This window comes from Lycium ferocissimum, chromosome 10 (genome assembly GCF_029784015.1).
Source record: "Lycium ferocissimum isolate CSIRO_LF1 chromosome 10, AGI_CSIRO_Lferr_CH_V1, whole genome shotgun sequence".
NCBI classification, from domain to species: Eukaryota; Viridiplantae; Streptophyta; class Magnoliopsida; order Solanales; family Solanaceae; genus Lycium; species Lycium ferocissimum.
The window spans coordinates 733461-805549 of NC_081351.1; the positions used below are offsets into that span (position 1 = coordinate 733461).

Genomic DNA, 72089 nt, shown 5'->3' on the forward strand with positions numbered 1-72089 from the left:
TTTTGTGATATTTAGATAAAATTGAGTGATTTTCTTACTACAGAGAATTATTTAGTGACTTTCATGATATTTTAATGAATTGAATGATTTTCATTACAAAAAGTAGTTTAGTAACTCTAATGTAATAAAATGAAAATTGAGTGACAATCCATGATACAACCATTTCTTTGATTTTCTGCATATTTGTTTGCCCTAAATATCAAAAGAAACAAAATATTATATAGGATGAATAGATAAGCTTTTATTTGATAAGAGTGGCAAAGGGAAAGGCTTTACATAAAGATGCTGCAAGACGATCTATTGAAATCTGTAGAGACAATTAAATTGAAAGAATCAGAGAAGTACTACAGGAATTATTGCGTATCTAGGCTATTGTCCTCTTATGATTAATCAAAATGTCCTTTTGTTAGAAGAGGAGTTGCTGCTTGCTATCATATAAATCATTTAATTTATATTTAAATATTAGTCAAAAGGCTTAATCCTAACTTTCATCAGCATCTCTATGCAAGAGATTGCCATTTTCTTCCTAAACAAAGGACGCTGACACTTATTTAGACAGTAGCAAAACACATCAGATATTACCAAGGACCATTGGTGAATAACCTAAAATATAATCCCTTACTAGAATGAAGATAAGGACAATTAATTACCATAAATCGACCTTTGAATTACACATAATTTGAATTAGCTTCTTGACATTATAATGTTATATTAATGTGCAAGTTAAGCCCTACTAAAGGTTATATATTTATGAGGTTTTAGGTTGTGATCTATTGGTACAAATGTGTACTTCATTTTCACCATAAGTTTAGTTTAAGTTTGATCATAAATTAAACCTGATTGCATTTTTTTGTTTATATTTGTCAAACAATATGATACTTTTGTATTGCCATGTTAGGGCCAAATTTTGAAAAGACCTACCCCTTACCCTTAGAAGAGTTCCGTTAGAGATTTAAAGTACACTTGATTGATATATTTAAGCTAGAAGTTGAAATAACACAAGCCATAATCATCCAAGTATTCATGTGAATGGCACATACTAGACACGTATCGAGAGGTCACAAAGTTAATCGAGCATATGTCAAGTGTCCATCAATTTAACTTCATTTGTCTGTTTCCTTTGTGATAACTTAATACTCCGTTTGTTTATGTGACAATATTTCTTTATTAGTTTATTACAAAAATATTAAAATAACAATTAACTTTATACTTCTCATTTTATCTTTAATGAGAAGTTTTTTATAATCATGCAGATCTGTGGTATATTAAGCCCACAAGTTCTAAAATTTTATTAACCTATAGTAAATGTTATAACATATTTAATATCACATATTTCAAAAATCTTAATTTCTTTCTTAAATTTCATGCAAATAAAACTTGTACCTCATAAATTGAAATGGAGGAAACAGTGGAGAATCTAGTGACGTATACGGGTTCACGGGAATTCAGTACCTTTTACGACAGTACTCTGTACATGTATTGAAATATACATTAAATATTCATAAATATTTAATTGTGAACCCAATTGTTATTATATATCAATTAACTTGAGCTCGTGTTAATAACCATTAACTTCAAATCTTGGATCGGCCTTCGGGAGGAAGTAATACTCCAAAAGCATCCAGCTGGAATTACAAACCCCAAAACGCTAGATTTTTCCTTCTTGCTTATACTCATCTTTGAACTATATATACACATTCTTCAAAGTCCAAAACATATATTCCACTTATTATATGTCTTCCTCTTCTTCTAATTCTGGTAGCTCTTGCCTCAATTTATTGGAAGCTGCTGATCATAAAACCTCCATGGATTTGGCTCAATCTTCTGAACATCTTTGCTACGTCCGTTGCAGCTTCTGCAACACTATTCTTGCGGTATTAATATCTCAATTTCATGAAACATATGCCCCATTTTCATATACTAAATGTTTATCTTTCAGTGATCTCTGTCATTATTTAATTTTATGTGTAGTTTCTTGAAAGGGCAATGGAATGGAATGACAGGAAAGTTCAAAAGAAAGCTACTGTGATTGTTTCCTTCTTATGACTTTATCTATAACAAGATAAGAGAGCAAATCTATTTTGTCAAATCACATGCTATACACACAAAATATATGCTACTGTTATAACTATCATTTCTCTTGATTCTCACTTTCAACATTCTATTTTTCATCATAGAATATATGCATATACACGTGCACACTCATATATACAAACACCAATTAAGATGAATCATGATTCATGTCTAACAACCCCTCCTCTCCTCCCCCTATTCAACAGCATCGTGCGACGTTTTTTTTTTTTTTTTTTTTTTTTTTGGATTTAACTTCTATATATATTGATAGTTTAAATACACTGTTAAAGCATTTAAAAGTGTTAAAGATATATAAATACCCCTAATAAATGAAATTAGTAATATGTAGCAGGAGTTGAGGGCTAACTTTGTCTTTGTTGGTGAGCTCTCTGTCTACCACGGTTGAGGCAAGAGGGTTCAAATCCCATCAGTAGCGTAGTGTCCCTTTCTTAGTTGAGGGTTAGCTTAATTAGTGAGCTCCCTGTCTACCGGTTAAAGTAGAAGATTCAAACCCTATTAATAGCATCTCATTCCCTTCCTCTTTTCCCTTTCTCCCTTTGAAGAAAGTAACATGTAACATAGGGCAAGTAATCTGTTCCAACAAGTTAAAGTGCAGTATAAAATTTAATTTACACTATCGGTCCATATAATTAAGTTAATTTTTTATTTTTTTTATTTTGGTTATAGGTGGGAATTCCATGCAAGAAGCTGTTGGATACAGTGACAGTGAAATGTGGGCATTGTGGTAATCTTTCCTTTTTAAGCAGTAGACCTCCACTTCAACCCCAATGTTTTGATCACCAATCCACTCTTCAGGTAATTATAAGGTTACTTTCTTTCTTTATTTACTTTCCATTTTTGGTTTTATTTATTTATTTATTTTATTATTATTATTTTTTTAATAAAGAATGGATGTTTCTTTCTTTTTTTCTCAAAGCATCAAGATTTCTTCAGCAATTTCAAGAAGGGCCAGTCTTCATCTTCAAGTGAACCATCATCTCCAAAGGCACCTTTTGTTGTAAAACGTATAAATATTCTCTCTAGCTTCAAATATTCTTCCTTTGTCTATTTGTTGGATTTATTAATTCATAGATGAAATTTAACTTTCAATTTATTGTACCAAAATTATTAAACTACTATATTTTATAACAAAAAAAGTCCAAATATATTCAAGTATCACCCAAAGTCATTAATATATTTTTTGTAACAAAAACATAATTAAACTTTTGCCTAAAAATAAAAGAAGTCACTAAACATTTTTTTTTTAAATGAAAAAATTATTCAGCTTTGTCTTAAGTATCATATAAATGTCTTTTTTATCTCCTTCTAATGACTTATTGTGATACTTAAGCAAAACTGAGTGATTCTTTTCGTTAAAAAAATAGTTTAGTGATTTTCATGATATTTAGATAAAGTTAAATGTGATTTTTCTGTTACAAAAAATAATTAAATTACTTTAATTATAATAAAGTGAAAGTTAAGTGACCATAGATAATAAGTCAAACCTCTATTTGGCTTAATATAAACTAATCATGATTTTTTTTACTCTGGTTGAAGCTCCTGAGAAGAAGCACAGGCTACCATCCGCCTACAATCGGTTCATGAAGTAAACATCGTCTCTTTTTTTTCTTTTTCATTCAGTTTATTTCCTTTAAGGTCGTAGATTATCTTAAGTCCTAAAACCATGAATTGTAAACCATGAATTGTTTTTAAATTTATTCTTAATATATTTCACTTTATTATTATATAGAGAAGAGATACAACGTATTAAAGCAGCACATCCAGAGATTCCACACCGAGAAGCTTTCAGTGCAGCAGCTAAAAATGTGAGTTAAAAAGATAAAGCTTTTTAAGTTTCACCACCTTCTTTTTTCAAGAACATATAACTATATCAAGCAATATAATCTAATACAATTCTTGTTATAGTGGGCGAGGTACATTCCTAATACTCCAAACGGGACCTTGGCTGACAGCAGCAATAATGTAAGATTTTATTATTTGTTCTCCTTTATGAATCAGCTTCTTGATTATATCTCTTCTATTCCACTTTATATGACACTATTACTCTTTGAAGAGCTAAACGAATACAAATACTATAATATTTTTGAATTATTAAATAATGTGAGTTGTAGTACTTTTTATGTAGTTTTTAAATATATAAATGTTATTTAAGAAATTGGAAGATTTTATGTTTAAATTTACATTAAAAAAATTAGTCAGTTTAAATTGTGTCACATGAAGTGGAATCAAGAGAATAGTAGTAATTCTTTTATGTTCTTTTTGGTAATTGGTTGGATGCTCCATGTGAAATGCTTATCTAATGAAAGTCATTCTTGATTAATTTAGGCTTAGGCATTGGAGGAGTGAAGCAAAATTTGGGATCTACGGAGAGATACTATGAGTCTGCTTGGAAGAAATTAATTAATATTAGGATGGTTGACTTCAATTTGTTTGTCTTGTTCTCAACCTTTTAAATTACTTTGGTACTCTATATTATCACGGAGGATTAGTCTCTTCTTATTTGCTAGTTTAAACTTCTGTAGTAAAAATGAAAGAATCTTATGATATATGTATTTGCTTTCTAGTTTTTATTTGCATCCTCCTCCCCATTTGGATTTCAACTTATTATGAATTCGGATGTCTTTTTCCTCTTGAATATATTGCTCTTCTACATGTTTGAAAACTTATACTCCTTCTGTTTCAATTTATGTGAACCTATTTCCTTTTTAATCCGTGCCAAAATGAATGACCTCTTTCCTAATTTGGAAACAAATTCACTTTATCAAATGATTTACAGCCACACAAATATTAACGAATTTATTTTGAACCATAGTTTAAAAGTCCTCACTCTTTCTTAAATGTCGTGCCCAGTCAAATGGGTTCACATAAATTGAAACGGAGGGAGTAGTAATTATTCAACCATGTTTGTAACTAAATAACGATCTTAATTAAGGTAATAACAACCGAAACATAACTACATATATATTTCTGAAAGCTAAGACAAGTAACACACAAGAAGGAAGAATATATCACATGTATTTTAATTGTTTTCTTGTTTTAAGTCTGTATTGAGTAAAATGTAGTGAACTAAGCACTCGTTAGCTCCCACACGCACTTAGTCATAAAAGTCTTCTTTTAGGCATTTCATTGAGAATACAGGAGGCATAAGTTTTGCTAAAGTTCTCTTTTAGTAAGCAATTTAGTCTTGACTTAATTTAAGCTATTGTGCAAATTCTACTCCTTCAATGCTCACGTGTGCTCAACAATCAAGTCTACAATTTGAGAGCGTAGACAATCAAAATATGCACGAAAATCAATTCAATCTAAGCGTAGACAATCAAAATATGCACGAAAATCAATTTAATCTAAAGCATAAGTCCAAGGTTATCCCACTTTTAGATTCCTAGGGTACATACGGTTTATAAGCTAAATGACTGATCAAACTAATAATTCACGCTACTTAACGTCGTTTTTGAACATTATGTAAAAGAAGTTGGCATTTACCTTTGTGAAGAAAACTAAGTTTTCCCCCCTCATGAGTTCTTGAAGTTTCTGAAATCTAAATATCTGCCATATGTTTTTATGTAGGAGCATGATTAAATGATAAAAATCCATATAAATAGTCATAAATTAATCACCTTTTGAGTATCTTGAAGTGCCTACGCTGATATCTTCTCAAAAGCTCTCAACCACGTCTGAAAATAAAATGATTTTCTCTCTTCCCGACATACAAATATTTATAGTTTTTCGGATTGTCCACTGCGGGGGCACGACACGCTAGTTATATCGCACCTGGTCTTAGCGCGTAGGTGGCGCGATGCGGAGGCATCACACTCAGTTTGAGCCTCAGTTACTACAGCGCTGCATCCGTTGTGCGACGCCGCCGTGCTGAAGAGAGGCCTCTGAAACTACCACGCTACTGCTAGCGCAGCACGACACTTGTGCGCTCGTGGTCTTCCTGTGTTTTTTCTTCTTCGAGTCACTTTTACATGGTCCCTGCTCAATTTATAGGATATAGGGTATTACAATAAGGATTTGGTATGCGATAGGTACAAGTCATGGGTATCCCCTTTTTTTTATGTCTTATAGACTTGGAGTTTGAAAAAGGAGAGGGAGAAGGAGCCTTTGACCCGTAGAAGGAATTATTCAGTCACACAGTTTGGGCTCCTAAAATATAGCGCCCTTAGGGCTTTCTATTTGGTTGTATAGAAAGGCGCAATGGATTGGTATTTCCCCTGTCCAGATCATTTCGGGGCAAACATATCATCTATGATGAGAAGAATAAACATATTGTAAAAGTTAGATGACAACGACTAGTATGTTAAAAAAAGAAAAATAAGTGTTGAAAATTGTACATAAGTATCCACTTCTGGAATTTTCACAAAGGTTTACTAGCATTCGTATTCAAAAACATGTTTAAATTAGTCCCATGATACTTGTACCAATACTGGAAGCGACAATATCATGCTTCTACATCTATGTTTTTTTTTTTTTTTTTCATTTTGGTTGGTAATACATTGCAAAACGTGTGGAAATAACCTCACACAAAAATACAACAATATTGCTTACAATAGATCCAATGTGGTTCAACTTCATTGGTTCAACTATTCTCTGGACCGCAAACATAGTGAAAGCTTAATGTACTCGGCTGCCTTTTTTGACCACTGGTGCACGACAAGTATTAATTATAAAATTTTCTCTTTCAGATTTGCAGTTGTGTCTTGTCAATTGGTTTAGACAATTAATAAGATTCATTCTATGAAGATGTCACAGAAGAAGCCATTTATGAAATAATAGAGGCCACAACCCACAAGGATGTTTTCTTTATTACTATTAAATTTTTTCTAGGATTGATTGGCAACAATTTTTTGCACGGATTGCCCTTCTTTTGGGGTGGTCTTTAAATTTTGCCCCTCATATTTGTGTTCTTTAAGTTTTGCCCTTCGCTTGGATACACGAGGTTAGGTTGAACCCCGTTCGAGGCATAAAATAAAAAATAATTTACAAGGCGAGGGGCTAGGAGAGTGTATCATGGATCCGGCATACAATCCTTAAGGAAAAACCAAAGTTATGCGGAGGGCGGACTTTGCCTTGAGACATTTTTTTTTTTTTTTTTTTTAACTTTTCAAGGCACACTTTAGTTAAGGCATACTTTTGGTTATGCCTTAATTAAAAATAAACCCCATAAGGCATAGTTCATGGAAAAATTTTGCCCCGTAAAAAAACTAAATTATGCCTTGAGGAAAAGTTATGCCCCCTCGGCATAACTTTAGTTTTTCATTAAAAGTTATGCGGAGGGGCGACTTTGCCTTGAGACATTTTTTTTTTTTTTTTTTAACTTTTAAAAGGCACACTTTTAGTTAAGGCATACTTTTGGTTATGCCTTAATTAAAAATATGCCCATAAGGCATAGTTCCTTAAGGAAAAATTTTGCCCCATAAGGCAAAACTAAATTATACCTTGAGGAAAAGTTATGCCCCCTCAAATAACTTTAGTTTTTCCATAGGAAGTTATGCGGAGGGGCGAGACTTTGCCTTGAGACATTTTTTTTTTTTTTTTTTAACTTTTCAAGGCACACTTTTAGTTAAGGCATACTTTTGGTTATGCGCTTTAATTAAAAATCTCCATTACCATAAGGCATAATTCGCTAAGGAAAAGTTTTGCCCATAAGGCAAAACTAAATTATGCCCCTCGGCATAACTTTAGTTTTCCTTAAGGAAGTTATCTCTTAGGAGGGAAACAACTTTCTGCTTGAGACATTTTTTTTTTTAAACTTTTCAAGGCACACTTTTAGTTAAGGCATACTTTTGGTTATGCGCTTAATTAAAAAACGCCTCCATAAGGCATAGTTCCTTAAGAAAAGTTTTGCTCCATAAGCATAACTAAACTATGTCTTGAGGAAAAGTTATGCCCCCCTCGGCATAACTTTAGTTTTCCTTAGGAAGTTATGCTTGAGGGCGAGACACTCCCTCCGGCCTGCCTTGCGAAATTATTTCTTTATTTTTATGCTTGAGCGGGGGTTCGAACCCAAAACCTCGAGTATCCAAGCTAAGGGCAAAACTTAAAGACCACAAATATGAAGGGCAAAATTTAAAGACCGCAAATATGAGGGGCAAAATTTAAAGACCACCCCAAAAGAAGGGCAATTCTGCGAATTGCCCGATTGGCAACCCATTGGGAAAAATGCAAGAGTTGAGTTACAACCAAACTTCTGGTCATTAGAACGATAAATGTGTAGCAATCTTTCATTAGAACGATAAATGTGTAGCAATCTATCTTCTTGTTTAAACTGCTCCAAATATTGATCGTCCTGGATTTCAATCAACTGGGCTGCAAACTGGCCCAGTTAAATGGAGGGGAACAATACAATGATGAGAAAATTTCATAAATAGCTATAGTTTAGAGCATATATACGAAACATAACTACAATTTGCATATTTATAAAAAGTAGCTACAGTTGATGTTTTACGTGGAAGAGCTGTATTAGGCGGATATCAGCTGTATCAGTGCACTGTATCAGCTCAAATCGGGTGAAAGAATTGTATCGACACATATTGTATCAATGCATGTATTTGCTGCAAAACCTAAAATGTAGATGCGTTTTGTAATTTTTTGAAACTATAACTATGTTTCGTAAATACAGTCTAAATGTTTTCCATGTCACGTAATTATTTCTACAATGATCAAGGAAATATTGCAGAACCAAGGTGAATCCAAACTGTTTGTACTCACCAAAATTTTGGGACGGTCTAGTTGCACAAACAGGAAGTGACATAAATGAAAGATGTCTAGTTCTTGAATTTCAGCTGTTGAATTTGCAGAAATCAAAGCTAGAGTCTAAAGTGAAGTGAATTTTTTTTGTAACATTACTCCTTTTGCTTAATACCATTGAGATTAGCTAGATGACTCGAAAAGGAATGGAAAGTTTTTATCTGTTTGAAATGTATTAGAGATGCTTGAAGGAAACTAAGACCAAAGATGTTACAAGTTGTAATACCTTGGTGATATTGCCCATGGCACAAAATTGTCAACAGAAGCCTTCACTCCCAATTATGGTTGTCGAGAGGGTATGAAGAGATGAAGGGCGGGAACCAGAAGGTTAATCTGACTTTATGATGATAAAAGTGGAAAAACTACCAGAGCTGCCCGGCATGTAAGCTAAACATGACTTGCGAGTTAAAGTAGCCTAGTCGAAGGTTACAGTCAAGCGCTATAATCAAAGAGATTAGCATAAGAAAGATCAATCTTAAATGACTGAATTCATCAAAAAAATACACGAATTTAACACTTGGGAGCAGTAGAGGGTTGGCTGGCAAGTAATTAAACAGTTTTACTCGGAATAAATAACCTCAACTTTATAGAATCAAGTCTAACGAATAAATAACACAATGTCTCAAAAGGACGGAAGTGAAAGCTAGAGTCTAAATAGCAGTGTGAAATAAATCCTCAACCAAATTAAACATGTAAAATAGATAAATAAGTTATCCAGGACCGCCCAACTCTACCTGTTAGGACGTTAGAAAAAAAAAGGCCAAAAGCTAACTGCAATCTACTTTGACTTCCCACTCGAGATGGATAGCTTGGCCAAGTTTTCCCCGGTAGGGTTCAGCTCATCCCAGGCTTCGATCCAAGTGACCATGGCATCTGCTAGCTTCGTGAAATAGGGATCTATGTTGGATAGTTTAGCCTTGACCTGTTTAGCGAGTTCGACGTAGCACTGCTGGACAGTTGTGCACTCTTTAGGAAGGGTTACAGCCTGGAAAAACGGGATGATCTCTTCTTGCCAGTAGATGCCTTTGTACTCCTTTTTCAGGTTAACAAAAGGGTTGCTTGCTTTGCTGTGCCATATGTAGGGCAGACCCGTCTTGATTCCTAGGCCCAAATGATCACATATGACCTACAATTTGGACAATTACATATAAGATTTCTTCAACGATGGTAAAAAGTGCTCCACTAGACATTAAAATGAGGGATAATTACATTTTTGGACCGCTCAAGAGACTAGTAACCAGCAGTTGTATAGGATTAGGTGTTGTATATTAAGTATAAATACACATATATTATATACATAAAATATACATATAGTTACACAAATATGCATGTAATATACATAATCAGTGTATATAGGTATTGTATATTTTGGCTAGCACCCGTAATTAATTCCGTCCGACATGCCAAAAATGAAAAAAAAAACCTTAAAATAACCGTCTAAGAAATTTCCATTTTAAACATTAGAACTCCACAAACTGATGAGACATCACAAGGTACATAGACGAATAAGTGCTCTACTTCTCAAAGACAAATAATGGTAGAAAGGATATATACTAACAATACCTTAGTACACCAGCCAGCCCACATATCATCGTAACGACCGATTGGCTGCCCATCACCCATGAGCCCAAAGTACATTGCTGGTCCGATCAGATCACGGTTGAATGCCAAATTCATTCCACACATGGGAAACAAAGTGCCTTTGGGAATGGTTAGAACTGTATCTACATATCTGGTAAACAGTACAGAAATTGATAATAATTAGAAATTAAACGTAGCTGAGTAAAAAGATAGATAAGCTTTATAGATATGAACTCGGAAGTAGGGGTGTCAAATGAGCGGATTGGGCAGGATTTGGGCGTATCAAAATGGGCTAAGCTAATAAATGGGCATGGGCTGAAATGGTTGGGCTAAAAAGTGGGTCAAAACCCAACAAGCCCAATTCTTACTAAGTTTTAATTTAATTGTTTGTTCTTTTATAATTTTTTAAGTACCTAATAAAAAATTCTGTATTATTACGGCTACATATAATATATCAAATAAAAAAATGTCTTTATGAAAATATTTTGACAAGGTTCCTATGAGTTAGTTAAGGTTACATACCAGCACGTTTTGGGCTACTTATTGGCCCAATTTTTAGATGGGCTGAAATGAGTTGGGTGGGTCATGCTTTCATGGGCTAATTTTGGCACCCCTACTTGGAAGCTCTAATAATTTCTGCCAAGAAGCCAAGGTGCTACAAGTATGACTAATTAGATAAGCTCTACAACTTTTGGCTTATAGAAAATGCGCTAACCTGGTGTTCCTCTCACGAGGCTTAACAAGTTGTGTGGGTGCATCATAGTCAGGGATGTTGAGCCAAAGGCCATGAGAAACAGCTGTGTGAGCCCCTTCACGCATACTGAAAGGGTATCCACGAACGAAATCTGCACCCTCTCTGTATGGATCATACAGAGTGTTGAAGAAATGCGGGGTAGATGGACAAAGGAGGTTCTTTATGTGCTGTTCAAGCGCATTGATATCTTTGCCAGATGGGTCTTTGGCCACCTGCACATCAGCATTACTTCAGCGTGTTTGCAAATAAATGTAATATGCCAAAACTAATCAAATAAAATCTTTCCATCTAGTAAATCTTAAATAATTGGATGAATTAGTCAAAAAGGGCGACAGAATTGCCAATCTCTTGCCCTATGACCGAAGGTTCCCTCACTAGAAAAGCAGCCCTAAGATATCAAGGCAATAGAAAACGGAGTTCATCATTGACATGGGAGCATTAGAGAATGCTACAAATTTGGAGGTGAAATGTGAGTCAAAAACTATTTAACATCATATCAACAAAGGCTATCACATTTAGGCCTTCAATTTAGGAAATATCATAACGGATCAAACAGTAGTGAACAAATAAAACTCAGACAACATTGACCTTGCTTTCTGAACTAAAAGGAAAGACGAACAAGAACAACAAGAGAATGAAGACTTTAGAAGATCGGGGCAAATGCACCAAGGCGAGCTTCCTCTTTTATCTATAAATGTACCAAATAACTGAATCCTTATGCAGCAAAAGAGTAATGATAATATCTTAAATAGTACTAGCAGTATCCGAATAAGTTGTCCGCCCGATTAACTTCATATTAAACATGTAGATCAGTTAAAATCTTCCCACAAAGCCCAGAGAAAACTTACACAAAAGAAAAACGCTTAATAGATCGATGTCAACAAACCGCAACACTTCAATTCCAAATTAGCTCGGATCTCAATTTATGTGACACTCTTTCCTTTTTAATCGGTCCAAAAAGAATTGAACAATTTAACTTTAAACTATGGCTTGTTTTAGACCACAAGTTTCAAAAGTCTTTCTTTCATTCTTAAAACTTCACACTCAATCGAACACAATTACATAAATTGAGGCGGAGGGCATACTAAACAATGACAAATGACATACATCAAAATGTGCAAACATGATATATAACAGCAGATCGCAAGATACACTTAATAAGACCTCCTATTTTGTGGTCCAAGTAAAAGCATATTTCGATGTCATTCAGTTGAAGAGATCTATATAAATTACAAACCCTCTTAAGGAAATTATCCTGATTTAACTAGTTCAGAACAGCAACTGACTACCAAGCAAACACAAACTTAAACCCCCAAAAATTCATCAAAATACAATTTTTCCAACACAGAAGAATAAAAATAAAAAAAAATAAAAAAAAAGAAGGAAAAAAGTGGAAAGATGAAATTTGCCACACAAAGCAATCATCGTCAATGGTATAGATATACTTCTTCTTGGACACAAGGTGATCCAAAATAAAAGCATATTCAAAGTCATTCAGTTGAAGAGATCTACATCAATTAACTACCCTCTAAACCAAAACTTCCCAATTTAACTAGTTCAAAACAGCAACTGACTACAAAGCATACAAACTTAAACCCCAAAAGATTCATCAAGATCCACTTTTGCCAGCACAAAGTAATAAAAAATGTAGGGCAAAAGTGGAAACACAGCTCTGCAGTATACTCACAAAGCGATCATCATCACTGACATAGATACACTTAAAACCCCCAAGAAAATTCATCAAGATCCAATTTTTCCAGCATAAGGGCAAAAATGGAAAGAGAAAAATTTGCAGTGCACTCACAAAGCAATCATCATCAATAGTATAGATGTACTTAAAACTCCCAAAAAATTCATTAAGATCCAGTTTTTCCAGCATAAGGGCAAAAGCGGAAGGAGAAAACTTGCAGCATAGGCTCACAAAGCAATCATCATCAATGGCATAAATATACTTAAAACATCCACACACAAAAAAACCATCAAGATCCAATTTTTCGAGCATAAGTGCAAAAGTGGTCAGAGAAAATTTTGCAGTATACTCACAATGCAATCATCATAAGTGGTATGCATTGCAGTATACTCACAATGCAATCATCGTAAGTGGTATAGATATACTTAAAACCCCCAAAAACAATCATAAAGATCCAATTTTTCCAGCACAATATAAAGGGAAAAAATGGAAACAGAGACTTTGCAGCAATCATCATCAAGGGTGTAGATATATTTCTCCTAGGACACAATGTAATCCAAAATAAATGTTTATTCAAAGTAATTCAGTTGAAGAGATCTATTTAAATTCTAAACCCTCTTAAGCAAACTCTCCCAATTTAACTCGTTTAAAACAGCAACTGACAACAAAGCAAACACAACTACAAACTTAAACCCCCATATATTCATCGAGATCCAATTTTTCCAACATAAAAAGGCAAAATTGATAAAAAAAATATATATATATATATATATATACCCGTATCATCAATGGTGTAGATATACTTAAAAACACCCAAAAAAAATGATCAAGATCCAATTTTTCCAGCATAAAAAGGCAAAAATTGAAAAAAAAAATAAAAAAAAATAGCAGTATACTCACAAAACAATCATCATTTAAAAAAAAAAAAAAAAAAAAAAAACCATCAAGATCCAACTTTTCCAGCATAAGGGCACAAGTTGAAACAGAGACTTTGCAGTATACACACAATGCAATCATCATCAGTTGTATAAATATACTTAAAACCTCACAAAAAAAAAATTCATCGAGATCCAAATTTTCCAACATAAGGGCAGAAGTGGAAAGAGAATTCTTTCAGTATATTCGCAAACCAATCATCAACAATGGCATAGATAAACTTAAAAGTTCATCAAGATCCAATTTTTCCAGCATAAAAAGACAAAATTGAAAAGAGAAAAACATTGCAGTATACTCACAAAGCAATCATCATCAATAGTATATATATACTTCTTCTTGGACACATTGTGATCCAAAATAACAGCATATTCAAAGTCATTCAGTTGAAGAGATCTATATAAATTAGTATAAATTATAAACCATCTTAACCAACTTTTCCCAATCACTAGCTCAAAACAGCAACTGACTACCAAGCAAACACCATCACAAACTTAAACTCCCAATAATTCATCAAGATCCAATTTTTACAGCACAAAATAACAAAAAATGAAGGGCAAAGTGGAAAATTGAAAATTTTGCTGTATACTCACAAAGCAATCATCATCATTGGTATACTGATATAGATATACTTAAAACAACCAAAAATTTATCAAGATCCAACTTTTCCAACGTAAGGACAAAAATGGAAAGAGAAAAATTGCAGTATACTAATAAAGCAATCATCATCAATGATATAGATATACTTAAACCCCTCAATAAGTTCATCAAGATCCAATTTTTCCAGCACAAAATAATAAAAATGAAGGGGAAAAATTGAAAAGAGATATTTTGCAGTATACTTACAAAACAATCATCATCAATGGTATAGATATACTTCTTCTTAGACACCATATAACCAAAGCATCTACAAGCAGAATCCTTAAAAGAGATACAAGAAGCTTTAGGACCCAAAATCCTGTTAATATCATTCCTATTATAAAGCTCATAATCAAAACCTTCAGGTACATTAATTGTCTTTGAAGGATCACCATCTTGAACAATAATTAAATGGTATGGTTGAAAAAATGGTCTCCACATCTCCAAGAAATCAAGATTTCTAATTGTTGGTATTACTATATCAAGCTCATCTTTCAATAATGGTGTTGAACTTGCCATTGCCACTGAATCTTGATGACCAAAGTGGACTAGCAAGTTTTTTGAGAGAAATGTGAGGTTTTCTTTATTAGAGCTTATAATTATGTAAATTTCTTGGAGCTGTGAGTCCTAGTATATAGGAGATTATTAGTCCACAAAAAAATTAACTGAAGGTGACTAAAAAGTCTCCAAATTACTAAAGGTGACGTGTAGGGCCCACCCCATATCAAAACCCAATTAAATTTGGGATTAAGAAAATTGGGGTTCAAAATGTAATTTTTAAAACTTCTTAATCTTTTACAAACTACAAAAAAACCCAAAACACCAACCCATTATACTAAAACACCCACCCATTATTCAAACATCCCAAACCGTTCCCTCCCACAACTCCCTCGCACTTCTTCCATATTTCAAAATCAAAACTCCCAAGCAAACAAACAGTTAATCTCCTTCACTTGGACATCTCTCATCTCTCTCTTTTCTTGTCATCTTCTTCTTCACCCTCGTCTATGTAGTTGCCGCTGCTTTCGCTTTCTTTCTTTTTTAATATCAAGGTAAAGTTTTTGTTTCACTTGTTCCAAAAGTTATTTGGTAGAAATTGATGATTTTAGTTGTAGAAAAAGAAGAAGAAGAAGAACATGGGTTTGTCTGCAATGTTGTTTATTTTGTTGTTCCTTGTTCGAGAAACCCTTATTTGGGGTATTTGTTTGACTTGTTGGGGTTTTTGCGTTTGTAAATAGCGTACATTGTTCTCAAATTATGGTTTTTTGTGATGTTTTTGTTCTTCTTCTCCTTAAGATTTCGAAAAAATGGCTTGCAATCTTGTTGACTTTTTGGAACGGATGAGTAAGTTCTTTGCGGCAACTTGACACTTGTTTGACGAGTTGTAGACATTTCTTTGAGGTTGCTTGCTTTAAAACCCTCTATTTAGTGTATTTTGGAGTTAAATATTGTTGTTGGTGTTGGTGTTAGTGTTGGTGTTGGTGTTGATGTTGATGTTGATGTTGGTGTTGGTGTTGTCTTGTTATGGTATGGTTTAGGAAAAGAAAGGATAAACAATTATTGCACATACATTTGGTGTATTTTGTTTAACTTGTATGATTGTGTGTACGTAGTGGACGATTTGTTTGTTGTCTTGGAAGTAGATACTTGTTGTTTTGGTTTGGTTAAGTGTTTAGGAAAAGCTTGGATAAAATCCATCTTGTTGTTGTTATTGTTGTTATTCTTTGTTGTTGTTGTTGTGTGTTTGTAGTGAAATAAATGGTTTTTTTGTTGTTGTCCTGGTATGGTTCGGGGTTTAGGAGTAGATATCCAAATAGATGGTTTTTTTGTTCTTGTCCTAGTATTTATCTGTTCATTTATAGAAGCTATGTCAATGATTTTTAGTTGTTGCAACAATTTCTACACTTGTGCCAACAAGTAGATAATATGTTGCAACAACTACAAATCTGTTGGACATAGCTTTAGTTTTTTGGTTCTGTTTGTAGAAGATATCCAACAGATTTTTAATTGTTGCAACAAGTTATACACTTGTTGCAACAAGTATACAATATGTGGCAACAACTACAAATCTGTTGGACATAGCTTTAGTTTTTTGGTTCTGTTTTTAGAAGATATCCAATAAATTTTTAGTTGTTGCAACAAGTTATACACCTGTTGCAACAAATATACAATATGTTGCAACAACTACAAATCTGTTGGACATAGCTTCAGTTTTTTGGTTATGTTTGTAGAACATATCCAACAGATTTTTAGTTGTTGCAACAAGTTATACACTTGTTGCAACAAGTATACAATATGTTGCAACAACTACAAATCTTTGGACTTAGCTTGATTTTTTGGTTACATTTGTAGAAGATGTCCATGATTTATAGTTGTTGCAACAAGTTAAACACTTGTTGCAACAAGTATACAATATGTTGCAACAACTATAAATCTGTTGGACATTGCTTCGATTATTTGGTTGTGTTTGTAGAAGATATACACATCTTAATCACTTATTCAACAAGCTGAAGAATGCATTTGCAACAACCTATTCACTTGTTGCAACGATTACATCATTTGTTGCAACAAATTCTTCGGTTGTTGGGGAATTCATTACTTGTTGTATTTTGTTTGATCAAATGCTTGCACTTCTTATTATCTGTTTACTTTGAATGAAGCACTAATCGATTGAAGTTTTTTTTTTCTCTGTGTGTAGATAAAATGTCTCCGGCCAAAAGAAAAGTTGAGAAATCAGGCGAGGGTCATAGAGATAATAAAAAAGCTAGAGTGCAATCATCATTAGAGAATCTTGCTTTGATTTAGCAAAATCTATTGTTGAATCGGCAAATATAGAGGAAAGAGAATGACCAAACGACAATCAATCCTCGAAAGAGAGGAAGTACGAGCCAAGAAGCGATAGATACAAATGAACAAAGTGAAGAAGAATTAGAAGAAAAGAAGAAAGCTGCTGATGGAGTAGATGGATTGGATAAAGATGATGAAAAGGACGGTGCTTCCGAAAATACGGTTCAACTTGTCGACGTTCATAGCGTGAATTAAGAACAAAGAAGAGAAATAGTGTGAATGCCAATTTAATTGCGAAATCTTCTAGTAGATTGAACATAGATCATAACGGACCTTCCATTCTTTGAGGTTGTCAAGGTTTTCAGTATTGACAAGTATGCTGTGAGGATGCCGTTGAATGAAAATAATGATTTGACCGTTGATCTTACGGTCAAATCAGGCATGGGTAAGAACTTTGATATGTTTAGGCTAATTCTTAAAAAGCAGGGGTTGGAGGATTTCTTTAGGAAAAGTTGTTTTGGGGTGTATTTGGATCTGCCTGAAGAGACCGGTGCACGGTTTCAAATGAAAATGGTATATGGGCTTATGAAGCGTAGAATTCTTTCGGATGCAAAGGATGAGCTTTGGATTAATTATTGTGGCATGCCGGTGTGCTTTGGCTTGAAAGAGTTTGCCATAGTTACTGGCCTTAGATGTCATCCTTGTGAGCTTCCTACTGTTGTATTGAATAAGCCAGCCCGGACTAGTAAGACAGCCAAAGAAGCCAAGAAAGTAGGAAAGGGTGGAAAAGATAACAGTGAAACTGGTTTGGTGGAGTTAGTTGGGAAAAGCTACAAAGGAGATAAAGTTTGCTTGTAGATTTGCGGTCCAAAACCATGTCAAAAAAGCATAAGCGATCCTTGTGTTTAGTTTGGTTTGTGCCTTTGTGTTCTTATGGCAAAAGATACAAGTACGAACATACCACTTGGTTTGCTTAAACTTGCGGAGGACTATGAGGCATTCAACAACCATGGATGGGGCGGGAAAGCTTCAAGTTGATTGTTGACTACTTATCGAAAGAGCTTAAGCCAACAGTGAAGACAGTCAATCTATATGGCTTCCCTTGGGCTTTCATGGTAGAGCATTTGCAATGTCAATTTCTTGTACTTTTTGTATTTCTATCATCATTCTGATTTTGCTGGTATCTTATTTTCTAGGCTTGGGCATTTGAAGCCATTCCTCACCTCCGACAACAAGTGAAGGACTACCCTTCAAGTGTCTTTTCCAAGAATGCTTAGATGGTACATTTTGCAAAGAGCAACACTAGATTGAGTGTTGATCTTTTTAACCCTCCTTTGGAAGAGGTAAGCCTTAAGACATGTATATAGAATAAACTTGGTCATCTGTTGGATAATGTCCAACAAGTATGACACTTTTGTTACTAATACGCAATGTCCAAAAAGTTACTAATGCAACAAGTTACTAATATGTTGGACAATGTCCAAAAAGTATGACACTTTATCCAACAAGTTGCAACAAGTTACTAATATGTTGGACAATGTCCAACAAGTATGACAAACAAGTTACTAACTTTGGACAATGTCCAATAAGCAACAAGTTACTAATATGTTGGACAATGTCCAACAAGCATGACTTTTTTGGACAATGTCCAACAAGTATGACAAGTATGACAATGTCCAACAAGTTGCAACAACCTAGTCATCTGTTGCATTTCATTATTTAGGACCATTTTAATATATCTACTTTTTTGTTGTAGGTTGTGCACCCATGGCTTGTCCGACGATGCGGGAGTTGGAGATGCCATTCCTTGCTTCCTTTGAGCCTTTACAATGTTTCTTTGATAAAATGATTGAGGGGATAAAATTAGAATTGGCTGGAGTGACGGCCATCAAAAGAGAATCGATTGTGGTAGATGTTGGTGGTGGTGGTGTTGTTCTTTGGTGGTCGACTGCTGTTGATGACGTTGCGGCGAAAATTGCCGGTGAAAAAATAATAGATGATGATGTTGATTTTGGTAGACAAACTCCAATTGGTGGTGTTGTTGGTGGACAAACTCCAATTGGTGGTGATGTCGGTGGACAAACTCCAATTGATGGAGATGTTAGTTGTGGCGGATTTGGTGGTAGATTTTCCTTTGTTGGTGCCGACACATCGAAATGTGCTTGTGAATGCACCTATTGCAAGCGGCGAATGGATGATTTGATAAAAAATGTTGAGGAGTTGGTGAATGCACAAAAAGACACAAATTACGCTTTACAGAGTTTGTTATCCAAGAGGGGTGTCAATCCATCCAAGAAGGCGACCTCACCCTATACTCCTATTCGCATTCGCAAGAAGGAAAAGCAATTTCCAAGGCGATTCCGATGTTAGGTCAAGGAAATCTTCTACACCCCACAAGGCATTTCTTGTTGTTGATCTAAAAAAGGTAAATGTGTATAAGCATGCAGATGCTCAAAAAATGAAAAAGCTTGAAAAATTCGTCAATGCCAAGAAGAGCAAGGGTACGATGTATTCATTGCATGAATTTAAGGCCGATGACTTCAGGATAATGACAAGCATGGAAGATTGGTGGCTGGCCAGTGTAAGTTTGAAAACAACAATTATTTTTGTTGAAACAAGTCTTATTTTGGTTGTATTAGTTGCAACAAGTATTGGTCTTGTTGCAACAACTCACCTAGTTGTTGGAGATTGTTTACAGCAGTTGGGTGAAATAGACCCAACTAGTAAGCAATCTCCAACAACTAGGAGAGTTGTTGCAACAAGACCAATACTTGTTGCAACAAGTGTACACTTGTTGCAACAACTCACTTAGTTGTTCAAGTGACTGACATTCCTTATACTTTTAATGCAGTATGTTGATGAAATTATGCTCTTAATGCGTGTGAGGCAAAGCACCTTCAACGAGCACTATGCTTCCACGAGATATAATCTTGGATCTCAACTTCTACAATATCATGCTCAAGCGATACACGAGTTGTCGGATGAAAGCACACAGCGGAAGCTATTCCATTCAATCAAATGCTTGATGATTTTATATGGGATGATGATGTTATCGCTTCTTGTAAGATGTCTTGTACCAGCCAAAGGTGGTCGCGAGTGGGTTGGTGCCAAAAGGGTGCTTACTATCATGAACATAAATGTCAGACAGTTTGTCACCCTGGAATTCATAATTGAGGAGGGGGTGATAAATGTTTATGACTGCAACGTCCCAAAAATCCAAGTGGATGAGTTCTTCATCCACATCCAGCCAGTCATTGAATTATGGCCGAAACTACTGAAGCAGAGTGGCATGTTTGAACGCTTGCCTGAAAAGGCTGCTCAACGAAGCTTGGAAATTTGTCTTTGAAGGAGAATCTCCCCCGCAATGAAAGCGCAATGGCATGCGGATCGTATTCACTTGCTTTTATTGAGCATTTGCTTACCGGCACTAACATGATGAAGCCGAGACTTTATTGTGCGACAACTCGGTGGCGAGGATGCGGTGGCGGTGGGCGGTGGGTGTGATAGACAAAGTTTTGGAGCCACGAAATTTGTTGTTTAACAAATTACTACTGAACAATTTTTTTGTCCTTATTATTATTTATGAATGTTGTTGCAACAAATGCAACAGATAGTACAGTAGTTAAAAAAGGTGCAAAAAATTACTAATCTACTAATCTGTTTAGAAAAGTTGCCTAAATGATTGCAACAGGTCATACAGTTGTTGAAGTTACTAATCTGTTCCAAAGAAGTTACTAATCCGTTCCAAACAAGTAACTAATCTGTTTAAACAAGTTACTAATCTGTTGCATTAGATAATACATTTGTGAAAGAAGTTGCAACAAATAACAAATCTGTTTCAACAAGTTATTAATCCGTTCCAACAAGTAACTAATCTGCTGAAACAAGTTACTAATCTGTTGCAACAGCTCATACAGTCGTGGAAAGAAGTTGCAACGAATTACTAATCTGTTCCAACAAGATACCAATCCGTTCCAACAAGTAAATAATCTGCTGAAACAAGTTACTAATATGTTGCAACAGATCATACGATTAATCGAAAGAAGTTGCAACAAATTACTAATCTGTTCCAACAAGTTCAGAATCCGTTCCAACAAGTAAATAATCTGCTGAAGCAAGTTACTAATCTGTTGCAACAGATCATATAGTTGTGGAAAGAATTTGCAACAAATTACTAATGATTGTAGTAGATATATATTTTGATCAATAAATATGATTGATTTCCTTTGTTTATCACTAAATGGGGGTGAATCAAGAAGTTCACATCAATTCACTCCAATGATCACTCCATTTAGTGCGTATTTGACTTAATTGATCATCTATCACGACCCAAAACACCATGAAATTGCTTAAGTATATATCTTGATCAATAAATATGATTGATTTCCATTGTTTATCACTAAATGTGGGTGAATCAAGAAGTTCACATCAATTTACTCCAATGATCACTCCATTTGGTGCGTATTGGACTTAGTTGATTATCTATCCTGACCCAAAACACCATAAAATTGCTTAAGTATATATAATGATCAATAAATATGATTGATTTCCATTGTTTATCACTAAATGTGGGTGAATCAAGAAGTTCACATCAATTCACTCCAATGATCACTCCATTTAGTGTGTATTGAACTTAGTTGATCATCTATCGACCCAAAACACCAGAAAAATTGCTTAAGTATATATAATGATCAATAAATATGATTGATTTCGATTGTTTATCACTAAATGTGGTGATAACCATTGTTTATCACTAAATATGGCTGATTCCCTTTATTGATCACTAAATATGGGTGAACCAAGTAGTATACATTTACCAACGGATGTAGTATTTGTTAGAGCAAGTTTAGTATCCGTTCACGGCAAGTGTTGTATCTGTGCGACAAAGCGAGTAAGTTGTTGAACAAGTCCTTACTCTTGTTGGATAAAACACAACAAGTTACCCATTTTTACGTAACAAGTCACTCCACTTGTTTGATTTCCATTGTTTATCACTAAATGTGGTGATATCCATTGTTTATCACTAAATGTGGTATATCCATTGTTTATCACTAAATGTGGTGATATCCATTGTTTATCACTAAATATGGTGATTCCCTTTATTGATCACTAAATATGGGTGAATCAAGTAGTATCTGTTATCAAATGAGATGTAGTATTTGTTGGAGCAAGTTTAGTATACGTTGTGACAAGTGTTGTATCTGTTGCAGCAACCGAGTAAGTTATTGAACAAGTCCTTACTCTTGTTGGATAAAACACAACAAGTTACCCATTTTTTCTGTAACAAGTCACTTCACTTGTTTGATTTCCATTGTTTATCACTAAATGTGGTTATATCCATTGTTTATCACTAAATATGGCTGATTCCTTTATTGATCACTACATATGGTGAATCAAGTAGTATCTTGTTGCAGCAAGGTTAGTATCTATTACGACAAGAACCGTAAATATGGTTGCTTCCAGTTTAGTACCCATTTTCTGTAACAAGTCACTCCACTTGTTTGATTTCCATTGTTTATCACTAAATATGGTTAATTCCAATTTTTTATCACTAAATGTGGCTGATTCCCTCTACTCAATAATTAAAATATCAATTCACTCCACTTGTTAGAAAAAGCCCAACATATAACTTAGTTGCATCGGCTTAAAAACTCCGATTTTTTGTAATATGTTCAACGACTTACTAGTTGCCGCAACAAGTCCTGTTAGTTGTTCGATAAAACCCAACAAGTTACCCATTTTTCTGTAACAAGTCACTCCACTTGTTTGATTTTCATTGTTTATCACTAAATATGGTTGATTCCAATTGTTTATCACTAAATGTGGCTGATTCCAATTGTTTATCACTAAATGTGGCTGATTCCCTCTACTCAATAATTAAAACTTGAGTCACTCCACTTGTTAGAAAAAACCCAACATATAACTTAGTTGCATCTGCTTAAAAACTCCGATTTTTTGTAATATGTTCAACAACTTACTAGTTGCTGCAACAAGTCCTGTTACTTGTTCGATAAAACCCAACAAGTTACGGTAGCTGTGCAACAAATTCATTACTTGTTGGAAAGCGTACAACAATTTATTAACAAGAATATACACATTAGTGATTTGAACACGAACAACATATCATATAAACCAAGTTCATAATCACCAACAATATAAATTACCATGTTAAGAAAGAATAACATTAAAATGTCATAAAGATCCAACAGATAACTATTATTACAACACAATGCAATCTACAACTATGGAGCATTTCGACTTGGACATGTTGTTTTTTTGTGGCCAACTGTTTTGCATAAGGAGCATTTGTTTTTCCGCATAACCCTCATTGTCCACCTTCTTCCGTGTTTACTAGAACTTAAAAGCTTCACATCCCTTGGCCACCACTTGCACTTCAGATGTTCACATCTAAAGCAATACACACTTCGCGAATTGAATGACATTCCTTTATAAAAACCTATTTCATCATCTTGAACATGGCTGGACTGTGACGATTGTGCAGCACACAGTGTATTACTTGCAACTTCGGGTATAGGGATCGGCTCTTCCTTGGCTTCTATGGGCTTCGCACTTCCATTATCTGGAATATCTTGTTGGTCTTGAGCTAAATTATGGTTCTCGACCGGGCTTCCAACCACGTATACCCTTAAAATGGGCCTAGCTACATCTTTCAAATAAGTACGCAAACGACTCTGATCGGTTATCTTAAAAGGCAAGACCCTTTGGTTTTCAAAAGAGCTATGCATGTAAGTGATGACAAGGTCTTTCGGTTCCGAAGTTAATTCACAATAGTTAATGATTAAGTTCACAAAATCATCAAACTCAACATCTCTTGGGACGATCATCGCTATCGTCTCTAACATGTGACTACCCTTCCATCGCCAAATATATCGATTGTTCACCTCGATCCATTCACCATGGCAATCAACACCTATTATTATGAGTCCCCCATTAATGGTGCCTGAAATATTTTGTTTTAAGAAAATCAGTCATGACCAGCGCAAGTCAAAGGCCACTTAAATTTATAATTAAGTTAATTATTGAGTAGTTTTTTCAGAAATTTTGGACCCAAAGTAGTTAACTTAATCACAATTTTGAGCGGCCTTTGAGCTTGGATGTTCAAAGCTGTCACAACTAGTAATTACAATGCTTGAATGTCAAGTGTTGAAATTACTCTAGGTGACAGCTTTGACCACCCCAAGCCCAAAGGCCACTTAAATTTATGATTAAGTTCATAATTGAGTGGTTTTTTCCTGTAATTTTGGACCCAATTAGTTAACTTAATCACAACTATAAATGACTTCTTGGAACAAATAACCGACTTGTTGCAACAAGAAGGTTACTAGTTGCAACATGACTTCCAACTTCTTTGTTGGAGACGACTTAGATTTTGTCTCGTCTCATATCAAAATGGAACAACTATATGACTTGTTGGAACAACTAACGTACTTGTTGCAACAAGTATGTAACTTGTTCCAACTACTTGGTAACTTGTTGGAGACGAGTTCGGTTTATCTCGTTTGATAACAAAATGCAACAACTAAGTGACTTGTTGGAACAAATAACTTACTTGTTGCAACAAGTAGGTTAGTAGTTGCAACAACTCACTTATTTGTTGGAGACAGCTTGATCTCTGTCTCTGTTTCATAACAAAATTAAACAATTATATGAATTGTTAGAACAACTAACGTACTTGTTGCAACAAGTATGTAACCTGTTCCAACTACTTGATTGCTTGTTGGAGACAACCGATTTTGTATGTTTCATAATAAAATGCAACAACTAAGTGACTTATTGAAACAAATAACATACTTGTTGCAACAATTAGGTTACTAGTTGCAACAGCTTCACTTATTTGTTAGAGACTGACTCGATCTATTTCATCCAACAAGCTTGTAAAATATGTCCAACAAAATTTCTTTGTAATTGATCGTAAGTATCATACTTGTTGCAACAAGTAACTGTTGTTGGAAAAAGTAAGAGCTCTCCAATGATTTCACGGTTATTGCATAAAGTACAACGGTATTTGTAAATTATTTATTCACATTTTTGTAATTGTTGCAACAGATTTACTAATCTGTTGCAACAACTTTTAATTTATCAACAACTCTTTTATAAAACACTAGACTACAACAAAATGATGCAAAAGTTCGAAGCTCTTACACAACGAATTTAGAACTTGCAACAACTCTATCGTTGAACTACGAATACTGAAAAATCGACAAATAAGGCAACTATACCCCGGATGAACAATTGAAAGAAACAGATATTGTTTAACTTACCAATGGACCAAAACACTTATGAAGTAATGCTTGCTACACCAATGACATTCAATCAAAAAATTGTAAAATCAGATGATTTTTTTTTCTTGAGCAATGGCGGATGAAGAAGAAGAAGAAGAAAGCGGGGGCGGACCAAGAAGAAGAAGAAGAAGAAGAAAGCGGGGGCGGACCAAGAAGAAGAAGAAGAAGAAGAAGAAAGCACCACGAGGAACAGATGGGAAGAACTAGGGGTGTTCATGGTTCGGTTTGGGTCGGTTATTGGTTAAAACCATAACCAAACCAATTTAGTCGGTTTTTAAATGTCTAAAACCATAACCAAACCAAGTAAAATAATAACCACCGGTTTGGTTATTGTCGGTTTGGTTCGGTTTTTCAATTTATGACTAGCCGTGACAATTCAAATATTCTCTCTCTACATTCTTCAAATTTCTTATGAAGCTCTTTTTTCCTCACGGCCCACAAGGGCGAACTTTTCTTCATTTGAGGGAAAGACATGCGATGGCAATGTAAAATGAAAAGAGATAGTAGGGTTTTACTTTTTACCCTTATGCTTACGACTTATTAGAGTTGGGCTTGGATTGTTGGACTTGGACATATTCTTTTAAGACATGGGCCTTAAAAATACGTAACCAAAATTAAATTAATAATTAAAAGGTATAAAATATCTTTAATTATTTATGAAAAGTTAATATTATACATATAAATAATTATAAATTTTATGTATATAATTATCGGTTTGGTTTCGGTTATTTATTCGGTTATTTTTTACTATAACCATAACCAAACCAAATATTATCGGTTTTTCGAATTTAAAACCAAACCAAACCAAATGTCGATTTTTTTATTCGGTTTGGTTAAATTTTCGGTTTGGTTTTGGTTTTAACCAAAACTGTGAACAGCCCTAGGAAGAACAACAATGGAGGAAACAGCGCTGAAGAGGATTTTTTTTTCCAGATTTTTGTATTTTAGGGTTTATAGTGGTTGGGTCAAAATGTTAAAAATAAAACTTTAGGGCAAAGTGTTAAAAGTAAAGTTTAGGGTCAAAGTGTTAAAAATAAAACTTGAGGACAAAATATTAAAAATAAAATAGAGGGCCAAAGTGTCAAAAATGAAACTATTGGGCAAGTTCAAAACCCCTTAATCACTAATCAAATTTAGTCACCTCTACTCAATAATTAAAACTTGAATCACCTTCCTTCAATTTTAAAACTAAAACATCACCTATAATCAAATGCCCCAAGTTTAGGAATGTACTTGCAATTACTGAAAAGGACCTGTTTGGCCACGACAATTTATCACTTTTTTCCGGAATTTTTTTTTTTTTTTTTTACTTTTTTTTTAAAACTAGCGTTAGGCCATAAAAATTCTAAAAATATAATCAAAATCTTGTTTTCACTATTTTCATTTTCTGTTTTTTAGCCTTCCTTTTGTTTTCCCTTTTTCAAATTTTACAGTAAATTTTTTATTTTTATAAATTTAACTCCATTTATTCTAGGGAAAAGGGTCGAAAATGCTCTTCTACTTTAGGAAAAAGGCTAAAAATATCTTTCGTTACAAATTTGGGTCAAAATACCTCTCCAGTCATTAAAGTTTTCAAATATATCCCTGTCTTAAATGAAATCTCCATATGCCCCAAAATAACCTGATTTCATTTTTAAACCTGCTCCATTTAAACCCGACCCAACTATATAAAAAATCCATATGCGACCAACTTGTTCTGGAGTCCTACATTTGAAGCCACTAGGCACATGAGAGGGTAACCCATATGCGTTTTTTATTTAGTTGGGTCGGATTTAAATGGAGCGAGTTTAAAAATGAAATCGAGTTATTTTGGGAAGATAGGGGTATATTTAAAAACTTTAATGACGGGAGGAGTGTTTTTGACCCAAATTTATAACGGAGGAAAATTTTAGCCTTTTTTCCAAAGTAGAGGGGTATTTTTGACCCTTTTTTCTAAAGTAGATGGGTATTTTTGACCCTTTATTCTTTATTCTAGTATTGGAAGTATTTATAACTATTTCCTTTAGTTCTTGTTGGGTTTTGTATGAAGAAGAAGTGCAAGGTAGGGATAGTCCACATAACAATGTCACTCTTTCTAGCTTCACATATGCAACAAATGTGCTCAAACCTTATGAATGGTGATAGATTAGTAGTAATTTATTGCATCAGTTGATTAAAGAATTTGTTTCTTCCCTCTTCCTTAAAGGGGCTTTGGTTCCTTTTTCTTTTTTTGAGGTAAGTTACTTCTAATTAAATTACAGTTTGAGGGAAGTTTATGAACGTACTTATTAAGAAGCAGTTATAAGTCAGTTTGGTCAGTTTATAAGCAGTTTGGTCAGTTTATAAGCAGTGTCGAATATCCTCTAAGTTGAGAAAAAGATTTATGTTCCTACCTTTTCATCAAGAAGTATGAATTTAGTCAATGAGATTTTGAATGAGAAAAAGTTGTGAATGATATCTTGATAGAGTGATTTAATAGGAAGCAAATTGTGACTAAACTACAGTTTGTGAAAAGTTTACGAATGTACTTGTAATTACTAATAAGTGTTGATTAGTCAGTTTGACCAGGTTATAAGCTTAGTCAAATATCTTCTAATTCATGAAAAAATTTATACACCTACCTTTTCAATAAGGAGAAAAAAATTAGTCAATGAGATCTTGACAAGAGAAAAAATTGTGAATGATATCTTGAAAAAAGTGATTTAATAGGAAGATAATTCTGACTAAATTACAGTTTCGGAAAGTCTATGAATGTACTTGCAATTACTAATAAGTTAAGAAGTGTTGATAAGTCAGTTTGACCAGGTTATAAGCTTAGTCAAATATCCTTTTGATTCAAAAAATAGACCTACCTTTTCACTAAGGAGTAAAAACTTTTGTCAATGAGAGTGACAGAGAAAAAGTTGTGAATGATATCTTGACAGAGTGATTTAATAGGAAGTTAATTCTGACTAAATTACAGTTTGTGGAAAGTTTACGGATGTACTTGCAATTATTGATAAGTTAAAAAGTGTTGATAAGTCAGTTTGACCAGGTTATAAACTTAGTCATATATCTTTTAATTCATGAAAATTTTTATACACCTACCTTTTCACTAAGCAGACAAAAATTAGTCAATGAGATCTTGACAAAGTGATTTAATAGGAAGATAATTTTGACTAAATTACAGTTTGGAAAGTTTATAAATGTACTTGCAATTACTAATAAGTTAAGAAGTGTTGATAAGTCAGTTTGACCAGGTTATAAGCTTAGTCAAATTTCCTCTAATTCAAAAAATAATTTATAGACCTACCTTTTCACTTAGAATCCTGACAGAGAAAAAGTTGTGAATGAAAAATTGACTGAGTGATATAGAAAGTTAATTCTACTAAACTACAGTTGGGGGTGGGGGGGGGGGGGGAGTTTATGAATGTACTTGCACTTACTAATAAGTTAAGAAATGTTGATAAGTCAGTTTGATTAGATTATAAGCTTAGTCAAATATCCTTTAATTCAAAAAAGAATTTACACACCTAGCTTTCACTAAGGAATATCTCATTTGGTCAATGCGATCCTGACAGAAAAAGTTGTGAATGAAATCTTGAAGAAGTGATTTAATAGGAAGTTAATTCTGACTAAATTACAGTTTGGGAGAAATTTATGAATGTACTTGAAATTACTAATAAGTTAAAAAGTGTTGATAAGTCAATTTTACCAAGTTATAAGCTTCATCAAATATCCTATAATTTAGAAAAGAATTTATATACGTACCTTTTCACTAAGGAGTAAAAATTTGGTCAATGAGATTTGACAGAAAAAGTTGTGAATGAAATCTTGACAGAGTGATTTAATATGAAGTTAATTCTGACTAAATTATGAGGAAGTTTATGACTGTACTTGCAATTACTAAAAAGTTAAGAAGTGTTGATTAGTCAGTTTGACCAGGTTATAAGCTTATTCAAATTTTCTCTAATCCAGAAAAGAATTTGACTACCTACCTTTTCACTAAGGAGTAAAAAAATTGCTTATGGAAATCCTGACAAAGAAAAATTGTGAATGAAATCTTGACAGAGTGATTTAATAGGAAATTAATTCTGACTAAATTACAGTCTTGGGGAAGTTTATGAGTGTACTTGTAATTACTAATAAGTTAAGAAGCGGTTGGTTATAAGTCAGTTTGATCAGCTTATAAGCTTAGTCAAATATCCTCTGAGTTGAGAAAAAGATTTATTGTACCTACCTTTTCATTAAGGAGTAAAATATTTGGTCAATGCAATCCTGACAAAAAAAAGAGTTGTGAATGAAATCTTAACGGAGTGGTTTAGTTGTGAATGAAATCTTAACGGAGTGGTTTAATAGGAAGTATGTTATTAATTTTTCTTAATTTATAAGTTGCATTAAAGTTTAATAATATTGTATAGTGAGACCTCTCTATAATGCATCGTTTATCCAGACGTTTTTTTATTGCTACAGTGAATGAAATATACAATTACAATATTTTGATGGTTAGATCTTATTTAATTGTTATAAATAAAAATTACGCAAAAAGTTAATTTTTATGTTATAAAAAATATTTAATTTAAAATCTCAAGAGATATTCATTAATTAAAATCTTAAAAAAGAAAATACATTATCAATATATTCGTTACTAATTATTTTATATCTACAAATAATTGAACTTTTTAAAGCACATACATAATTTAAAACTGATTAAAATTAATTTTCTTCAAGTTTAATGCAAGAAAATTTGTAATTATTGCTTGTTTCGTATCTTTTCTTAGCAATATAATGCTTGAAAAAGCAAAAAATTTCATCTAAAATTTTAACAAAAATCATTAGGATTAAGATCATTATAGTAAAAGGCAAAATCAATTAATATTTGAGTAGTTTCTTATAGAGGGGTAATTTTACAAAAAAAAATGCACTGGTATAAAATGATGGTACTCTGTTATAAAGAGAAAAAAATATAACATAAAAATCCGGTGCAAAAAAATACTTGACTCCTGTATAAAATGTTGCCCTAAATGATAACTGTTATAAATAAATCCGATCATATTTCAACAACATAAAAACTATGAGAAAGTGTTAATTTAATTTCTTAACATTATTGATATAGGAAATATTTGTCTGAACACTCTTCCAACTTTTTTTTTCCCGAATCTTTTATTCTTTAACCTCGTCAAATAAAAGAAAAACTGCTAACGTTTGAATTTTTTTTAAAAATGAAACTGCAATGTAAAAATACTGGAGCTTCAATTTCGCCTTAACTCCTTCATATACTCACTCTCTTAGATGCACAATTCACACATACCTTCATCAGGAAAAAAAAAATGAAAAAAAAAAATCATGGTTGAAATTAAAGAAGCAAAATATATTGGCAAAGCTACCATTTGCACTTAAGTAGTACTCCTACTTAGTGGTGTCAAATGGACGGAATGAACTAAATTTAAGCGGGTCAAAATGAATTATTAAATAAACAGGTGAGTTAAATAAGCTATCCAAAAATTACATGGACTGAAATGGATTGGGCTGAGATAGGCTAACAAACGAGTCAAACCCAACCCATTCAATTCTTACTAAATTTTTAATTTCTTGTTTGTATCAATAAAAAAAATAAAAAAAAATAAAAGGTCTTTCGAAAATAATTGTGACAAAATTTCTCGTGTGTCAATTTGGGCTTGAGTTAGCCGAATCAAAATAGACCGAATTAATAAATTGACGGATCAACTTTAAATGTGTTGGACAGATCATGTTTCAATGGACTAATGTTTGTTACCCCTGTTCCTATTACCTAATCTTCTCCGCTAATTAAAAGAGAAGAAATTGCATGTTTTTCCCTTCAAATGGGCTGGTCTTAAATTAATATTTCCCCTTCAAATGGATTATGGGTTGGTATTTACTTCTATCCTTTAGAAATTGAACTTATGTTTGGCGGTATAAGTTTTTTAAGGGCAAGGGGCATAACTTGTGATTATCATGATTTGGAAATATAAATTTATATCCCGCAAAAAAAATTTATTTATTATGAGGAGCAGAAATTAAATACCAGCATAAAATAGAGCATCAGTGTCAATGACCCATTGTAAGACGGGTGAAGAAACAAAGAAAAGTAGAGTTTAGAGTTGGTCACATTTTGTTTTTATTTACAATTTTAAGTTCACGTTTCACTGAAGTTCCTTTCCAGCTTCTAAGGACTTGCAAGAGTGAAAGTCAAACCTCAAAATATATATCGAACACAAGATTAAAAAAAAAAAAAAAAAGCGAGTGAGTTTACATTTAACAGTATAAAAATTCACTAATATTTTCAGCAGACCGTTATTTGCACGATATTTTTGAATGGGTACTATCAAAAAAGAGGATGTAACCTTCTCCTATTCTATCCCACTTCCCATGGTCCATCCAGCCTAAAAATGTTGAAATAAACAAATTATATACTAAATATTGCTCTGGAAAAAAATTACACTAAATGATAAGTAAAAATAAGGGGTCACAACTTACAATTTTCTCCACCTAGATGTGACTGAAAGATGAAAGAAAAGAAAAAGGGAGACTTGGATATTTTGTTTTACTTGCAGTTTTGATTCATTGAAGTACCTTTCCTCGACTTACAAGTGGGAGAAAGTTGACCTAATCATTAGTGGATATTCATTTAAATATAGTCTTTTTAGTACAATATTTTCAAATATTTTGAACGATTGTTATTCAAGATTGTGATTTACAATATTTTCTACATTTATAAATTGTATTTGAAAAAATTGAGAAAATGATATTTAAGTTTGTATCAAAAATCAAATGTGAATCGTATTCTAAAACCTCTCATTGCCTTTGTAATATTTTGATATATATCCAAATTATGAACAAAATATACGAAGTTCTCGTAATTAATAAATAAAATGCTGAATTCGCCACTGCTCAGGAGTAGTAGAGTACATTATTACTAATATATAATTATTACAGGTGTACAGTTCATAAGTAAATAATAACTTTCTTATGTTAGTAGCACTCTTCACAATCATGTGCTCTTACGCTTTTTAAAACTTTTCTATACCGGTTTAGATTTTAAAAAATTATCTAATGACAGGAACGTGTTAGTTGACCTTTCGACAAATTATTTTGATTATTATAATAATATATAAACGGATGACGGATCGGAAGAAAAAGCTGGCACTACACACTACTCATTTGCATAATTAAGGATGCAAAATATAAAGACCTAAATAATTAAATATTGTTCAAAGTGTACTATAGTATGTTAGGACCCGTTTGGCCATGGGAATTTTTTACTTTTTTCCGAAAAATTATTTCACTTTATTTGAAAATCAGCGTTTGGCCATGAAAATTTCAAATGGAATTTGAAAAACACGTAAAACCTTGTTTTCACTTTTTTCACTTTCAGTACATTGAATCAACCAAATATTCTTTGATGTACCTATTCGCGTCTCTACTCCTGTTAGAGATTCTGTGATAGTAGATCGGGTCTATATGTCTTGTGTGATCACGTTTATGGGGTACCACACTTGGGTAGACTTTGTTATTTTAAATACGGTGGACTTTGATATTGTTCTAGGCATGGACTGGTTATCTCCCTATCATGCTATTTTAGACTGTCACGCCAAGACAATCACGTTGGTCATGCCAGGTATTCCGCGGTTAGAGTAGAAGGGTACTTCTAGTCCAGCACCTAAGAAGATTATATCATTTCTTCGGGCAAAGAAGTTAGTGGATAAGGGATATTTAGCATATTTGGCTCATATTCGGGACACTAGTGTAGGTACTCCTTCCTTGGAGTCGATACCAGTTGTCTGTGAGTTCTCAAAGGTTTTCCCACAGATTTGCCTGGTATGCCGCCTGATCGAGATATTGACTTTTGCATGGACTTGGAGCCAGGCACCCGACCTATTTCTATTCCACCCTATAGAATGACTACGGTAGAGTTGAGAGAGTTGAAGAAGCAGTTGCAAGACTTGTTGAGCAAAGGATTCATTAGACCCAGTGTTTCTCCTTAGAGTGCTTCCGTTCTATTCGTGAAGAAGAAGGATGGTACCATGCGGATGTATATTGATTATCGGCAATTGAACAAGGTTACAATCAAGAATAAGTATCCAATACCCCGCATTGATGACTTATTTGATTAGCTTCAGGTGCATCGATCTTTTCTAAGATTGATTTGAGGTCAGGCTATCATCAGTTGAAGATTCGAGCGGAGGATGTTCCGAAGATCTCTTTCAGGACCCGTTATGGTCACTATGAGTTCTTGGTGATGTCTTTCGAGCTTACTAATGCCCCCCGCAGTGTTCATGGATTAATCTTCAAGCCTTACTTAGATATGTTTGTGATCGTGGTCTACTGATGACATTTTGGTGTACTCTCGGAGTAAGGAAGATCATGAGAAGCATCTGCTTGGCATGTTGAAAGAGAAGAAGTTATTTGCCAAGTTTTCCAAGTGTGAGTTCTGGCTCAGTTCTGTGGCATTTTTGGGACATGTTGTGTCCAAGGATGGGATTATGGTTGATCCCAAGAAGATCGACGCAGTTAGAGATTGGGCTAGGCCTACTTCGGTGACTGAGATTCAGAGCTTCGTGGGCCTTGTGAGTTATTATCGCCGATTTGTGAAGGGGTTTTCATTGCTTCCCATTTGACTAGGTTGACTTAGAAGAATGTGCCTTTTCAGTGGTCCGATAAGTGTGAGGATAGCTTTTAAAAGCTCATGGCTTTATTGACTTCAACCTCGATTTTGGTTTTACCAGTGGAGGGAAGGGACTTTACTATTTATTGTGATTCTTCACATATTGGCTTGGGTTGTATGTTTATCCATGAGAAGTACTACCCCACTCATGACTTAAAGTTGGCAGCGGTGGTCTTTGCTTTGAAGATTTGGAGGCATTACTTGTATGGAGTCCATTGTGAGGTCTTCACGGATCATCGTAGTCTTCAGCATGTGTTTAGTCAGAGGGATCTGAACTCGAGACAGCGTAGATGGATGGAGTTTCTCAAGGATTATGATATCACCATTCTTTATCATCCGAAAAAAGCTAATATGGAAGCTGATGCGTTGAGCCGAAAGGCAGTGAGTATGGGTAGCTGGGCGTGTTTGATTGTGAAAGAGTGTCCTTTAGCCATGGAGGTTCAGTGTTTGGCTAATAGTATGGTGAGACTATATATTTCAGAACCTGGTAAGGTTCTAGCTTATGTGGAGGCAAGATCATCTCTTTTGGAGCATTAGGGCTCAATCATTTGAGGATTTGAAATTGTGCAAGATTCAGGATAAAGTGCTAAGCGGAGAAGCTAAAGAGGCTATTCTTGAAGATGAGGTTGTTTTGAGGATTAAGGGGCACATTTGCGTTCCTAGAGTTGACGATTTGATTCCCTTGATCTTGAAAGAGGCTCATAGTTCTAGATACTCCATTCATCCGGGTGCAACAAAGATGTATCCTGACTTGAGACAACATTACTGGTGGGGTAGGATTAAGAGAGACATTGTGGAGTTTGTTGCCCAGTTTTTGAATTGCCAGCAGGTTAAGTATGAGCACAAGAGACGGGGTGGTATGACTCAGAGGATACCCATTCCCGAGTGGAGGTGGGAGAGGATAGCTATGGATTTCGTAGTTGGTCTACCAAAGACCTTAGGCAAGTTTGATTCCATTTGGGTTATTGTGGATAGTTGACTAAATGCGCGCACTTCATTCCGGTTCAGATTACCTACAATTCAAAAAAGTTGGTACAGATCTACATTAGAGAGATTGTTCGATTGCATGAAGTGACCATTTCTATCATTTCAGACAGAGACACTCAGTTTACTTCCCATTTCTGGAGGACTTTGCAGAAAGAATTGGGAACTCAGTTAGATCTTAGCATCGCGTTCCACCTGCAGACAGATGGTCAGTCCGATAGGACTATTCAGGTGCTTGAGGATATGTTGCGAGCTTGTGTGATTGACTTTAGTGGTCATTAGGACCAGTTCTTACCGTCGGCGGATTTTACGTATAACTACAGTTATCACTCGATATTGATATGGCACTGTTTGAGGCTTTTTATGGTAGGAGATGTCGTTCTCCGATTGGGTGGTTCGATGAGTTTGAGGTGAGACCTTTGGGTACGGACTTATTGAGAGAGTCCTTGGACAAGGTGAAGTTGATTCAGGAAAAGCTTCTTGCAGCTCAGAGTAGGCAAAAGGAGTATGCGGACCGGAAGGTTCGTGATTTGGAGTTTATGGTTGGTGAGCAGGTCCTGCTGAAGGTTTCAGCCATGAAGAGTGTGAGGCGATTTAGGAAGAAAGGCAAGTTGAGTCCAAGGTATATTGGGCCATTTAAGGTCCTTAGGCGAGTTAGTGAGGTGGCTTATGAGCTAGCTTTGCCACCTGGTTTATCAGCAGTCCATTTTGTGTTCCATATCTCTATGTTGAAGAAGTACCATTCTGATGGGTCCTACATCAGCCAATGAGACTCAATGCTTTTTTATCAGATTATTGCATTCGAGGAAGAGCCCATGGCCATTTTAGATAGGCAGGTTAGAAAGATGAGGTCCAAGGATATAGCTTCAGTTAAAGTGCAGTGGAAGCATCATCCGGTTGAGGACGCTAGTTGGGAGCCCGAGGTGGATATGTGGAGTATATTCCCTCAGTTTTTTGGTGGTTTAGGTATTACCTCCCACCCTTTTTCATTTCGCTCGAGGATGAACGATTATTTGATTGGTATCTGATGTAACGACCCGTTCAGTCGGTTTAGGCTTCTTACCCTGTTTTACCCAAAATTCCCTTCCCGTAGTCCTTTTCGGTATTTATGAATTGCGGGAATGGGTGACGCGTTTATATAATTGATGGGTAAGTTTGGAATATATTTACTTAATGAGTATGAATAGTTTATTCATACAAATAGTATTTGCGCTCATATAAGGTATAATTTAGTAAATAGAGTATTTGACAGACTGTGTAAATTTTAAAGTACTCAAAGTGGCCATGTGAATAAGTGAAGTGGATCAATATTGTAATAAGCTATTCGGGCAAGCCCACCTTATATTTCTTACGTGCAAGTGCCTTAGGGGTTATATCTAGTCCTCAAATTAGTACGTCATCTGGAAAAGAGAAATAAATGTACGGTAGTTCACGTTTCATCTGGCGCATAAAAAGTTAGGGAGTTATCAATTTATCAAGCTTCATAAGACGCCAGGTACTATTGTAACCTTCATTGCAGAGAATTTGGTGTGATGTTTTACCATTTATGTTGACAATCATTAAGTAATAGGTTGGGTAATAATTGAAAAGTAATAATTAATACTTAATGGTGGACCATTGTGATTAGAGTAATTATTCAGTCAATGATTAGTATCAGGTTTAGGTTGCAGTGAATTTCCATTTCAAATTTCGTTGTGCTGTAGGGGCATACTTCAAGATTTCTTTAATATTACATATCGTCTTTTGATTTACCATTTTGATTAAGTGATGATGATTAGACAATGAGATGAAGTCTAATGATTATTTCATGATGAGCTAATTATTAACAGTAATGATGAATGGAGCAAATACTATTGAATTCATACGAAAATGATGGTTCTAAACTACTGGTTTCCGAAATTTTCATGGGTTTCAAGATTTCTCATATGATTTTCTGCGACTACAATTTTGATATATTGGGTATATGTAATTGGATATTAGGTGTATTGGTCATATGAAAACCTTTAAATTCATGGTATTTGAGATATGGGAAGCTAGATTTTATCCTAAGTTAAGATTTTGAGGTAATTGAAAGTTTTGAGCCCTAGTCTTAAGAAATGAGAATTTATGTTTTGAGAGTCCATTTGTGGATTGAATTGACTAATTTTCTGAATATAGAACTCTTAGGTTGTGGGTAGAAATGATTTTTAAAGAAAATTCCAGTCTTGCCCTTATGGGCCCGAGGTCACTTTTCGGGGTGCATTTTTGGGTTTCGAATATAAGTATAGCAATATGGGTGTCCTTAGATTCGTTTTCTAATATAGATTTCAAATTTGATAGGCTTCGATCGTTCAGAGGCTCTATGCAAATGGAAGGCATTGTTTTGATCGGTCGTGGCACCCGCTCGCCATTGAGGTAGGTTATCGCTTACTTTAGTTAGACTTTGATTAGAGAATCGTATGTAGTTGTAGAAATTGACGGGCACAACATGATAGGCCTTCGGGTATGAAGTGGAGGTGAATTCCAATTAGGTTGGTTCCATCGTTGATTATGTGGGCTTGTCACCATATGTGTTATTTTCTGTGATTATCACCCTTTTTTATCTCTGTCATATACTAGCTCACTCATCACATAAAAGGGAAGTGTAATATTGATAATTGAACCGTGAACATTAACATGACTTGTACTTGTTGATTGTATATTGGTGATATTATTGAGACTGATATCATGCATGGCATGCTTTTCATATTATTCTTACGTTGTCCTGATGGTGAGGTGAGTGACTAATAGACTCCGATGTCTTTGCCGGAGATTGAGAGTGATAGAGAGACTCCAGGTCTTTTCCAGAGATTGAGAGTGATAGAGTCTCTCCGAGGTCTTTGCCGGAGATTGAGAATGATTGATAGCATCCGAGGTTTCTGCCGGAGAGCACGAGTGGTACATGGACTTCGTAGGTCCCCCATGGATCATGACTTTAAAGCACTACCCTTAGCATGTGCGTACGAGAGTGGAGTGAGAGAGGTGACTATTGCATTGCATTGCATTCATCCACTCATATAATGACTGATCATTTGGTGAACTATATTTGTCTTGGTTGATTTCATGATTGCTTTACACTTTACTTGTATATGATACGTGACCATACGTGTTTGCTCTATGTACTACTTGTTAGTTTCCACTTCTTCATGCGTTATCTAATCATTGTCGGCCTATGATACTTACCGGTACTAATGTTGTACTAATACTACTCTTGCTACACTTTTTGTTGAGTGTAGAGTATGATCCAGGCTCCAGTTCTACGCCCCGTGGCTGATACGCGAGGGTGGCATCCTTCAGTCATTCAGGGTGAACTACTTGGTCATCTGTGGCCCCTGAAGGATCCTCTTTTAGACTTGTATTCCAGATTGTATTTAGCGCTCTTGTACCCTTTAACCATATTTCAGGGATGTTGGGACATTTCTAGTTATGAGTATTCAAGACTTCATAACTTATTCCCATTTAATTTTTTTTTTCTTTTATTGAGCTTGTTTCTACAGATCGGGAAAGTAGTTCGCCTACCCGGGGGAGGAGGGGGGAGGGGTCGAGTAGGTGACACCATGACCTGCGATTTGGGTTATGACAACGGGCGGTAGTCAGAAATGCTTGTATGCGCTAGTAGGCCGTCAGGATACAGAGGCTCGTGGAGATATTGTCACAGGTATGCTAGCAGCCTTCACGTTCGATGTTTATGCTCTTATGGATCCAGGATCCACCTATCTTATGTAACTCCATAAATTGCTAAGAAATTTGGGATAGAACCAGAAAAGTAATGTGAACACTTTGAAGTGTCCACTCCAGTTGGGGAATCAGTTATAGCTATACGTATCTATAGGGGATGTCCAATCAAAGTATATCATCGCCTTACTGTAGCAGAATTAATAGAATTGGAGATGGTAGATTTTGATGTAATCATGGGCATGGATTGGTTAGAGTCCTGTTATACCACAGTGGGTTGTAGAACCAAGATAGTAAGTTTCGAATTTCCTGGGTGAATCGGTCTTAGAATGGAAGGGTGATGCAGTAGAACCTAAGGGTAGGTTTATTTCCTATCTTAAGGACAGAAAGATGATCTCTAAAGGGTATATCTATCATCTAGTTCAAGTTAGGGATGCAGATGCTCAGACCCCCACCCTCCAGTCAATACCAATTGTAAATGAGTTTCAGAAGTGTTCCCTGAGGATCTTCCCGGAGTCCCTCCCGATAGGGAGATTGACTTTGGAATTGATCTACTTCCGGGCATTAAAACGATATCTATTCTGCCTTATAGAATGGCGCCAGCAGAGTTGAAGGAGCTAAAATTCTAGTTGAAAGATCTTCTAGATAAGGGCTTTATAAGGCCAAGTATTTCACCTTGGGGCGCACCGGTTCTGTTTGTCCGAAAGAAGGATGGGTCTTTGCGTATGTGCATTGACTATCGCCAATTGAATAGAGTCACTATCAAGAACAAGTATCCCCTTCCCAGAATAGATGATGTATTCGATCAACTTCAGGGTGCCCAGTGTTATTCCAAGATTGACCTTAGATCAGGGTACCATCAGTTGAAAGTTAAGGAGGTGGATATTTCTAAAACAGCTTTCAGGACTCGTTATGGGCATTTCGAATTTTTGGTGATGTCGTTTGGTTTGACGAATGCACCAGCAACTTTCATGGACCTTATGAACAGGGTCTTCAAGCCTTATCTTGATTTGTTCGTTATTGTTTTTATTGATGACATCTTGATTTATTCCCGTAGCGAGACTGACCATACGGAACATCTTAAATCGTGTTGCAAACACTACAGGATTGCAAGCCATATGCGAAATTTTCTAAGTGTTAATTTTTGCTGAAATCAATAGCGTTTTTAGGCCATGTTATCTCAGGCGAAGGCGTGAAGGTGGACTTTCAGAAAATAGAGGAAGTGAAAAATTAGACCCACCTCAGTATCCGATATAAGAAGTTTCTTGGGTCTAGCAGGCTATTATAGGCCTTTTGTAGCAGGATTTTCCTCTATCTCTTCTTCTTTGACCAGACTGACTCAAAAGAAGGTCAAGTTTCAATGGTCTGATGCTTGCGAGAAAAGTTTTGAGGAGTTGAAGAAGAGGTTGACTTCAGCTCCAGTCTTGACGCTACCAGAGGGAACCGAAGGGTTCGTGGTGTATTGTGATGCCTCAGGAGTTGGTCTTGGATGTGTTTTAATGCAGCATGGCAAGGTTATAGCTTATGCATCCAGACAACTCAAGCCCCACGAGAAGAATTATCCGACTCATGACCTTGAGCTAGCATCCATAGTATTCGCGCTAAAGATTTAGTGTTATTATTTGTATGGAGTGCATGTAGATATATTCATAGATCACAAGAGTCTACAATACATCTTCAATCAAAGAGAGCTGAATCTTCGTCAGAAGAGGTGGCTCGAATTGCTCAAAGATTATAATGTTGATATCCTCTATCATCCGGGAAAAGCAAATGTTGTAGCCGATGCTCTCAGTCGGCGTTCTATGGGAAGACTAGCTCATGTTGAGGTAGAAAAGCGAACTATGATGAAGGAAGTCCACCGCTTAGCAAGTCTAGGAGTTCGACTTTTGTTGGTCGGAACAGGGATGAATCCTCTTTAGTAGCCGAAGTGAAGGAAAAGCAGTTTAGTGATCCCTACCTATTACAGCTGAAGGATGGGATTCACAAACACAATACTACGGATTTTGAACAAGGGGGAGATGATGGTGCTTTGAGGTACAGAGGCAGACTATGCGTTCCAGACATATATGGGCTCAGAGATCGAACTATGTCTGAAGCCCACAATTCCAGGTATTCTATTCACCCATGTTCCACAAAGATGTATCATGATCTTAAGGAGATTTATTGGTGGAACAACATGAAAAAGAACGTAGTAGATTTTGTGGTTAAGTGTCCAAATTGCTGATAAGTTGGTATTTTACCAACTTATTTCTTCTTTAATCTCAGATTGTTGCTATGTTTTGATTGAGAAAATAGTGCATTTAATGTTGTTTACTTCCATTTTATAGGTTTATGTGATTTAGAAGTGATCGGAAGAAATCAAGTGAAATAAGTCAAAAAGAGGCCAAATTGGACAAAAACTGCACAGTTTTGCAAAACTGTCAAAAGTGGACAGTTTTGCAAAAACGGGACAGATTTGCAAATCTAAAAACTTGGGGCTTATTTTGTTATTTTTGGACTTGGAAAAAGTGGGGAACTACAAAAGGAAGACAAGGGAGCAATTATATTCATCTTTGGCCATTTCATACAAGTTTTGGAGACTAGGTTCCTACACTACACTTTGGGGTTGAAGATTTGGTTGAGCATTTCTTAAACCTTTAATTCATTTCTTCAATTCCTTGCTTTGTATTGTATATCTAAGTGTGTAGTATTTATTTTCTTCACTTGAATCTTGTTTATGGAAATATTCTATGATTAAAGTGATGGATGAAAATCTTGTTTTGCTTTTGTATTGAATGATTTTTATTGCTATTGAAGTGGGTCTTTGTTGATTTAATTAATCTTGTTCTTTAATGTTTCTTAAGGGATTAGCTAACCCTAAGACTCGCCCATTTACTTTGATTGAGCTCGGAAGAGGAAATCTAGGTTGGGAAAGATTAATTAACAAGAATTTGGGTCATTAAACCCACCTAATAACTTGAGTTAGGAATAGGAAAGTTACTTGAGATTCAATTGGTTGTGCTTGATATCACACTCTAAGGCTTGGAAAAGCTTAGAGTGAAATTCATTGATTTGGTTGGAAGACTTTCAATGAGATTTTAGAAACCGTTATCTATTAACATGAACCCGCTCTTAGTTGTAAAATCATAAAATACATTGGATCGTTACTTGAGAGTTTCTTGTATCCATACTTATGGACATTGATCATTTTACTTGCTTTCTAGGTTAGTTTACATTTCCGCATTAGTTATAATTTTCTCAAAAATCAAAGTATTATCTATCGTTTGGCTTAGCTTGGTAAGTGAAAGTTCCTTACTTTCTTAATCGCCTAGTATATTGTTCCCTGTGGGATCGACCCCGACTCATAGTTGGGTAAATTATATTGCATACGACCGTGTACACTTTCTCTTTAAGGAGTGGATTTGGACGTTATCAATTGCCAGAAAGTGAAAGCCGAACACCAGAGGCCTGGTGGGTTCGCTCAGAACATAGACATTTCCGTCTTGAAATGGGAGATGATAAACATGGATTTCATAACAAGTTTACCTCGCTCTTTTCGAAAGCATGATTTGATTTGGGTGATTGTAGATCGACTTACCAAGTCAGCTCACTTCTTGCCAGTGAAGACTACAGATTTAGCAGAAGATTATGCCAAGTTATATATCCAGGAAATCGTCCAATTGCATTGGACTCCTTTGTCCATCATTTTAGATGGTGGTGCGCAGTTTACAGTGAACTTTTGGAAATCCTTTTAGAAAGGATTGGGCACGAGGGTGAACTACAACACAGCTTTTCATCCTTAGACAGATGGACAGGCAGAGCGTACTATTTAGACTCTTGAGGATATGTTAAGGGCGTGTGTTATTGATTTTAAAGGTAGTTGTGATGACCATCTACCCCTCATTGAGTTTGCTTATAATAACAGTTGCCACTCTAGTATCCAGATGGCATCGTATGAGGCCTTGTATGGGAATAGATGTAGGTCACCAATTGGTTGGCTTGAGGTTGGTGAAGTAGAGTTGCTAGGGCCAGACTTGGTTTATCAAGCTATGGAGAAAATCAAGTTAATTCAGGAGCGGTTGAAAACAGCTCAGAGTGGCCAAAAGTCCTATTCAGACATGCGGCGTAGAGACCTAGATTTCCAAGTTGATGATTGGGTGTTTCTAAAAGTTTCACCTATGAAAGGCGTTATGAGATTTGGGAAGAAGGGGAAGCTTAGTCCCCGCTATATTGGGCCATGTAGAATCCTGCGAAGGATCGGGCAGGTAGTTTATGAGTTAGAATTGCTACAAGAATTAGCTGTTGTACACCTAGTGTTTCATGTATCCATATTGAAGAAATTCATTGGAGACCCATCTCTTATAGTTCCTACGAAGATCACAGGGGTTAAAAATAGTTTGTCTTACGAAGAGATTCCAGTGGCGATTCTTGATCGTCAAGTTTGCAAGTTGAGAACTAAGGAGATTGCTTCAGTAAAAGTACTATGAAGAAATTAGAAAATCGAAGAGGCTACGTGGGAAGGCAAGAGGACATGAAGCCCAAGCATCCCCATCTCGTTGAAGAGCAAGCAGAAAATTTTGAAGGTAACTAACCTTTTCATTCAAACCTTACGCTATAATCTCCATGCTTTTCAGTATTCAGTCAGTCCAGTTTCAGTCAGTCCAGTATTCAGTCAACTCAGCATTCAGTCAGTTCAATAATCATGTATTCAGTCAGTTCAATATGCATGTGTTCATGTCAGTTCAATGATCACGTGTCTCGGCAAGTCAGTTTCAGATAACTTAGTTACAGAGTAAACTCTACCGTAGTTTCTGTAAAGCCTCCAAATAAATCGTGATACAACTAAGATCATCATTTGAGAATGAATGATCCCAAGTAAGAGGTAATGTTACATCCCATATCTTAGAACTAAGGTTAGACTTGTATCGTGGGAGTTTAACGGAGAATTTAAAAGTTTGTATGTTTTGCGAAAATAGTTGACGGGCCTATTTCGGGCACCCATAACCCCTTGATTCATTGAGAATTTGGAAAGTGTTCCTTAATGAAAGATGTAGTACGTGAAAATACCTTTCCATCCATATAATGTGAAGCTCAAACTGAGCTCTGTGCTAGAAGTTATATCCATTCTACGAAACGCTGTCGACAAGCTGAAAAACGTGAAATTTTCGCTAAGTGTGAAATGGACCTAGGAGCTCGCTGAGCTCAGCTCAAAGCAAAACATAATCAAGCTATAGGTTAAGCTTGGCGAGTCAGGGGGTCCAAAAATGCCCATCTTATAAATTAAACGCTCAAACCCGAAATTCATTTATTTAACATTCCAACTTCATTCTAAAGTCCTAAGCAGCCGTTTTTCTCCTCTCCTCATCTTCCCACGTCAAGGTAAGATTTATCTAACGATTCCTAAGTAATTCCAACTTAATTCATGATTCTTTAACCAAAACATAGGATTTCCAAGGTAAATTCTTCTCAAGCGGTTCAAAGCTAGGATTTTGGTGTTCTTCGTCAGAGAAGCAGTTTAGTTTGTTAGATTGGAGCGGTTACAGGTATGTGAGGCTAACTCTCTATGTTTGTGGGAATGTTGATCATTGACTATCACGAATTGCCTCAGAATTATAGTTATATCTTAGTTCCATGAATAGTTGCAGAACCTCTATTATCTAGTTTCGTAATTCATTCGTGACTTTCATTTTGAATGTTGTTGAATGTAATTTATATAGAATTGTATTTGATACCCATGAGTCTCAGTCTAGAAATTCAACATACTTAGAAATAGTTAAGGCTTCAGACCTATAATCATTCCTTGAATACATGGCTAAGTTTAACAATGTTCATTATTCCAGTGATCTCAGTTTCTTAATAATAATTAACGAATATTGAACATATGTATTTTGCTCGAGGGCACAGTCTCATGTATACATATACTTGGCCAAGGCCATTGACTGACGCTTGGCCAAGGCCAGTGATTTGTGCACTTATATTGGGCCGAGGCCCCACATATGACTAACTCAATTAAAACAGATGAATTCATATTCAGAACAGGGAGTACCTATTACTTTACTTCTTTTGTTCTGTTCAGTTATCATCTTTAGTTCCAGATTATATATACATGTTTATTGATTTGGGCTGCCCTTTCCCTAGCACCCCACTTACAGTTCTTTCCTTCAGTTGCTTTACATACCAGTGAAATTCAAATGTGCTAACGTCCTTTTTTGCCCGGGGCCTCCATCTGACGATGCAGGAAATGATTTACAGAATGACACATCTGCTCGCTAGGATCTCCAGTATCAGCCGATTGGTGAGCCTAGGTCTTTCGAGGCCTTATCATTTATTTACAGTCTTTATAGTATTTTCAGTTAGTAAGGTATGTTGGAATCCTTGTCCCGGTAAACAGTTAGCATTTCAGTATGCTTTAGAGGCTTCTAGACTATAGTCCACTCAGTTAGCAAGCTATTATGTGTTAGCCTTGTTGGCTACTTATTCAGATTTGCAGACTTTTCATTACTTTCCGCATTTATGATATTTTAGTCAGAATCTTTAGTAGATCAAATGTAGTGTGTTATATTCAGCTTACAATTATACCACATGTTGATCCAGTCAGCCAGTTGGTTCGCTCGATCACATGCAGTCAGGCACCGAGTGTCGTGTTACGCCCAAACCATGGTTCGGGGCGTGACACGGACAGAAGTAGCTCAGTGGTTACAAAAGAAGGAACAATGAGATTGAATGACAGGATATGGTTAAAGTGTCCTTTATGTTCTGGATTTGACATGCAATTTAATTTTTGTATCACACTAGTTGATTATTTAGATTGTCATGTGACATTTAATAGAATTATGTGTTCTATACTGGAATTCACCACGAGGAAGTTGATTAGAAAGGGTGAGCATCGATGTGGACTTTAGTATTTTCAGAATGTGCCGCTGATACAGGCTATGAAGGCAAAGGCAATTGATTGGTTCGATCTTTGGCACAAACGGTTGGGTCATCCTTCAAAGACAAGTAATGAATTCTAGTACGACATTAGGCTTAAAGGAGAGTGGTGATAGATTAGATAGAGAATGTGATGTATGCCAACAGGCAAAGCAAACGAGAAGTGTTTTTCCTTTAAGTGATGATATTGTTTCGGATACCTTTGAGATGATTCATTGCGATTTATGGGGACCATATAGAACCCCTTCCTCTGGTGGTGCTTCATATTTTTTTACTATTGTGGATGATCGTTCACGAGCCATGTGGATCTTTCTCTTAGTTGATAAGAAAGAAATGTTCCAAACCTTGAAGAATTTCTTCGCTTTTGTGGAGAGGCAGTTCGAAAAAAGGGTGAAGATAGTTAAAGTGATAACGGAACTGAGTTTATGTGTATGAAGACTTGCTTCTTCGAACATGGAATTCTATTTCAAACATCTTACACAGGGACACTTCAGCAGAATGAAAGAGTCAAAAGAAAACACCATCACATTCTTAATGTGGCACGAGCATTGAGATTTCAGGGTCATCTTCCGATCAAATTCTGGGGAAAACGTGTTTTGACTTCGGGCTATTTGAGTAATAGAACGTCGTCTTTGGTTTTGAACAAACCCCCTATGAAATTTTGTACTGGAAGGCGCCCTGGTATGATCACTTAAGGGTGATAAGGTCACTCTGCTACACACACACAAAGGGAAGAACAAAGGACAAGTTTACGAGTCGGAGTCTTAAGTGTGTCTTCTTGGGATACCCCTATAGACAGAAGGGTTAGAGATTGTATGACTTAAGGAACCACGAATATTTAATCTCAATAGATGTGGGCTCTACGATACTAAGTTCCCCTTTGCCAAAGGATCAGGTAAGTTGGTCGACAACATAGAAGCGATCCCGGATGAAACTGAGGAACAAAGAAACCAGCACGATTTTGAAGAAGACCAGACTGATAATGTAGGTACGAACGAAACTCAAATGGAAGAAGTACGGACACCAGATACCGAACCTACAGATCAACCAGAATTAGACCGGATAGATGTCGGCCCGATTAGTGAAAGCGTAGATGAAGTATAGATGAAAGGTATCCGGGCCAGCGAAAGGCCACCGGAGGAACAGTTGGGTCGGGGTAAACTTCAGGAGCATGAATCGATTCGGTTGCGCGACTACGTCACTGAAGAATTCCTGAAAGAAAGTCCATCAACGCGTCCGCTCAATCCTCAGCAACCCTCAGGAGCACCTTATCCTTTAGCTAACTATATATCCTATGATAATTTTTCCTCGCAACACCAAAGGTTCCTTGCAGCAATTACCATAGGAACTGAACCAAAACCTTTTCAGAGGCAATGAAAGAAGAACATTAGAAAATAGCCATGCAGCAAGAGATCCAAGCATTGGAGGATAATGGAACATGGACACTAGAAACTTTGCCACCGAATAAGAAAATATTGCATGTAGATGGGTGTACAAAATCAAGTACAACTCTGACGACACATCGAGCGATATAAAGCTCATTTGGTCATCTTCGAAAATAAACTAGAGGAAGAAATTGACTACAATGAAACTTTTGCTCTGATTGCTAACGTAATAACTGTACAGACCTTCCTGGCAGTTGCGATTGCACGAAATTGGGAGTTGCGTTAGATGGATGTGCATTGTTGCGGTTCGCTTTTTATGCAGGTTTAGGGCATAAAAGGCTTCTACGAACTCATTGGTGCCCTTTTGGACTTTGTTTTAAAAGAGTCGCCACCTAATATTTAGGAAATTAGGAAAACCGATTTTGAAGGGTTTATTCAAATACCGTGAAAAAACCTTCATAATCCAGAGTTCTAGGTAAGAATTCTGATGATTCCCTGGGGAAGGTGTTAGGCACCCCAGTATTAAGGATCCGTACTATGCGGTTGACCTTCGAATTACAAAATATGAGTATTTGCGTAAACTGTCTATTTTGTGTTTATTTCCCGCATTTAGAAAAGATTGTCATTTTGTAAGTTTGGATATCATTTGAAAAGATTTGAGTATATCCCTGTTACATACAGGGTATCGTAATTTTCAGATTTATGATATCCATTTATAAATAGTCCCCTTTTTTAGTATAAGGAGTATATTTTGATTTATAAATGAAATGTAAGAAGAGCGTTTTGATTTTAAAACTTATTGCATACTCATACTTCGGTTCAGATTAATCCGTTTTGGTACGTTTCAGCCTTGTCCAGAGCTCTTTATATTATGATGGTTTTTTTTTTGTACAAAAAGCGTTTTATTTATTTAGAGGCAGTGTATCTCAACGGTATAAACTTGTCTTTTTGGCCCTTTCATGACCCAACAAATAAAAGAATATGAATCCCAAACTGGTTTGATTTTAGGAAAAAGAGTGCGAGTCCAGTTGTGGTCAAAATGAAAATCTGCTTCAGTGTTTTTAAAAAAAACTGAGTACAGAATTAAAAGGGTTTAGCATTCTGAAATTTTATAAACTTGGTATACCAAATGTTTGCTTAGAGAATTTATGTGGGCTTTGGCCCAAAGTGCTGTTTGTTTAAGACATCGTGTGAAGTCCCCCATTTTTTCTAAAAGACTTGGAAAAATGAGTGAATCTATATCTTCTAAAAAAAAAAGAAGAATTTAAAGGGAAAGAGTTTCCAAGTTTGAGTAACCAATTTGAAATTATTAATACCAAACAGGGTTCCGCCATTTTAAGGTTTTTGTTTTTTTGAAAGAAAACTGATTTGTGCTTATTATACTTAAGAAAAACAGTTTTTTTTTAAGTCCAATTTGTATTTAGTTTTTAAAACGCCAAATTTGATTGCGGCTTTGTAAATTCGTTCGGGGACCTAAAGTCATCTAAACGGCATAAGAACCGTTATTCTAAGACGGCTAGTTTGAAACATAAGGTTCCTCTATAATATGAATTTAATACAACCTTTACAAATACATCAACTTAAAATAAATAATCATGAAATGAATAATAGAGTAGAGATAGAATAGGGGTGTACCAAGCCCCTAGTTAGCCATTTTCACCCATGGCTGGGCCTTCTGCGCGCCTCGCTATTGTTTTTTCTTCGCGGACTCGATCCTAATTTGAATAGCGGTCCTGGTCTTGACCCGAATTGTCATACAAGTGGAGGAAAAGAAGAAAAGAAAAAAAAACTCGGTTAGTTTATATTTAACCGTCCTTGTTACTAAAATAACTAAGGCACACATATGTACATATATAAACAAAACAAGTCATGCAAAGATCTTATACTTGTCCCTTCGTATCCTAAACCGTGGTAATGGTTCATTTTAAGACTTAATATGACCTGGGGACTGGGTCCTAACCCCGTATTCCTGATGTCGCACAAGTTCTAAGGGGCCTCGAAGGACCCCAGGCATGGCTAACACCGGGGAGATTAGAACAACCTTGAATTACGATACTTGGCCTTGAATTAATAAACACCATTTAAGAAGGAACAAAGAGAGCACAAAGTATATAAGATCACAGCAAATACAAAGGGAACAGGTAGCACTGAAATGAACACAGACAAAGCTTGTGAGCATAGAAGCAGTACACTAATGGAAGTATGGCTGAGATAAGCCATGGTGAACCATGTAGGAGGCAACAGTTCTAGAAGTGTCAAGGCACATATATCACAAAGCATGGATGTGTTCAACTTACGTCTTAGGCAAACAATCAGGTAACTTCAAGGTTCATATAAGGTGTGGCAGGTCTCACTCCAGTATGTAAAGGGTGCATGGGACAGTAAGGCCAATGTGAGTAGTAGCAGGGACAAACTACTCAATGCTGGTCACAAACATCAGTTTAGTTAGGCCATATGGTGTTCCTAGTATGGTGCAAAAACAAGATTCAATGGGCAACCCAAGCAGTAGACATGGATAGTACAAAGATGAAATAAGAAGATCCAAATCCTAGGTGATGCAAGATGAATCAGGTGAGCCAGGGCACAAGTAAAAGCAGATGGTACAGCACATTGATATCAAGGCCAACAAGTTCAGACAGGAGGAGGCATGGTCATGATCACACAAGAGACACAGTTCATACATATCATGATGGGGTAAGTGCCATGTACACTAGTATACTAAAGCAGAAGACAGCAAAATAGTCATGGTTAATGCATATGATTACAATGGACTGCTACAGCTTAGAGTAACACTTAGAGAGGTTGTACAATGTACCTAAGTGGGATGCAGGATGGCAGGCATGAATTTACATGTCAACAATCATGTAGGAAGAGAAGGGAAAAGGAGGAAAGGTACACAAGGTTTACCATTGCAAGAGAAGCAGGCTACCCTAAATCAAATAATGAACATGACAGACAAGGCAAGATAGGGCAAAGATGTGGCCTAAGGCCTTGACACAAATGAAGGAAGACATCTTAAACACTCAAATGAACCTTGAAAGCAGATAACCATGAATAAGTCAACTTACAGCATTTGAAACTCTCAAAACAAGACAAACATGGTAAAAGGGGACACATATTTAGAAAAAACCATGCAGGATTTTGACAAGAATGGACAAAACAAGTAAACAGTATGGCATTCTGATAAAAGCAGGCATAGCATGGTTAATTTGACATTGAACAATGGTGTTTTAACTAGTGATGTAGCAAGCAAAAGCAAAGTAGGATTTTGGAGTTTCAAGCCACAGAATCATGTAGGCTAACTAAGTGAAATATAAGATTTACTATGCCAAGACAATGCTAACTAAAATGCAGGTGCAATGGGAGAGAACAACAGACTCAATATCGGGTTCAGGTGATACATATGCATGGGAATATAGAAGCAGTCCAAGAAAATTAAACAAAAACACAAAACAGGGCTTATAGATTACAAGCTAAGCACCATCATCTAAGTATATGACATATAGAAGCAAATAGGCTAGTTCACATGATCATGGAGTGACACAGAAATTCATGCTTACAAGATCAACACTAAAACAACCTCACTTTTCCTCAGCAGAGGTCAATGTTCCCACAAAACTCAAAACAAGTAACCATAAAACACCAGATAAGGATAACTTCAAACAAGCAAGTGGAGACAAGAGGCTAATATGCAGATGCAAAGTTCAAGCTTAAATGGGATGTTTCACATGAATCTTAAAGCAGAAAACCAAATGAGAATTGCCATCCCTTACAATTTTAAGAAGTTGCTTTCAATCAAAATGAACCTCTTACTAATAGTCAATAGGTAAAACTCATACCCCAGACAAGAACAGATTAACATAAGACCCAAAGTAATCATTTTTTAAGAATATACAACCATTTCAACAACCTATACTCCCAGAACATGTCATGAACAACACAAACAATACATAATATGACATTAGAGACAAGACAAACTTGAATGATCAACCCATTTCCTCTTTAACAGACCATCAAGCAAACCAACCAGTCCATTTCACCACTTATATCACACTAACAGCCCTAGACCACTACCAAGCAATCATCACTAATCCCTTTTGTTTTCACATGATTCATCTTGGCCTAAATTCAAAGAAAAACAGATCAAACAAGTATGGCACAGAGCATCAACATTAGCAATACAATCTAACTCTAATCAAAGTTAAAAACAGCACCATTTTACAATGTACATAAAATGTTATACTACTGGATCAATAATTAAAACAACTAGCTCATTAGATGGTCATTCTTATTCCAAACAAAGCACATTCTAGTCCAAGATCATAAGACAACAATACTAATCTACATCATTTAAATTTACACTAACAGTACCAAAATTTAACTAACTAAACAAGCATTAATCTAATGATTAGACTAAACAACTATCTACTATTAACAAGAACAATTAATCAAAGCAGCAAACTAAGGTAGAATCTAACAAAATTAAAGGAAAAGCAATAAACAAAAAGATTATTACCTTTTTTGGGCACAGCCTCTGCCAAGAATGAACTTGAGAGCACCTTTCCACTCTCCAAACTCAGCCAACGACCCAAACATAATAAAAAATTTAAAACTAGAGCCAAAATAGACCCTTAAAACACTAAATTTTAAACTAAAATGCTCTTAAACTCAGAGATTCGAGTATGAGATTCTCAAATCTGAGTTTTAAGCTTATACTTGTTTTTGTCAAAGCCCAACTTTTTTCTCTCTTTTTTTTTTTTTTTTCAAATATGGGGTTCTATTTATAGAACCCCAAAAAATCAAACTTTCTTCTTCAACAACGATGTGGGAATAACACAAGATTCACAAATTTTAACTTAGTAAACTCGATCCAAGGGCTCAGATTTGACAACAGAAACAATCAATGGCTGCAATCACTCTAACAACTATAAAAGCAAGAAAGGTAAAAGTAAAACTCAGATTGTACCTTCAAGGACAAAAACCGTGTTTGGATACAAAATGAGCGTGAAAACTGTGCAAATTTGAAAAACGAGCATTCAATGCTCGTCCTTTTTTGCATCCACCATACTCACCGCTGGACATCACGGTGATGATGTTCGCACGGGTGAGGGCTTAGGGAGGTGGGTGTAGGGGTATAGGGCAACTAGGTTTTATCCCTAGCCCCTTTCAAACGAATTTGCAAATGAGCCCCCCCCCCCCCCCCCGCCCGTTATAACTAAGGGAGAATAATATGCTTCTTGGCCGCGGGTCAGCCCCTTTGTGGGTTGGTCCTGGTCCCGTTATTACTTTTTTTTTTTTTTAATATATATATTTTTATATATTTACATGGGTATATATGCGTATATCTAGTGAATATAGGCTCGCAAGGGTAGAATAGGAATTTTAGTAAAATAGGTTGATATTTAAAGTAACTAATCATAGCAAAAAGAAACTAAAACATGGTCAAACAAATACGTAATTAAATTAAAAGCAACTTTAAAACTTATTTTGCAAAAATGGCCTTTAATTGACCCTTAATTAAATGAGGATTGCAATTATAGCCTGCCATTGTAATTAATTGCAGAAATATTCTTGCAATTAATCATTGCACGTGTAGGCTCGCCTTGGTATTAATTTTAACCAATTAAGATTTATATGCACCAACGTCCTTAATTAATTTGCCCATGGTTTGGACATTTCAATTAAAGCCATTAGGAATTAAGAATTTGTAAAATTGACCCCAGCTATCCCGAACCATGAATTGGTTAATTATGAGGTGGTCATTTATGCAAGGACACAATAAACCAAAACTAATAAATATAAAATTTCAAAACAATTTTGTCAATTAACATAATTATGCAAACAAGCCCGACACTTTTCTAACCCAAAAATAAATTTTTGAAACCAAACTAACCCATTAAAAAAAAAAAGAACCTAAATAGGCTTTACACACAGATTATGTGCGTAAAAGGACCAAAGTGTACATTTACACTTGAGTCCTTTCACGCACAGATTCTGTGCGTGAAGTGGCTTCCCCCAACCCCAACCCCAACCTTCATTCTTTGGAAATCAAACTCAATTAAGCTTTTTTCCATACTTTGACCGAAAATTAGTGACGTTTCAAAACACCGGAATATAAATATTTATATAGAGCTTAATTATTTTTTTTCGTGTACAATAATATCGACTTATTACATCAAGTATACATATTCATTTAGATCGTCGTTTTAGAGGTTGTAAAGTGCTCCAAAATAAGTTTGAAAACTTGCTATACATATACATTTAGATTGTCGTTATAGGGTTCCAATTAATTATGAACGTCGCACGAGTTATTATTAATCGACAATAAATACTAAAATAACTAATTATCATTAAAAAAAAATACCCAAAAATATATATAATATTAACATAAAATATACATTTCATTTACAAATATACAATCTCCTAAGGCCTAAGGATCCTCCTAACCCCACCACCCTCATTATCATCAGGATCCTCTCTCCTTCTCTTAATGACAGGATGATTTATGGCATGATCATCATTTTTTCCCTTCTTCAGGCCCTGGGTGACAATATGCTTCTTCTGGGAGATGGCGGCGGTCTCCACCTGAATAGCCTTAGTAGATGCCTCAGGAGATGACTCAATCGGAGGAGACTGGACCACAGAAGCAGAAGAATGAACCTGAAATAACATATAAACAATTTAATTTAGATTTATCATAAACTAAACATGAATTAACATATAAACAAGTATTTAATAAATTATTTCTTTGTAAAAAAATAAACATGTGTGTCGACGGCCTCCTGAGATGCCTGGTCAAAGGGCTCCTTAGCTGGCTCCTCAACGGTCTCCTGACCGCTACCCGAAGCTGTAGCTGGAGAGGGGTCAATCTGAACGGGCGAAGACGGGTCCACAGGCGCAGAAGAATGAACCTATAATACATGTAAATAATTTAGTTTAGATTAATAAAATAATTAACTAATACATTATTTTATTATAAAAAAAATAAATACGTGTGTCGACGGGCTCTGTGAGATGGCATGTGAGAGGGCTCCTAAGTGGCCCGCGGAGTCGGAGATGCAGATGGTGCCGCAGGCCCGGCTGTAGAACAAAGAAAGTAGTCATCAAAAATAATATCCAAGTCCTCATCTCCGCCTCCCATATGTAGATCACCAACTGGCACCTGTGGAAATGATGACCAAGGATCATAAGGTGGGACCATCTCTGGCATATATCCAGGTCTGCGCGTGAAGTCGACGGCCTGGAAGAAGAAGTCGACGGGATATCTGTAGCCGACGGAGCCTGACAGGCTATATCGTCAGGCTCATCTACTAGACCTCTACCAGCCCGACCACCTCTGCCAGCCCAACCACCTCTATCAGCCCGCCCACCTCTATCAGCCCTACCACCCTCAGGAACACCCTCTGGTACATCCTCATCGACACGATGCCACTCCTGTGCCTGTGTCATACCAGTGTCGGTAAGATGAACTATCCATCCTACATATACCGCTATCCCGAGGTCGGTGGACTCCGTAAAGGGAATGCTCTCATGGCGCATCATCAGAGTCATCCGTAGCTGCATATATTTGCAAATTTTAAGAATTGAATAAATTCGTAAAGTAATACATAATAAGACGACGATTGAAAAAACTTACCAGCGCCTCATACGCTCCTGAGAGTGATGCATATCCTAGGCCATCAGGACGCCGCGTCGAGGGGTTAGTAATCAAGGAGCGAGTGATATGCATGTACCACGTTATGTACTCATGGACCGGAGTGTCATGTCCGACCGCTGCTAGAGTCGTCATCCTCGCGTTCCATGCATCGACTTCCTAGTGCATACGTGCCCGCCATGCCGCACTGTCGATCGAACGCTCGTCCCTGGTGTAGTGGGTGTGCTCCCAATGTGTAGTCGCGGGTATGTTCTGTATATGCCCAACTGCCGAAATACGCGGTCGGGCGTGATGCTCAACGATGTCCATATGGATTAATGGATACCGTGCAGTCCACATGTGCTCACCAGCCCTACAAAACACCGGCAACTGACCCAAAATCTGATCATACGACGTCCATATGAAAGCCTATAAACGGAATTCAACTATTTAACAATAAAAGACTAACAAAAATAACAAACTAATGTTAAATCAAAAAACCTTACCTCGGGCGCCGTCATGCGGTCTAACTGATCCCTAAATGGGAGAATGACATCGTGCGTCTCCACACCTCTGGTACTCGCGACCATCTCCGCGCGTATGGCATATCCTCAGCAACATAGCATCGGAGGGTGAGCAACTATGGGCTGAAAAGGTCTCAACCTAGTCCACACCCATATCTATCATAGTCATCAAAAAAATTATTTATCGGTCGTTTTTCGAAAAAAATATATTTAGTGTTTTATCTACACACACACTTAAATATATTACCTGAAGAAGGGGCTAAATGTAGCGACCTCAAGCTTCTCGCCCATGAGAGCTCGATCAAATCCTGCCGTACATATAAGCCGGGACGAGCGGCGCCTCGAACTATAACATCCCAGCTGGTCTAAGTCCTCAATAAAGAGCAGATACCTAATGCTCATATCCGCACCCGACGTGTTCGGGAACATGATGCCCCCGAATATGATGAGAAGATATAAGCGAGCACGTCGGTCAACATCAGCCTGAGGCGTCGCCTCGCCAATCGGATGTTGCAGATCTACGAGGCGCAAGTGAGCATGGACGGAGGACCGCAACAACCGAATCCATCCACACATATCCCTTTGCAGAGGCTCGAAACCAGTGAGCCTAGCCAACTCCTGGCGATACGGCAGCATCTCCGGAGGCTCCGCTCTATACAATGCCTGTCCATCAATCTGTAGACCATAAATCATCTCGACATCCTGCAGGGTGATGGTAGCCTCGCCAGTGCGGAGATGAAATGTATGGGTCTCCGGTCGCCAGCGCTGAATCATGGCCGTCACTAGAGCCCTATCGTGCACAAGCCGACCAACCTCGATGCACGGTAGATACCGCCCCCGACGTAGTATATCTATTACACGAGGATGTGGGGGAATAGCCTCTAGAATATCCCGTTGACTCCCCCGCACGGGTACGGACCACTCTACTAGAGGATACGGCATCCCATACATACGGCACCTATGCTCATGCGGTAGATAAAGTACCTCTTGTCGAAGGGTCCCGGCTCCATGGTGGTGTCCTATCTATTTTAGGCATTTTAAATTAATCATTAATACATAAAGTAAGGATTAAAGTGGTATATTTTTTACGCATTTTAAATTAATTATTATTTTTTTAATTAATCTCTAATACGTAGTATTAGTTATGTAATCTTTTGCGAGAAATTATACAAAGGATTGAATCCTAAACTAAGGATTTTCAATTTCTAATTAGCAAATAAATAAATTAACAATTAAAGAAATAAAGATTAATAATTAACAAATCAAAAAATTAACAATTAGCTAGCAAACAATTAGCATATAATTAATAAATAAACAATTAACTAACTAATCAAATAGTAAAAAATTAATTAGCATAAAATTATTAAATAAATAATTAACTAACTAATCAAATAATTAAAAAATTATTAACAAATAAACAATTGGCTTACCAAAAACTAAATAAATAATTAGCTAGTCTAACAATTAAAATAACTAATCTAACAATTACCAAATACTAAATAAGCAACTAATAAACAATTAAAAAATTAACAACAACTAAACAAATAAAAAAATTAAAAAAAAAAAAGAAAAAACGAGCTGAAAACAGCCCTTTTGCGCACAAAAAAAAGGTCGTAATTTTTTTTTTATCCATATTCACACAATAGTAATGCTTAGGTTAATAAATAAACAATTAACAACAAATGAACAAAAAAAAAAATTTAAAAATGAAAAACGGGCTGAAAACAGCCCTTTTGCGCACAAAAAAAGTGCGTAAAAGTATTTTTTTGCCCACATTCCCACAATAGTAATGCTTAGGTTAATAATATAATAGAAAAATCGTAGTGAAATACCTAGATTGAAGCTTTGATTTTGAGTTTTTGAATTTGAATTATACGCCGCTTTATTGCGAAGAAACTTATTTCTAGACTTCAATATACCACTTTTGGGTTGGAAATCAACAAGAAAACGATGTTTTTGATCCCATGGGACCTCGGAAAGGGACCTTCAATAGCTGATTTTCGTGATTTTCGTTTTTTTTTTTTAATAGGGGGACCAGTGGGGAAGAAGGAGGGGCGTTTATATTCGACCTCTTTTACGCACAAATTCTGTGCGTAAAAGGACTGAAGTGTAAATCTACACTTTGGTCCTTGTATGCACATAATCTGTGCGTAAAGCCTATTTACGTTCTTTTTTTTTAATGGGTTATTTTGGTTCGAAAAATTTATTTTTGCGTTACAAAAGTCTTGGGCCCTTATGCAAACATATAAAATTCAAAGCTTGAGAGGTAAGATGGTAAATTCTCCTAATTACTTAAATTCCTTGGATAAAATAAATTACCTCCCCATCTGATTTCTTTGATTTTGGTTAATTAAATGAACAATTATTTAAAATTGTTCTGCAGCTGATAAATTGCAAAAGTATTTCATAGAAATGTTGTAAAAAGGCTGGTAAATTTTTGAATGATCAATAGAGCTTTGAAAGTTCCTCTATTAATTTATAGAAGTAAAATATTGGCCTGAATAATTATGTAAAATAATTCAGATCCTCTGTGAGTGGCGCAAATTATTTTATTTATTATCCAAGGACCCCGAGTAATTAAAATAAATTACGGGAGGTCAAAAATCAGGTGTCAACAACACTAATAGCCAAAAAAGCCTGGCTGTTCTGCCTCGTTTCTTGTGCCAAACGATCCCAAAACTCGCTTTTGATGCCTCCAATGGATTCCTTGTGAAATTCCAGTCAATTTAGGATTTTGAATCACTCTATTTGACCTTATAATGAAGAAGATATAGAAGTTTCAATATTTGAAATAGTGCAGATTTTTAAATACGAATTCAGTGGCATTTTAGTAATTAATCTGAAAAAATCTGACAACCCAATTCTTAGTAAAATGACCATAAATCCCTCAGATAGCTTTCAGAACAAGATATGGCCATTTTTAGTTTCGGGTGATGTTATTTGGGCTAACTAACGCACCAGCAGTGTTTATGGATTTGATGAACAATGTGTTCAGACCCTTCCTAGATCTATTTGTGATTGTATTCATCGATGACATCTTGGGGTATTCTAGATCTGAGGCAGAACATGCGGAACATTTGCGTACCGTCCTTAGAGTTCTTCAAACTCGAGAGTTGCTTGCAAAATTTTCTAAGTGTGAGTTTTGGTTGAACTCAGTGACATTTCTGGGGCACATTGTTTCGGTGGGGGTATTCGGGTAGATAGCCAAAGATTGAAGCCGTGAAGACTTGGCCAAGGCCCACAACTCCTACGGAGGTTCGTAGCTTTCTAGGCTTAGCGTATATTACAGGGGATTTGTTGAAGCTTTTTCTTCTATTTCGCACCACTCACAAAGTTCGACCCAAAAATCGAAAGTTTCGAAGACGATGTCTTGTGAACGTAGTTTCTAAGAGCTAAATGATAGATTGACTTTTGCCCCAGTCCTGACGCTTCCAGAGGGATTGGAAGGTTATGTTATTTATTGCGATGCTTCAGGCATTGGGCTAGGCTGTGTGTTAATACAACATGGTAAGGTGATTGTGTATGCTTCAAGGCAATTACGAAAACATGAAAAGAATTGCCCAACTCATGATCTAGAATCGGCTATAGTGATTCATGCATTAAAGATGTGGAGACATTACTTGTATGGTGTTCATGTGGATATTTACACAGATCATAAGAGCCTTCAGTATATCTTCAAGCAGAAAGAGTTGAATTTGCGGCAACAACGATGGTTGGAGTTGCTAAAAGATTATGATGTCGATATTCTATATCATCCCGGAAAGGCAAATGTGGTGGCTGATGCTCTTAGCCGTAGATCTATGGGAAGTTTTTGTGATGTACGACCGGAGAAAAGAGAAATGGCTCGTGAGCTCCAACAGTTAGCTAGCCTAGGAGTTCGAGTAGTGGACTCAGGTAGCAGGGGGACTACCATTCAGAATTCGACAGTCTCGTTGCTAGTAGTGGAAGTGAAAGAGCGACAATACGAAGATCCCATGCTAATGTATTACAGAGATACACTCCCTCAGGAGGAGGAGTCATCATTTGAGATCTCGGGGAGACGGAGTTCGTCGATGCGAGGCGATTATGTGTTCTGATGTGGCGGGGTTACGCCACGGATATTGAGAGAAGCTCGTTGCTCCCGTTATTCCGTCCACCTTACGGAGCAACGAAAATGTATCATGATCTTAAATCTATTTATTGGTGGAATGGGATGAAGAAGGATATAGCAGAATTTGTAGCTCAATGTCCCAATTGTCAACAAGTGAAAATCGAGCACCAAAAGCCGGGTGGATTGTTGCAAGCTATAGAAATTTCAACTTGGAAGTGGAAAATAATTTACATGGACTTCATTACAGGCTTACCCCGTTCTCGACGTAAGTATGATTCCATATTGGTGACTGTGGATAGACTCACGAAGTCAGCTCATTTCTTACCAGTCAGAACGACATATGTGGCAGAAGATTATGCAAAGCTTTATGTTAAAGAGATAGTGCGACTTCATGGTGTCCCAGTATCTATTATCTTAGACAGAGGAACTCAGTTTACGGCTAATTTTTGAAAGTCCTTCCAAGAGGGTTTAGGGACTCATGTTAGCCTTAGTATGACATTTCATCCACAGACCGATGGATAAGCTGAACGTACTATTCAGACTCTTGAGGATATGTTACGGGAATGTATGTTAGATTTTGGAGTTAATTGGGATGATCACTTACCACTTATTGAATTTGCTTATAACAATAGTTATCATTCTAGCATCCAAATGGCACCGTATAAGGCTTTATATGGGCGAAAGTGTAGATCCCCAATTGGGTGGTTTGAGGTAGGAGAGACTAAATTGATAGGGCCAGACTTGGTCTAGCAGGCCATAGAAAAAGTCAAGCTCATACAAGGTCGACTATTAGCAGCCCAAAGTCGTCAAAAGTCCTATGCAGATAATCGTCAAAGGGACTTAGAGTTCCAAGTTAAAAATTGGGTATTCCTAAAAGTGTCACCAATGAAGGGTGTAATGAGGTTTGGCAAAAAGGGGAAGCTTAGTCCCCGGTACATTGGGCTTTATGAGATTGTGCGCAAAGTAGGCAAAGTGGCTTATGAATTAGATCTACCTCCTGATTTGGAGTCAGTTCGCCCAGTTTTCCATGTTTCGATGCTTCGTAAATGTGTTGGAGATCCTACTAGGATCGTTCCAGTAAATGATGTTCAAGTGATAGAAAAGTTAAATGATGAAGAGGTACCCATTGCCATATTAGATAGGCAAGTACGGAGGCTTAGAAACAATTAAGTGGCCTCAGTTAAGGTTTTGTAGAGAAACAATAACCGAGAAGAAATGACATGGGAAGCGGAAGAAATTATGAAATCCAAGTACTCGCACTTATTTCAGCCCCCGGAAGAGATCCAAGATGAGACATCAAGATCATGAGGTATGTATGTTTTCTTTTTTATGCATTTGGGTCATGTGTGGCCGAATTCTATTGCTATTATGTTGTGGCCCTGTGAGGCATTGTTATTATGGGCTGTTGTGACAAGATGGTAGTGCCATATTACAAGGGAAACTCTGGCGAAATTTTTATAGAATCCCCAAGGACCTAACATTCGAGGACGAATGTTCTTAAGGGGGGAAGAATGTTACACCTCGGAAAATTTCCCGTTGATGTACAATGAATAGACTAATGAAGGACACGAATAAGTAAGGAATGACATTTGATGACCCTAAGTAAGATTTCAAAGACATTCGATGTTAGACGAGAAAGTTTGCCAAGAGAAGGCAAGGCATATGATAAGTAACGGAAAGGATTTACGAGTAACAAGTTAATGATGACCTAATGATGCTTTGGAGAAGAGTTATAACGTCCCTTAAATTGTTAATGAGGTGATAAACAAGTGTCAAGAAGGTTCCATAAGGATTGGAGATCCAACGAGTCGACGAGAATGAGTTTGGAATGACTGGGCATTATACGGCCAAACATACTGGCCGTATAAATCATACGGGCCGTATGTTCAGCCGTATAATCAGCCCAGAATGGCACACCTCACTGGACCAAATCTACGGCCAGACATACGGTCAGTATAATTTATACAGACCGTATGTTGGTCCGTAGAAACTGGTTGGGACTGAAGTGTGTTTTATTAATAAGGGATCAAGTTTCATGTCATTTCATTTCCCTTCACACCCCTTCTCTCTAGAACATCTCTCTACATTCTCCCACAAGAATTCAATAGACATCAGTGTTCAACTTCATCAAACCAAGTGAATCAAGTGTAAGAAACCCATTAAAGTTCATCCAAGACAAGAAATCCAAGTGAAGGTGAAACGAGGGTTTTGTTCAAGTGAAGTGTTTGCACCCAAGGTCCATTCCTACACCGTCTAAGGTAAGTTTTATGATATTTCCATGTTGTTTAAGGTATTGAAAAGTTGAAACACTCGGATTATTGAAGGAAATAGAAGATGGGTCATGAATATGGGAATTGTGTCACTTTTAAGTAATAGTTTGGATTGAGTCATGATTCTTAATGTATTGTGATTATAATCATGTTATAGATGATATTGAGAACATGGGATAGACATTGTATATGAATGAACATAATCGTGTGTTATGATCATGATTATGGATGATTAGAAGGGAATTGAGAAGTAAGGATAATGTAGGTGAATAAAGGCTATTATTATGATGTTGTGAATGTTATTATTGATGTTTGGGAGTTGATATATGATATGGAGGAAGTCGTATAAATAAAGAAGATGCTGTCCAATTTTCTTTAGCGTTAGTCATGTATGCTAAGTCATCGATTTCCTAATGATAGTATAACTCTAATGAAGGTAGAAACGTGAGCATTGAAGGAGAACGTGCAAGTGATAGAATAGTTGGACAGAAAGGTATGTAAGACTAACCCTTCTTTCATAAGGCATGGTTCTTTGGACAAATATCTATTCGTCTATGAGCCTATGATATTTTCCAATGATTCTATCTCTAAAAACCTACCAAGCTCATGATCCTCGATATGTTACGATTGTACTAAATTCCTTATACGACGGGTAATCCCCTAGGGATAGATGTAATGAACGACGATAGTAATGATGCTAAAGATGCTTATTAGCTTATATGTATATGTGCCTATGTATGGCTATTATGAAACCCCGAGCTTATATGGTTGGGTAGAATATAGTAAATATGTACATATATAATGCGCGTGCACCACTGCAGTTGGGTACGGATAACCCTGAGCCTTGGTAGGGCCAGGTATGTATAACCCTGAGCCTTAGTGAAACACCGAACCTTTATGGTCGGGTATGCTATGTGTATGCAATGTATATGATATGAATATGAGTATGAGTATGAATGGAAATATGACTACGAATACGAAAATGGATACGAAATGTAAATGAGTACAGATACGGATATGGATGTATGTACACGGATACCCAATAGAAATGGAATGTCTCTATGAAAAGCAAGTAAGTGTTATGACGATGATACTATTATCTCCCACCCTATGCTATTTCATATGTTGTACTATTATGCTTCCATATTGATGTTGATCATCTTTTACATACTCGGTACATTCTTTCATGCGACGTCTTTTTTGTTTGTGGACGCTGCGTCATGCCCGTAGGTGGCCAGGGAGACAGACTTGATCCATAGCTTATTTATTCAGGGACTACATAGCGGAGCTCTATCTCATTCGGAGCTACAGTTTTTGGTACTTATTCTTTTGTGTATATATTTATGGGCATGGCGGGGTCCTGTCCCGCCTATATGATATGACATACTCTCCTTAGAGGTTCGTAGACATGTGTATATGGTTAGACGTATTTAGCCTTGTCTGCCTATCTTGGATATCATTTTGTTAGCCTTGTCGGCTTATGTACATTGATATGGGCATAGTTGCTAATGATGATATATATGTATTGTTGTCCAATGGAAATAGTATGAGCAATGGATGGAAAGTATGATTTAGCTATGTGGCTCACCTAGATGTAAATGTGAAAGTATGATAAGAGTTGCCCGGGTGGGTTAGCACCGATTGCCCGTCACGGCCCTCCGGTTGGGTCGTGACAAAAGTGGCATCAGAGCAGTTCTGTCCTAGGGTGTGTCTATTACCACTCTAAACTGAATACTATCTAAATCTGATGTATCACATAACAGTATCACTAATATCCTTATGTATCCCACTGAATCGTCCTTGCCCGAATTTCCTTACTCAATTTCTGAAATGTATTGTTACACCCCATAGTTTCATAGGTGGAAATTTATAAGTGTTGGACATTCTAAATATGGATACTGGAGTTCCCTTCAAGGATATATGATATTATATAAACTAATCCTATGGTCATGACGGTTTACGTTCATATAATAAGCTATGGGAATGTCATGACCCGGCTAGGGCCATGACGGGCGGGGCTAAGCACCGAGCACCACTCGTTCTATTACTCATTCTATGTACAGCCGTATTTCTTATGCTCATAATCATAGGAAAACCATTTTCATTTGGAACATATTTACCTTTATATACATAAGCCCTTTGGCTATCAAAATAATACATATATACACGTGGGAAATTGTGAGACCATACTACCCACACATACGTATCTACAAGCCTCTACTAGAGTACTAGACATATGGACGAGACAGGACCGCGTCGTGCCCAAAACATATATGTACACAAAATAATAAATCAATGGCACCTCCGGAACAACGAGTGCCCTCGAAATCTTGCAAGTAGCTCCCCGTGAATCCGTGTCGCTCCCCGTCTACCCAGGGCATGAACACGAGCGTCCAAAGAAAATGAACGTCGGTATCGAGCAATGTACTGAGTATGTAAGGTGTGGATAGTAACATGATAAGATCATGAGGGATAGCGTAAGATAAAAGAACTGTTCATTTCTCATAATACTTTTTAAACATTCGGCATACATACTTACCCCTTTATTCTCCTAAAGATACACTTGTTACATCCACATGCTTACATATGTAATAACTTACAATGCAGTACAGCCACGTACCCGGCCATATAGGCTTGGTATCACCCGTACTCGGCCCTCCCGAAACTCGATAATATCCGTACTTGGCCCTCCCGGGACTCGATGCTATCCATACTCGGCCCTTTAGAGACTTGATGCTATCCATACTCGGCCCTTTCGGGACTCGATGCTATCCGTATGTTATATCCCGTATTTTTGCACATTATGATAGGTTGGTTGTTGTTGTTGTTGATTGTTGATTTGGCCGAGTTAAATTCTCGGGGTGGCCTATTTGCAGGGGAAATGCTGCCTAAATTTACGCGTAGAATTAAGAGCTAAATTGGAATTAAATGCCCAAATGTCTATAGCTAATGTTTGGCATATTATGACTTATTTGTAGACCTTGGAGAGCCCGAGGCATAGGTTGGCTTTAGCTTGAATTTGGAGTATCTTTGAGAGCGTCTGAGGTATGTAAAGCGTAACCCTTCCTTCTTTGGCATGCCTTAGTCGTAAATAGGTTGATACGAGCCTCGAGGAAATTCTACTCTCGCGATCCGACCATGTACGTGATTCTTATTTGGTTCTTAGTCCTCGTATGTTTGATATGATGAAATATGGGCTTTATGTCTTTTGTATGACTAAGTTTCAAAAGTTGCATAAAAGTTGGTTTTTAAAAGAGTTTTGTTCCTAAATGATTCCGAAAACTACGAAAGTCCGTAACTTTCACGTACAAAGACCGGATCGCTTCGATATGCTCAAAAATGATTCCATGATGTATGATCACTATGTTTTCCATAGGTGGGCCCGACTCGGGTCGACACCCCTCCGTGGGCCCCGCGACTTTCTTTATGTACTTTGACGATTTTTGAAAGAATTCGATATGACCATCTTCCCGACCCCCGAGTATGATTACTTATTTGTCTGTTGAGTCTGAAATAAGGATTTTACGTATGTGATTTTGATGCGTAACTACGGTTTCTGAAGTTCGGTTTGATATGTTCCCGAGGGACGTTCGGGCGAAAATCTGATTTGACTACTGTTTTGGCCTATAAGCGATGGTTCGTTTCGATTAACCTACTAAGTCTTTGTAAATGTTTTAAACTGTATTTGGTTACTTGTGATTCTGCTCGTGCATTCGTCGTTACATTTTTCGCCGAGTCCCGGGCCGGCATGTGTGATATTGTCCGCTGGATACTTGACCGCGGGCTGTGATATTGCCGCTGGATTCTTGGCCGCGGTATGCCGGTATGTGATATTGACCGCTGGATTCTTGGCCGCGGTATATGTATATGTGATATTGCCGCTGGATTCTTCTCGATATATGTATATGTGTGATATTGACCGCCGGGTACTTGACCGCGGTATGTGTATATATGATTTTGATGACCGGATTTTGATCGGTCGGTTAATGTCGCCTCATATGATAAGATATGATGTTCTTCGATATGTATATGTATGATCTGTATTTCAGGAGTAAGCGTGTTGGCATTCTGATTATTATATTTGTCTTCTGTACCTCTGTTGCATGACTTGCGTGTCAGATGACAACATTTTGGTATTCTGGTTATTATGTTCACTTTCTCGTACCTCTTTTGATTATGACTCGGATTTGTTACTATATCTTGTGCTTTGCATACTCGGTACATATTAAAATCGACCCCTTTCTTCGGGGGCCTTTTCCGCTGCCGCGAGTACGTACGTACGCCGGTGATCCTCCGCGACTAGGACACCCGTTACCGTATATATATGGAGTACTCCTTTATTCCGGAGCCCACATTTTGGTATATACTTGTCCGTTGTATATGTATGAGTTTGTTCGTGGTCGGTACGGCGGGCCCCGTCCCGTCATATGATTTTGTTTGTCCGTTTAGAGGTCTGTGGACATAAATGTGGGTTATGTACGCTTTGTTCGGATGCGACGTGCGAGTTGTATTTGGGCGGCCCGTCCGCCGTGGCCCTTGTCGGTCGCGTGTATGTATACTTTGCTATGTTATGTACATTATGATAGCCTTGCGGCACGTGCGTATATATATTTGTATGCGTCGCCTTTGGAGACACGTATCGATTTATGTACGAGTCGTTGTATGCCGAATCTGGTTAGTGAGTGCGTATGGGTGCCCAGCTCGGGCACTAGTCATGGCCTACAGGGTTGGGTCGTGACACCGTACTCGGCCCTTTCGGGACTCGATGATATCCGTACTCGGCAGTGGGAGTGCTATACATACATACATATACATAAAAATACATAAATGAAATCAACATCATCCTTAGCATTATCATACATCTATCATTAAAGCATACATTAGAACATTGAAGGCAACTATGGCGATGTCGGGGTGACATGAGGTCGTGGACCCCCGATTACATTATGGAGTAATCATAATCATCATATCTCACCTTGAAGGGACTAACGTTTTAAGGTGAGTGTACACAAGAAAAAAAGCATCAATGGAACCATACTTAGAATCATTAACTTCATGGGCATCATATCTCACTTTAGGATTCTTTAGACTTAAACTCATCATCATCATCCATTATCATACTTGTGTCTTATCTCTTTTCTTTATCTTATACATAAGTAGCTCCTTATAGTCATAGACTCATAATTTCCGTTATGTAGGAAGATCATGGGAAAATGGGAAGATTCATGCCATAGGAGGCATGCCTTAGAAAGAAAGGACTAGCATCATAAGGTGGGTCTAGCAACAATGAATAATATCAAAGAATCGTATGAAGGTCATTAGCTTCGTAATAATATCATATCATGAGTTTTAGGATCTCTAGACTTGGGCTTATCATCATATTCATAACATATCTCTTAACTTTATCTCATGAGAGCTCTTTATAACGTAGACTCATTATTTCCGGTATATACATATATGTAGAGAAGTCATAGAAAGATAGGAAGATTCATACCATAGAGTCATGCCTTAGAAAGAAAGGACTAGCCGTACATACCTTTTCGTTTAGCTATTCTATCGCTTGATCGTTCTCCTTCAATGCTCGCGTTTCTACCTTCAAGAGAGTTCGTATTAATATTAGCTAATCGATTATATGAACGTGCTTACTAAAGCTAGGGAAAATTGGGCAGCATTTCCTTTGTTTATACCACTTTCCTCATATCACATATCGACTCCCAAACATCCACAACAACATTCACAATATTATAGGCAACAATCATCATTCATCTACATTATCCACATTTCACAATTTCACTTCAATTCCTCCATAATCATGGTCATAGTTCACTATTACTTTCTCTCATATATAATTCTTATCCCATGTTCTAAATGTCATTCATAACATACTTACAATCACAACATATCGATAATCATGACTCATTCCAAACTACTATTCACAATCTCATTATTCTCATCTTTGTGAACCATTTTTCTATCTCCTTCCATCATCTAAGTCTTTCAACCTCTCATTACCCTAAACAATATGGAAAGATCATAAAACTTACCTTAGATAGTGTAGGAATAAGCCTTGAGCGGAAATACTTCTCTTGCACCAAAACCCTAGTTCACTTCCATTGGAATTCCTTGGCTTGGATGAACTTCAATGTGTTTCATACACTTGATTTTTGTTGGTTTGATGAAGTTGGTCATCAATTTCTCTTGGATTCTTGTATAGGAAATATGGAGAGTGTTCTAGAGAGTTCTTGAGGTGAGGAGAGAAAATGAAGAGGGGGAAATGAAAATAATGAACTTGGGTCCCTTATTTAAAACTCAAAATGCTGTCTTGACACATTTATACGGACACATATACGGTCCGTACAATTTATACGGTCCGTATGTATGACCGTATAATGGTTCCAGTGGAGGCTCTTCTCTGGACAGGTTATACGGCTACATACATACGAGATCTTTTATACGGTCCGTGTAGTGGACCATACAATCCACAGTTTTTCGAATCTCGTTCTCGTTGACTCGTTTGATCCCCAATCCTTATGGAACCTTCTTAACAGTTGTTTAACACCTCATTAACAATCTAAGAGATGTTATAGCTCTTCTCTAAAACAACATTAACTTATTATTAATTCGTTACTCATAAATCCTTTCCGATACATAACATATTCCTTGCCTTTCTTGGCAAACTTTCTTCTATTACCTCGAATGCCTCCGAAATCTCAATTAGGATCATCAAATGCTATTTTGTACTTATCGAAACATTGTATACTTCGTTCCCTTCATTATTCTATTCACTGTGCATGAACGAAAAATTTTTCGAGGTGTAACAGGGAAACTCCGAGACCAAGCAAATCGAAGAAAATAAGTTTGTCGAAAATTTGGAAAAGGTTGACAGAATTTTGGGTCAATTTTAGAGGGGTATATCACCTAGTATATTAAGAGTTTTAAGGTGTTTCAAAAGCCTAAAATGAAGTTTGTCGAGTCTAGTTTCCAATGCAACAAACCGCTCATCGATAAGACATCGGAGTAGAGAATTATGGTCGTTACAAGTTCGGCTGACAAAGAAGAAACGCGTACTACGCATCAAGAAAAGAACCGACATGCTACGCATCGCTACGTTGACCCCGACCCGGATTTGGCATCTTATAAGAGGGGTTTTACCCCTCATTTTTCAGCCCAACACTTCTCAAAATTTCCCAAATTCTCTAGAATAATCCTCCAACTTCTGTCTAAAGAATTTTAGCGCAAATTAAGCGAAATCCCCGAATTTAAGTTCGAACACCGCATAGCTGCGATTATAATATCGTATTGCGGCGAAACTTGTCTTGGATTCAGGGTGATAATCGAAGATATTGCAATTCTAGCAGGTGAAAGGTATGAATCTTTCCTTATTAGTATTGATTTAAGCTTATTTATGGAGGAAAAGCTACTAAATGAGCGTACAATGAATTTATGGGTCGAGAAATTGGATAAAACATCGCGTGGGATGTTTTATGAAATATTTTGGTATTGATGATGATGTTGTTGATGTTGGTGCTGTTGTTTTGTTGGTATTGTGATTTCGGGCTAGGCAAATAAACAGGGGAGGTGCTGCCCGAATTTCGGCAGATTCTAAAAAAAGATTTATTTGAAGGATTAAGACAAGCGTATAAAGTGAGTCTAACAATAGTATAAATTTTCTTGAATATAGATTTACGATCCTGGGAGGACAAGCGTTGAGTAGCTAAAGTTAAGGCGACCAAAAAGGTATGTTAAGGCTAAACCCTTTCTTTCTAAAGGCATGATTCTTTCATTATAAACCTTTGTGCCATATCCATAACATCCTTGCCTCCACAAATGCTAGAAGCCTATGAATCTCATGATCCTTATGATATTATTGGGCTTACTCATGATTTTGAGACTATTCTTTATGATTGATCTCACCTCATAATATTTGTTCTTTCGAGGTGAGATATGGCGATGATGTTCTATTTTCAATGCTATCTAAGTTCATGGTTCTCGATACTCCCATGACATCGTCGACTTCACCTTACGATAGTTGATCTTCTAAGGAAGGATATAGTGATAATGATAATGCTAATGATGATGTTGATTTTATTTATGTATTTTTATGTATATGTATATATGTATGCATTGCACTCCCACTGATCAGTTGGGGATAACACCGCGCCTATATGGCCAGGCAAGATAACACCACGGCTATATGGCCGGTCAAGATAACACCGCACCTATATGGCCGAGCAAGGTAACACCGCGCCTATATGGCCGGGCAAGATATTACCGTGTCTTAACGGTTGGGCAAGATGCTATATATATTAGCGCGCCTTAACGGTCGGGTAAGATGCTATATATATTACCGCGCCTTAACGGCCGGACAAGATATTATATATGGATATGTGTGGAATTTTTTTTTTTAAAAGCTAAGCATGCACGACATTCACCTTAAAAGGGCATTCAGAGGCATAGATTGATCTCTTTTATATTACTTTATCTTCATACGTTCATTATATTATTTTCCATGTTCGGTATCTCTTGCTATGTTACTATTCATGCCTTATATACTCAGTACATTGCTCGTACTAACGTCCCTTCTTGTGGACGCTGCGTTCATGCCCACAGGTGTAGATAGACGAGACGAGGATCTTTCATCGTAGGCTGCCTTCAGGTACTAGTCTCGAGTAAATGGCTCCACTTCTTTCCCGGAGCCCGTCGAGTCGAATTATATATATATATATATATATATGAATTGTGTTAAGGGTACGTCGGGGCTCGTCCCAACGTGTATACCTCGACTCATGTTCATAGAGGCTTTGCGAGCATACTTCGTATACTGACTTAGTCATAGTGTGACAAAAAGAGTAATGTCGGCATCATGGGTCTATTGTACATTTACTTATGCATGATATTATGTTCATATTTAGCCTCTTGATCTTATTGTTTCCATTTGAGACACAAAGGATGTAAGTTATAAGTTGGTTCGCTCGGTCCCTGTAAGGTGTCGGGTGCCAATCATGCCTTACCAAGGGTAGGGTGTGACAAAGTGGTATCGGCAGCTTCTGTCTCTGGTTAAATACGTTGTTCGTGTCCTAGCGAGTCTTATTTATGGTGTGCGGTGCACCACACTTATAAACGAGGAGAGGCCAAGGCATTTAGGAAGGATTGACCCTTCTTTCTCATCTTAGATCGTGCCGTAGAGCTAAATCATAGGATATCATGTCTCTGATTCTAACCCCAAGTGTTTTGATCATGGATAAGCAGTTGATTATGCCGCTACGAGATAATTGCTGAGAATTGAAATTGTTCATTCGAAAGGTATGTTTCCTGTTTTATTAATATGGATAGATGTTGATATAAGAACTTGAGCAAGATATGATGGGTATTTGTGGTGGCTCTGTGGGGCATAGGATGTGTTTTCTGGATTGTGTATAGGAATGAGGTAGTAAGAATTATAGAGGAAACTCTACCGAAATTTTTACAAATTGAATTGTTTGCATGTTTATAGAGAAAGAGTAAAGGAAAAATATGACCATCAGCCATTTGGTAAGTCATGATTGAAGAAACAACTATGAGATGCTTTCAAGGAAAAGTTTTAGAATGATTTTAATTTAATTTAAAGGAGGAACCACGAGGGAAAAAAATGATTAGCAGTTAAAGAAACTGGAATGAGTTGCATCCGAGATTTTGGGGGATTGAGACCTATTGGAAAGATAAGGAAAGTTGGCATTAGGAACTCAAATAAGGTATTACGATTTATAGATTGGATTGGTTAGTAAGAGGTAACAAAGAAATACTAATATGGAGAAGGAAGTTAATGAGTACGGGAAAGTTTCACCCTAGAAGTATATATATATCTATACGAGACCAAGATGGGTTTGTACTCATAGTGGAATGTTTTGTAGACTTCTAGGTAGATATTATAAAGTGGCAGACGGGAAAGAGCACCTTAAGAGCAAAGGAAATCAAGGAAGACGGAAGTACGAGAAACTGCGGTTATGAATTGATTAAAGGAAGTTATGTGACCATCGATGATAAGAGAAAGTTTAATAAATTAGTAAGGTTGGCCAAAGGTAGACAAAGGATGGCATAATACAGGGGACTTGGAATGGAGATACGATTACAAAGGTAACATGACGAAAATACGAGGATGTTACACCTCGAAAAATTCCCCGTTGATGTACAGTGAATATACTAATGAAGGACACGAAGTATACGGTGTTACAATAAGTAAGGAATGACATTTGATGACCCTAAGTAAGATTTCAAAGACATTCGATGTTAGACGAGAAAGTTTGCCAAGATAAGGCAAGGCAGACGATAAGTAACGGAAAGGATTTACGAGTAACAAATTAATGATGACCTAATGATGCTTTGGAGAAGAGTTATAATGTCCCTTAAATTCTTAATGAGGTGATAAACAAGTGTCAAGAAGGCTCCA

At 36.5% G+C, this 72089-nt stretch overlaps 5 protein-coding genes across 6 annotated transcripts; 3 read left to right on the forward strand and 2 right to left on the reverse strand.

Moving 5' to 3' along the window:
* The first annotated feature begins 1572 nt into the window (after positions 1–1572).
* On the forward strand, positions 1573–4643 carry LOC132034532 (protein CRABS CLAW-like). The gene is made up of 7 exons (XM_059424939.1): positions 1573–1874; positions 2761–2889; positions 3011–3098; positions 3631–3679; positions 3824–3899; positions 4000–4056; positions 4420–4643. Exons 1-7 carry the CDS (start codon positions 1734–1736, stop codon positions 4423–4425), a joined length of 546 nt encoding a protein of 181 aa, XP_059280922.1. The 5' UTR covers positions 1573–1733; the 3' UTR covers positions 4426–4643.
* Positions 4644–9297: 4654 nt separating this feature from the next.
* On the reverse strand, positions 9298–15059 carry LOC132035389 (probable UDP-arabinopyranose mutase 2). Of its 2 annotated transcripts, none has more exons than XM_059425647.1 (4): positions 14649–15059; positions 11141–11391; positions 10408–10576; positions 9298–9970 (listed from the first exon to the last, which is right to left on the reverse strand). In XM_059425647.1, exons 1-4 carry the CDS (start codon positions 14958–14960, stop codon positions 9623–9625), a joined length of 1080 nt encoding a protein of 359 aa, XP_059281630.1. In that variant the 5' UTR covers positions 14961–15059; the 3' UTR covers positions 9298–9622. The 2 variants fall into 2 exon arrangements, with proteins under 2 accessions (XP_059281630.1, XP_059281631.1); XM_059425648.1 differs by lacking the exon at positions 14649–15059 and adding an exon at positions 12984–13196.
* Positions 15060–34526: 19467 nt separating this feature from the next.
* On the forward strand, positions 34527–35929 carry LOC132033204 (uncharacterized). The gene is made up of 4 exons (XM_059423104.1): positions 34527–34637; positions 34747–35116; positions 35269–35390; positions 35714–35929. Exons 1-4 carry the CDS (start codon positions 34527–34529, stop codon positions 35927–35929), a joined length of 819 nt encoding a protein of 272 aa, XP_059279087.1.
* A 6846-nt stretch (positions 35930–42775) lies between these two features.
* Positions 42776–43531, forward strand: LOC132033207 (uncharacterized). The gene is made up of 3 exons (XM_059423108.1): positions 42776–42988; positions 43169–43309; positions 43466–43531. The coding sequence occupies exons 1-3, from the start codon at positions 42776–42778 to the stop codon at positions 43529–43531; spliced, it is 420 nt and encodes a 139-aa protein (XP_059279091.1).
* Positions 43532–55546: 12015 nt separating this feature from the next.
* Positions 55547–56077, reverse strand: LOC132033223 (protein MAIN-LIKE 1-like). The gene has a single exon (XM_059423132.1). It carries the CDS (start codon positions 56075–56077, stop codon positions 55547–55549), a length of 531 nt encoding a protein of 176 aa, XP_059279115.1.
* Between the last annotated feature and the right edge of the window lie 16012 nt (positions 56078–72089).

Coding starts and splice junctions, on each gene's coding strand:
- LOC132033207 (XM_059423108.1), top strand. CDS start 42,776: ATGGCATCGTATGAGGCCTTGTATGGGAATAGATGTAGGTCACCAATT. Junction 42,989..43,168: donor ATTTCCAAGTTGATGATTGG/GTGTTTCTAAAA, acceptor TCCATATTGAAG/AAATTCATTGGAGACCCATC. Junction 43,310..43,465: donor AGGAGATTGCTTCAGTAAAA/GTACTATGAAGA, acceptor CATGCTTTTCAG/TATTCAGTCAGTCCAGTTTC.
- LOC132034532 (XM_059424939.1), top strand. CDS start 1,734: ATGTCTTCCTCTTCTTCTAATTCTGGTAGCTCTTGCCTCAATTTATTG. Junction 1,875..2,760: donor TCTGCAACACTATTCTTGCG/GTATTAATATCT, acceptor TTTTGGTTATAG/GTGGGAATTCCATGCAAGAA. Junction 3,099..3,630: donor GGCACCTTTTGTTGTAAAAC/GTATAAATATTC, acceptor CTCTGGTTGAAG/CTCCTGAGAAGAAGCACAGG.
- LOC132035389 (XM_059425647.1), bottom strand. CDS start 14,960: ATGGCAAGTTCAACACCATTATTGAAAGATGAGCTTGATATAGTAATA. Junction 10,577..11,140: donor CCTCGTGAGAGGAACACCAG/GTTAGCGCATTT, acceptor ACTGTTTACCAG/ATATGTAGATACAGTTCTAA. Junction 9,971..10,407: donor GGGCTGGCTGGTGTACTAAG/GTATTGTTAGTA, acceptor TCCAAATTGTAG/GTCATATGTGATCATTTGGG.
- LOC132033223 (XM_059423132.1), bottom strand. CDS start 56,077: ATGATTCAGCGCTGGCGACCGGAGACCCATACATTTCATCTCCGCACT.
- LOC132033204 (XM_059423104.1), top strand. CDS start 34,527: ATGGAAGCTGATGCGTTGAGCCGAAAGGCAGTGAGTATGGGTAGCTGG. Junction 34,638..34,746: donor AGTGTTTGGCTAATAGTATG/GTGAGACTATAT, acceptor AAATTGTGCAAG/ATTCAGGATAAAGTGCTAAG. Junction 35,117..35,268: donor TGGTCTACCAAAGACCTTAG/GCAAGTTTGATT, acceptor CTATCATTTCAG/ACAGAGACACTCAGTTTACT.